We start from the raw sequence: 72,089 nt of genomic DNA, 5'->3' as shown, positions 1-72,089 counted from the left end.
TGTTTGCTGAACACATCAGCAAACTCGAGTAGCAAACCCCTCAATGCTCCCAATTGCACCTCGGACAAGTTAGCAGAACCGGCACACAACGAGTCCAACCACTCAGTCCCCTCATCACTTGGAGGATGCGACTTGACAGTGAAATCTGCTTGAGCCACGAGCCGTTCCTCAACGGGTAGCGGCGCGGCGTGAGCCAGCACCGTTCCCTGCGCAATTACGGCCGGCCGCGACCCCGTATTCAGGACCATTACGAACGGCTCACTGTCCCCTCTCACCATGGTTTGAGCAACCGCTAAGTCGAGGCCCCTTCTGGCCCTGTTAGACGGCCCCAACAGCACCCCCTGTGCCTCCGCACCCACCTCGAGTGGCTTCCTGAACCGAAGGGGTACTAACATTTGCGATCCCGGGGGCACCCGTACAGTGTGAGTTGCCAGCGCCTGCACCGTCGCACAAACCGTGCGCATTTTTGTAGGGCCCGTCAAGAACGCAACCCGCCGACCTGACGGAAGCTCTATGCAGGCCTGATCTATAAGAATTTTGATGGGCATTTTGGACAAAAAGTCCATACCTAGCAAACAGGGAACGGCCAGCGATGATGATACAAAAATAGGGCCCGCCAATTTGATGTCACCAATGCAAATAGTCGCCCGAATCTGGCCGATGATCCCCAGGGATCCCCCATTCGCCGCATTAAATGGCACGTCTACTGGCAGAAGGGGTCTACTTTGGACGGGAAGAATGTTATAAATAAGGTCCGAGATGATGGTGGCCGACGCACCCGTGTCAACAAGCACCCGGACCTCAACCCCGTCAATGAACCCCATTACCACGGACGACCCGGCCGACGCAGCCACGATCCTGTGGGCCAATTCGGACCACTCGACTGCTTGCGGGCCGCGTACGGACCCCCCTCGCCGAAATGAACCCCCGGCACCCAGCCGCGAACCCCCCACCGCCAAGCGGCGACCCGAATGTGCCGTGTTTGTGGACCGAACGTGTGAGGTGCCGCGACTTGCCGGGTTTTGTTGGGATGACTTGTGGCCCTGGTCGTCGTCCCGACGTGGTCCTGTGGCACGCTGACGCGGGGCCCGGCACCCGGCTGCGACGTGACCCCGAAGGCCGCAGTTGTAGCAGACGACGGACGTCGTAGGTTTCGGTTGCTCCAGCTTGCGGGGTGAACGTGTGGGCGAACGACCTCCCGTTCTCCACTCCCCCGGACGCGATGCAGCGAAGGCCTGCTCCTGATCCGCAGCTGGCTGAGGTTCGGCGATCGTGGCGGCCAGTGCCGCGTTCCCCGCCCATTTGCAGACGACCCCCGGCTTGCGTTTGAGGACCTCGTACGCGTGAATGCTCGTGGCGATCGCCAGGGAGCAGATATCCATCTCGTCCGCCACATTGATGGGGACCCCCAACTCGTGGGCCAACGCCAGCAGCTGCTCCGTCACCATGGCGTCCTTCCCCTCCTTATCCATGCGGGGAAAAGCTGCGTCCGCCAAGGCGAGTAGTGCCGTGCGATAGGCGAGCGTCGTTTCTCCAGCCACCTTCCGCCGATCGTAGAACTGGTGGCGACACGTGGAGGGCGGCCCGAACACCTTCGCCATCAGGTGTAGTGCGGCCTGGAGCGTAGAGCGGGACGACCTTGCAGCAGATGTGAAGGCTGCAAGCGCGTCGTCGTCAAGCATCGCTGGCAACGCACGCAGGGCAGTGGTGTCGGACCACCCCGACATTTCCTGATGAGCGAGGAACCTTCGTTGGAAGGCTCCCCAGTCGCCCCCATCCGCCTTGAACGCCGACAGCGCGGGCAATCTTTGCTGGAGGACCCGATCGTCGTCGACGTGGGAGAGATTTTCCCGCGCTCCGCTGTAGTTGTGTAAAATGTCGGCTCGGTTGTCAGGCGCAAAATGGAGAGCTCCGGCGCGCGCTGATGACGTGGGCTGCGCTGAGCGGAGGTGTCCGGCCACGTGGCGTCCATCTTTCCCGCCAATCGGTGGCGGCCCCCCAAAAACGGCGGCAACTTCCAGACTTTTGGCGCGAAGCGCCTTTTGGCGGGATTCCTCCAACGTCGCTTCCTCCACCAACCCCGCAGCCGTTTTTCCGCTCGCCGGAACGGAGATGTCGGCCAAGACAGCGGCGGCGGCGAGTAGCAACTCCGCCAACCGGGAGTGCGCGTCTTGGAGGCTGGTGTCGGAGGCAAGCGGAGCGTCGGCCATCACCGCGAAGTGCTGCATCGGCGGCAACTCCTCGTCCTTTCCTCCCGAGGTTGGTGTCCCCGGTACGCCGTCGTCGTCCCGACCTCGCTCGTGGGTACGGGTAGTCTTCCTCGTGTCCATACTTCTTGAAGACAGGTTTACTTCTGACGCCAGTTGTAATGTAGTAACTCAGCGGGAGACGACTTCACGGGTAACACACTCTTTATTTTATCAAACTTGTTCACAGGTGACTAACACCTACTTTGTATCTCGGGTGACAAACACCCACTTAGTATCTCGGGTGACAAACACCCACTTCGTATCTCGGGTGACAAACACCCACTTAGCTACTTGGCGACTAACGCCCACTGAGCTACTCGGATGACCAACATCCACTTAGTATCTCGGGTGACAAACACCCACTTAGCTACTCGGCGACTAACGCCACTGAGCTACTCGGATGACCAACATCCACTTAGCTACTCGGCGACTAACGCCACTGAGCTACTCGGGACACTCCCTGCCCGGGGTATCCGTCTCGACTGTGGGTCCCCAGCCCGACCCACGGGGGCGTCGGACCCCGGGTCCCACAGCCTCGCCTCCGAGCCACACAGGGCCCCGGTCCCCACAAGGACGGCGGGACTAGGGGTCTCGGGGCACTAGGTCTTCAGCTCCGTCTTCGGGTCTTCAACTGGGTAACTCTCCCCGAGTGCTCTCGCGCGTCCCCCTTTATACCCCACCTGCGGACATCGCTGCGAGCACCCACTTATTCGACCAATCGCTGGGCGCTGGCTACGATCCTGTTTTCCCACATCTCATCGTGCCTCACCACCCACGCCGCGCCGCCCCATCCTCTGTCACTCCCGGCGCGCGCGTCCACACCACGCCCACAACGCGTGCCCAACCCCGCACCCCGCGCCGTCCCGTGATCCATCACTGTCACAGTCGGCGCACGTCAATACCACCACTACATATACACAAGAATTACCTGTATTAATGTTTAGTTTGGTCACGTAACCAGGAAGTTACGATTTGACATTCTGTAAGCCATGCGGCAGGGTATCAACCATTACACAGAGTACAAAATGGAGGCACAAATAGCGTATCAGTGAAGACAGGAGCATCTGTTCATTGTGGGACTTTAAGAAGCATTGTCTGTAAGTTCGTTTATGTTCTTATAATACTGGAAATGCTGTTATAATGTTAGGATTGCCGTTATAATGCTGTAAAAACCGTTATAATGCCGTTAAATTGTTATGATAAATATGCGGCCTAGTTAACAACGAAGCCTGCCACTTGCATTATTATGAATGTTATTTGTAGTTGGATAAGTCGAGTCAGACTTGTGCCCATGTAACTTTAATGCGATCTTGAGAGCAAGAATGAAGAAGTATCTCATCCACAGTTGAGTGTTTATGCAGCGCTGTACATTTAGGCTGCAGTATGGTGATAACACGATGTGACCTTATTTAACACAGTAGCTTATTCTCTTGTATAGCTATTCAGTGCTAATGTAGGTGCCTGGTTTATCCAGTACCTATTGTTGAGTTTCATGTTATCTAAAACAATGTTATGATACTGCAGTGTTCATTGTATTGATATTCCAAGTGTTAACAGATGCTGTATTTTGTGCTGTGTTTTTCCATCAGTTTTACCTCGTTCAATTCATTAAATACGTCGGAGTCGGATGTTCACCCTGGCTCTGAAAGTTTATTGAATGCGAGGTTGACTACTCGGATAGTGGTGCAACGCAGCGCACAGCGAGGCCGAGACAAATCTAGACGTGTTGAACACAAAGGAGAAAGTAATGCTATATTTCAGCTTCACCAAGTTTGTTGTTTAATTTTAGATTTCACTAACATTCAGCGATGAATTGCACTCTTGTTCATGTGCTTGGTGGATCGATACAGATTGTTACAGAACAGCGAGAGATGGCGACAGTTTTGGTAAGATTTCATCCAACGGTGTATTGATCATTGCGGATGATGATGATGTATATACGGTCATTGAATCACGTGGTCCCCTGCAGTCGCTAGTGGCCACTACATTCACCACAGTGTTAAAGAAATGAAATAATTCCTGAATCAATACCGACCCTGCATAACACGGGGGTTCAGTCGTTAAACCGCTAATTGCAAGTGCTGAAGTTTTAACCACTGGCAGTGATAATATTAGTGTTATTGTCAGCGAATATAAGTATATGAGTCTTCCCAGGGAAACATTTGCTTTTAACTCCTCCAACACACAACTCCAAATTAAACCTTAAAGGTTCAGCCCTGCAATCGCTTGCTCACACTACTGCTGGTGGAAAAGCATCCACAAGAGTTGGTTCTATAGTGCCCCACTAGAGGGTATTTGGCCTCCTCTTCCATGCTGGCCAGACATCTTGGAAGAGTTGGGAGTACCCACACTTTACCCCACCACACGCGAACTGTCGACAGACTGCGGCGTGCACACTTACACTGCTGAGCGGACAGAGGCGGTGAGGAGGGGGTGGTTAAATAGACACCTGAACAGCTGGTTTCAACTGCCGCGCTAGGAGACTAGGTCCAGTGTGCGAGCCTTTACACCCCGGCAGCATCCCTCGAAAAAATAAAACCTCATGTATTTATGAATCACTGTCACAGTAGGAGGCTACTGGCAGCCCAGGGGTATTGCTCACCTTTGGGTACAAAGATAAGCATTTGCAATCCCTATCTCCTCCTCTACCTCTAGATGATGAATTGCAAGCCCAGTGTCAAATACACTGGATAGGCCAGTCCAATAAATGAGCCTTCACATTGCTCCAATAAATCCATAGTTTGTCAATGTGACATAATTGGATTTTGCATGCGTGGGAAATATAAACTAGTTTGCACAGAAAATCCATTTAATGCAACAACATGTCCACCACAGCCATAATTCATCATCAGCCGTGGACAATCCACTGCTGGATAAAGCTTTCCTCCAAGCTGCCACCATCGACGATGATTCTGTGATGCGATAATCCACCTAACACCGGAACGCGAGCCGATTCCATCACTGTCTCCCCAGTTGATGTCCTTGTGGATTCGTGCCGTTGTTTGGCTGCCACTCCACCATAATTCTAGACCAGCCTGCACCGCTTTGGTTCCCAGAAAGGGCATCTCGCACTAATGGCGGAGGCAGGATTTTCAGGTAGGGGGGGCAACCCCTCCAGCAATGAAAAATGATAGAGGAGTTGTTAGTGAGGACTTGTCCCTTGCTTTTTATTCGACGCGTGTGCGGTGATGGCGCAGCCATCGATCGAGGGTCGAATTCGAACCGTGTGTGATCGGCATCGCGCTCGCTGAAGGTGAATGCCTTCAGGGAAGTCGTGTGCTGTAGACGCAACTGCGCACAATTTTGTGAGTCACTTATAACTGCTTTGCCATTACTTATTGCCAATTATGGACTCAGACTATTGTCCTATCATCTCATAGAGTCCCTGGCACATAATAACATGCTACACAGTGGCAGTCGCAAAATGCCGATTGATTACTAATAAACCCCAATGATCTGATTGAAATTAGGGATTTAGATTGTATCATTGGGGGGGCACGTGCCACCCCACCCCCTCCACTGGCCCCGCCAGTGTCTCGCACCCCAAGGGTGTGCGTGCACCCCAGGTTAAGAACCACTGTTCTCGACCATCAGCCATCGTTATTTATCTTACGATGTAAAAGCCACTGAAATAATTCGCCATTTGCAAAAGAAATCTGATAACCATGAATTAATTAAGTTCAGTTATTACTATTGTGTATTTGCACACCTTTTTTGGCAATCCGCGGCTTGGATGAGAGCCTCCCCACTCCGTACGGGTCCGTAGGAGGGTCATTTGATCCTACTTGACCATGCTGCTCAGTGCTCATTGGTGAAGCTGGGGGAGCATGGAAGTAGAGTATAACAATGGATTTGTTTGCACTGCTCTCTGCTGCTCACAATGTAGAACAAGCCCGTGGTGGTCGCCCATCCAAGCACTGTCCAGGCTCAAAACCTGCTTAGCTTTTGAAATCTGACCAGAGGCTTTCTTTCAGATGATTTGGTCGTATACAAGGGTGACGTGCATTTGCAATCAGCATCTCTTTTTACAAAATCATACACTTAGAATGATGATGACAGTTTGTAGGCGTGCAAAGATAACACTCTGCTGAATAGCGTTAATTAATTCTAGATTTGAAGCTTTCGTGACTGCAAGGAATCATATTCTTAGGTTTTTTCGGTAAAGTCACGTAGGTAAAACATCAAAATTAATGAAAATAAAATAAAAGCGTTAATCAAACCGATTGTTTATTTACCCAGGCCCAATCTATTTTTCGAGCGGGTCTTTTTTAATTCACATTGTTGTAGGAAAACTAGATGGCTGGAGAAAATCCATCGATGTGAATGAAATCCATCGATGTGAATGAAATCCATCGATGTGAATGAAATCCATCGATGTGAAGGAAATCCATCGATGTGAATGAAATCCATGAATGTGAAGAAAATCCATCGATGTGAATGAAATCCATTCATGTGAATGAAATCCATAGATGTGAATAAAATCCATCGATGTGAATGAAATCCATTCATGTGAATAAAATCCATCGATGTGAATGAAATCCATCGATGTGAATGAAATCCATGGATGTGAAGAAAATCCATCGATGTGAATGAAATCCATTCATGTGAATGAAATCCATCGATGTGAATGAAATCCATCGATGTGAATGAAATCCATCGATGTGAATAAAATCCATCGATGTGAATGAAATCCATTCATGTGAATAAAATCCATCGATGTGAATGAAATCCATCGATGTGATTGAAAACCATCGATGTGAATGAAATCCATTCATGTGAATGAAATCCATCGATGTAAATGAAATCCATCGATGTAAATGAAATCCATCGATGTGAATGAAATTCATTCATGTGAATGAAATCCATCGATGTAATGAAATCCATCGATGTGAATGAAATCCATCGATGTGAAGAAAATCCATACAGGTCAGCCGGAAACAAACTCTCTTTGCTGCCTTCTACAAGCCATTACATTACACTGCACATCATCCTCATCATCACGATCCATGGGCAGATAGTCCGTAGTAGATACCCACCGCACATTAATCATTGGCTTCCACTTTCCTCTGTCTTGTGCCAACATGCTCAAGTCGTGGCCACATCTCTCTGCCACCAATTGCTGATGTCGTCGTCAAGCCATTCTCTATGAGGTCTTCCTCTATTTCCGGTTCCTTTCATTTATCCGAACAACACACTTTAAATTTTTCCTTTAATTGTCCATCCTACGTATGCGTCCAAATAGTGCCAGTTTCCTTCTCATCGCTGCCCACATCAGGTGTTCAACGACCTGCAACTTTTTTCATCCTTCTACGTTGGTCACTCCTTGGGTCCAGTTTAGATGCAGTAAGCATCCTTTTATAGCAATACATCTCAAATGCCAATATCCTACCTCCGTCAGTCACTGCACACGATTGTTGAATGCACGCGCTTATCCCTGTGTGTCCCACCAACCTATAGTATAGAAGTGGGCGAAAGGGCTGCCGTGGCAAGAGGTTATATAGGTAAGAAAGGGGGGAGGAGCAAGGGGGGAGAGAGAGGGGGGTGTGGGGTAGGGGGAGGGGGCGCTGCGTGACCGCTAGGGGGAGAGAGGACGTGAGGTGGGGGGGGGAAGTGGGCGGGGCTGGAAGTGGGAGGCTGAGAAAGCTGGGAATGCGGGGGAGACATTAATTTTTTTCTTGCTGTGTTTGTCCAACCTGATGAAGATTGCTTGTGTTGCAATTGAAACGTCGTGATTTGTTTTATTTTATTTCTAACTACGTGACTTTTCCGAAAGAACCAAAGAGTATGGATTCCTGCAGTCACGAAAGTTTCAAATTAAGATAATAAACTGACTTAAGAAGATGTGGTTTTAAGACAAGACTTAAAAGGATCCACATTATCGGACGAACGAATTTCCATCGTTATGGAATTCTACAACCGAGACACAGACACAGCGAGTGGCCGCTCACCCCAGGAAACGCAGCCGGGATCGAGGATGGCACTAAAGGGCCAAGTCTGCGGATCTTAACGACCTTGAGGGGGTGGTACGGATTAATTAACTCGTGAATATATGGCGGCGGTGCCAGCCCATGCAAGGCCTTAAAAACCGGTGGAAGGCTCAAACTCTACTCGTTTCAAGACCAGAAGCCGGTGCGATGATAAGAAAACCTGTGAAATGAGAGCCAAAAGCTCGGAGGGGACCTGGGGCAATGGGCCACGGGGAGGAGGTAGAGAGGCGGTGGCCTCCATCCTATTCCTGCGACCAGGGGGCCCATTCCAACCGTGTGACTAGCTTCGTCGTTTTAAAGCTTTCGTGACTGCAGGGATTCATCTTCTTGGTTCTTTCGGTAAAGTCACGTAGAAGGAAAGTAATAAAATAATAAAAATAAAACATAATAAAATAATTCTCACGACGTTTCGGCCACAACGCAAGCAGCCGTCCTCACGTGAAGACGCTGTCTCCCCGACAGACCTGGTCTTCACCTGAGGACGGCTGCTTGCGTTGTGGCCGAAACGTCGTGAGAATTATTTTATTATGTTTTATTGTATTATTTTATTATTTCCATTCTACGTGACTTTACCGAAAGAACCAAGAAGATGTTTGTGAGTTCTTTTAAACTCCATTCAGTTCTCCAAGTTTGATCGGGGTTGAACTGGCTGACCCGTCTCTGCTGGACATCTGTGAAAAAGAGCTTCACAGCTCGTCGGATTTCTCCGGTTTAATTAAAGATTCTGACGTCACACTCCTGCCACGAGAGGACCACAATGCACTTCTTCGGGAACTGATGGTGTTCTCTGGAAAATGCACAAAGGCCGAGGGCGTTTTAGACACCTGTGCGTGTCGTTTGAAACTGCGACTCATCCTTTGCAGGGACGTATCTGTTCCGCCCGTCGTGGGATGGCCACATTATAAAAGCCTGTGGTGGTAGACAACGGAGTACAACGTGAAGATGGAACCGGGTCAGTTGAATGTCAATGCTTCCTAACTCCAAGTGGTATTGTTCATTCTGATTTGCTCATCCATCTTTCATCATGATAACGTCCACTTATTTTCTTTCCAATAACAGGTTGCAAACTGCGTTATGATTTAAATCATGATTAATGTTGTAGTATGTTTCATTCGGACTTCCTCGTGCAAAAGATAAATTGCCTTGGTGGTCTTTTTCGCTGGTCATCTATATAAAAGAGTTGACTGATTTAGTTACGGCACATACTGTCATATATATGCATACGTTAAAAGATAGATATCCTCCATATAGCCGTTATAGACCTTTAGTGATCACACATTAAGTACAGCATGGCTCACAAGGGCACCAGTGTCTGCAGCGTTGATGTTTACACACAACACGAGGCACTCACTCAGTTGAGACCGAGTCGCCCCAAGGGAGGACCGGAACTGGTTGAGATGTCTCGCCACTGCTGCTTGAGACATGCGTTACATTACGGAAGAATAACAAAACGTAAGCTGCTGTTAGCCATGGCTGGGATTCTAATTCAGACTGCCAGGTTTGTTACGAAATGCAGCAACCACTACAGAGACAAAGATCCCCCGTATAACCTTTACAGACAAATGGGGGAAGTGCTGTTAGCGAGTAGCAGCACCTATAAAGGTCGGCACCGCACACGAGGGGGTGGGTAGCCAGCACCACGTCCGGCCGCCTTTGTCTCCCCAGTGGCAATGATCACACATCGTACCAGATACTCATTTGAGACTGAATCGACCTTGGGGGGGGGGGGGTCCAGGACCGATTCAGATAAGGGTCGCTGGTATTGGTCGTGAGCAGCAATAGAACCCGGGTCGCCGGGTTCATAGCGCAGCGCACTAACCGCTGCCACTACCGCTCCCCACACACATAAATGGAGATAGGGAAACACGGAGACACAGGGCAAGACACGGAGACGCATTGTAATTTAAAGACTTCTATCACACCTGATTTTGTTTGGCGGATAACGAGAGTTGCACAGCAAATTCATCCTTTGATTAACTCGTAATGCATGATTTTGTACCCCGTGTATGGTTCATAGCGCAGCGCGCTAACCGCTGCCACTACTGCTCCCTACTTCGGCACCATATACACGTGCCTCGTGAAGCCCATGTCTTTCCACTGCTGGATGAAGGCTTCCCTGTTCCCGTCGCCATTCCTCACAGTCTGGCGATGCCACTGTCCATCCCCTGGAGTTCGAATCCCTCCACCGCCCTGATTAATACTGCAGGCGTAATGAGCACAATGCCACGCGTTGTCTGCTTCGCTGCGGACGTGAAAGATCCCGTGATGTCATTGGTAAGAATAGGCTATTGTGTGCTGGCGTCGGGGTCCAAATTTTGCGAAATTAAATAAATGACACCTCGCATTTTACTCAATATGGATTATATATAGCAGTTACCCCCCCCCCATCCACACTCCTATTGTCAGACTAATGCCACAGGTGACTTTTGCAACTGAGACTCATCCTGATCTCTTGACTTCTCACCTGGTTAACACGACGTGAACTGAAAACACGTCTCTCCGATTTGCATTTCTCCCTCTCTTCGTGCAATCTCAAGCTAATCGGTTCTTGGTGCTGAATGATTTCTCTATATTTGTATTGAGGTCCCTTTTGTTACGGCTTAGATAATCGCTTCCGTTTCCACTGAATTGAATGCCTTCTCCTAGCCGATAAAAGAAGCTTTTTTAAAGTCAATATTAAGTCACTGATGTCCACTTGTTCCTTGATGCATATCCCCTCTTTACGTTTTCCTCATTGTCATTCCAAGCACGCAAATCCTCCATGCATGCGTTTCAGCCTTTGGTCCATTCTCTTTGTCAACATCCTTGTTTCCGATCTGCACCGCATAGCTGGCAGTGGGCAATGTTTAGGCGAATTAGTATTGCCGCTTTTCACAATCAAATTCCGCTTTCCAATTGTGCTTGCACTTTGCGCAAGGACTCCTCGTTGATTCACCTTTGTTTGCCCACCATCTGTCTCCAGTAATTACCGGAGGTACACACATATCCTGCCGTGCCAGATCATTTTCTTGCAGGGGTCGTCCTTGCTCTGCTATAGCGACGATTTGTGATTTACCAATCATCAACTAGCTTTGTGCTGATTTCACCTTCGATAGGAGTAATACTGCAACTACAGAGATACGAGGTCAATGATATAAAATTACTTCTTCGTCATGCCTTGTTGATATTTGTAATCAATAGAGATTTTGAGAAACGTGATTTTCAATGTATAAAGGTTTAAGTTGAATGTGTCGTGCAAACATTTGAAATTACATTATTCCTCGTTGTTGTAATAATTGTCAACTGAATCGATAACACATTTCTCATATTATCTCTCTCCTTTCTGTTTTCTCTTTGTACCACGGAACCATATCACAGCTATTTTTATTGCACAAATGCTACGTTTCTTGCATGGCAAGACCCGTGTGTATTAATGTTAACGTGTTGTTTTTTCATGAGTAACACTTCATCTTCGAAATAAAAAATATGTATAATACCAGAAAACCATCTTCTTGGTTCTTTCGGTAAAGTCACGTAGAAGGGAAGTAATAAAATAATAAAAATAAAACATAATAAAATAATTCTCACGACGTTTCGGCTACAACGCAAGCAGCCGTCTTCAGGTGAAGAATGAGACACTGCCAAGCTAGGAGCTTATATATAAGCTGGGTTGGAGGTGGAAGAAGAGCGCCTTAACAAAAGAATGTGCATATCAAGAGGAATTTAGCATATTCATGGGAAATGCGTAGGAGGTGGGCGGGGGGGTTTCAAAGTCATATTATGCCCATGCATTATGCAGGATCAGCGCTCTTCTTCCACCTCCATCAGCAAAAACGAACGCTCTGAACTCGCGGACTTAAAAAAGAGAGATGATATAGTCATCCTCTCGGCAGACAAGGGCAATGCCACGGTCATCATGGATAAAGATTCATACAACAATAAAATCCTGGACCTTCTTAATGATGGGAGTTACTCCAAAATTAAAAACGATCCCACTAAAAACCTAACGACAAAAACCAACAGTATCATCACGAGTTCGACTTCCCTAATCGAACCAAGTAAACGTCCCTCTCTAAAACCATCGGCGGCTAGACCTCCCAGACCTTATGGTCTTCCCAAAATCCATAAAGAAGGCACCCCGCTACGACCCATCGTGTCGACGATAAACTCTCCTACGTACAAACTAGCCCGTTTTCTATCAGATACTCTGCTCCCCTTCACAGGCAAGACCTCTTCGGCAGTACTCAACTCAACCCAATTAGTCTCTATGGTTAAAGACATGGTACTATCTCCTGATGACATCCTCGTCAGCTTTGATGTAGTATCTTTGTTCACCAAAGTCCCAGTACCGGACACCCTAACAATAATTGAGGACTTAGTCCAACATGGATTGAATTCTGATGTACCTGCGCTGGTTAGGCATTGCCTCACCAACACTTATTTTACCTGGAATGGCACCTTCTACAAACAAAATGAGGGTACCCCTATGGGCTCCCCCTTGTCACCAGTTATAGTCAACATGTTCATGGAAAAGTTTGAATCAGACGCCATCCAGACATCCACCATGCGTCCTTCCTTGTGGAAGAGGTATGTGGACGACACTTTCGTCATCTGGCCACATGGCCTCCCAGCATTGAACCACTTCTTGGACCACATCAATTCTAGACACCCATCCATCAGATTCACCATGGAAGTGGAGAAAGATGGTAAACTATCATTCTTGGATATTCTGTTTGAGAGGAGGCCTGACGGATCCTTGGGACATTCTGTCTACAGGAAAGCCACCCACACAGATTCCTACTTGAAACCGGATTCCCACCACCACCCATCTCAAAAGAATTCTCTCATCAAAACGCTATACCACAGAGCCCATGGCATTTCTGACCAAGACCACCTGGCCGGTGAATTAAGACATGTACATCGGGCCCTCAGGATGAATGGATACTCTGACCGCACTATCCGCCAAGCTGTTTCTCCCACCATACAGAAACAGCCACATGAAACTCCGACCAAAACTATCACGTTGCCATACATAGCAGGCGTGACCAAAAAGATCTCCAAAATTCTAAACAAACATAAGATCCAAGTCCGATTCAGTACAGTGCATAAAATCCGTGATTTGATTCCATCTGTGAAGGATGTCGTTCCTGACTTACAGTATCCTGGAGTCTACAAATTGAGTTGCATTTGTGGTGATTGCTACATTGGAGAAACGAAACGTCATGTTTATGATCGTGTCCGCGAGCACAAGTCAGATCTGAAACACGGCAGAACTGATTCTTCGGCCGTTGCCGATCATTGCTACAACTCGGTGGGCTCTCATGAAATTGTCTTTTCCGAGACCAAGGTTCTCTGCAAACCTCCTGGCTACCATCAAAGGTTTGTACACGAAGCCATACAAATATACAAACACAGACATAATTTCAACCGTGATGACGGTTACAAACTGAGTAATCATTGGAAAGATGTGATTAACCATGCAAAAAAGATTTAACTACACTTATTTGCCAATCTTATTTGACAGACAACTATTACAGTTTTACCATGTTTAGTGGTGGTCTCCCTGTCACAGGTTGAGTCACAAACCGCACCTCTCCATAACAAAGGCTCAGCCTTTGTCATGCAGTCTATTCTTAGTCTTAAGCCTCACCTTACCATATTAATTAAAAGTATGCGGCCCTTGCCCCACCACCTTCTCCAACCATTATATAAACGAAGTGGTAGCTCCTGCAATCTCTCATTTACTTGATACAGCTGTCGTGGCTGTGACGGTACCACCTGAAGACGGAAGCTTGTGTTGCCTCCGAAACGTCGTGATTTTTATTTTATTTTACTTTTTAATGTTTTTACCTACGTGACTTTACCAAAAAAACCTAAGAATATGAATCCTTGCAGTCACGAAAGCTTCAAATCTAGAATTATTTTATCATGTTTTATTTTTATTATTTTATTACTTCCCTTCTACGTGACTTTACCGAAAGAACCAAGAAGATGAATCCCTGCAGTCACGAAAGCTTTAAATCGAAATTTAACCAGAAAACCATTTAAAATCTAGGATATTTTTTACATATCTCTAAGTGCACTCTGCTGTCACAAGATATTCTTTAATTACTCAAAATAAAAAGCCAAAAGACCCTCAAATTGAATCGCTTGTCTTCACAGCAAATTCTACACATCTATTTTCGTGGAAAACTGGGAAGTAACTGCCGTAAACTTTATTCAATCCCATCGGACAGCAATAATCAAATGCCTCCTCTTTCAAAACGAGCCTGGACAAGAATCTCGCGTCACGAGCTTCATTGTGCTTGTCTTTCGTGCGACACACGCGGCAGCCGATTTTGACGTATATTCTTTGGAGTGGCTCAGTACAATTTCTAAGCTTCATGATTTTGCCCGCCAGACTCTAAAAGGTGGGTGGAAAAACTAAAAAAATAAGTGGGAGAGAGAGGCTCATTTTGTGTAATCACAAACTGCACTCGGACGCCTCACGCTTGGTCGAGTACAATTCAGAGCACGGTAACGAAATCCTTCCCTTCACGCGATGACATTGTTGCTTTTAAAGGCACACTGTAGGCGCTTAATAAAGAGCATTGACGGTCGATTGTTTCTGCCGTATCAGGGTTCTTTTGTTTTAAAGAAAGTTGCGACTGCGATGTCAATACCGACTGGGAAACGGCGGACGTTGTAAAAAAGAAAAAGCCGGCGATTCCGTTTTCGCCACGTTCATCTGCAACAAAATTTTATTTCCAGGGTACACTTTACCGAATGTCTACGCGGCAACTCTGTCACGAAGTAAACACCCTTGGATTTTACGCCGTCAACTAAATCGCGAGCGAGGCGGGGCGTGGGGGCGGGGGGGACATCAGCAACCCAAAACTGAAATTTTGCGCTAAGAAGCGTGTAGAGGTTGGAATGACACCATCCATGCATGCTTGGAATGACACTTAACGACGGAAATGGATTTAGGGAACGTATCCAAAGTATCGACATCGAGTTTGTTTGTTCGATGGGACAACGGCCGATGGTGAAGGCTAATGATGGAGTCGCAGCCAAAGGAGGGGACGTGCACAAGAGGTCCACGGCAGAGATAAGGGGCCGTCCATAAATGACGTCACGCACCTGGGGGGGGGGGGGGTCAGACATTTGTGACGATGTGTGACGAGGGGGGGGGGGGTGTTTGAGAAATGTGACGTCACATCAAAATGCGCAACTTTAAATAAATATAGACAACACGTTCTACTACTTCATTAAATAGACTTTTTTTAATAAATGTTTTCTCCTACAACATCAGAGTGCAGCGCCACATTAAATACGCACTACAATGACAATAGTTTAAAGCGATTTGAAGCATGTTTTCTTTTTGGGGGGGGGGCAGAGCTTTGTGACGTCATATTTGAGGGGGGATCTGCCTTTTTTTGAGGCCGTGTGACGAGGAGGGGGGGGATCAAAAATCGTCCAAAATCGTGTTACGTCATTTATGGACGGCCCATAAGGTGAAAATGTATTAGCTCGTGTGCAGGAGCTTGATGGACTGTTACAGGGCAAGACCTGAGCGATGGCCAATGCCATCAATTGTTGTTTTGTTCTTGGGATGAAACGAGTACCTGGAGAAAATGCTCTACAAGTGGAGCATTGACAATCATAGCACCGCACGGATGGGCTCAACGCTCAGTTATCTGTACCACTGTCCCGCAAAGTGGCCACCACACAGCCAACATCTGCACAATCGGGCAAACCCTTGCCGCCAAAGCGCTGGCTCCCAGGAGAGAAGTTAGGGGGGGGGGGGGTCACAACGCCTGGCCTCATGCTGATAAAGCAAATTCTGGATGACGTTCGTGCGATTTAAAATAACGGTCACACACAGGGACCCTATTACGCGCTTTTGTGCATGGGGAGATGACAGAAGATTGCCCCCTTCTCGCATGAGAGGACTTCCAAGCTCACAGCCCATCATTTTTGGGTTATTAGCACGAACCTTTCCAGGCTGCAGTTGAAACGCACACTTCTTCACGGGCCGGGGATACAGACATCGCGTTGTTCTTGGCTAACGTGGTGTCTAGGGCGCAGATATAAGCAAAACGCAGGTTTTAAAAAGGCCCAAATGGCTTTATACTATTATTATTATTCTTGAGAAATGGAGACATATATATACTCGTTATCGTCGCACTTTTATTTAACGCTGATGGAAAGCAGTTTGGGCTAAAAAAATAACCATTTACTTATATATAGTCATTTAATACTGGTAGGAACCTCCTGGTTACACCAGCCCACAGGGGATTATTGTGTCCGTCGTGCAGGGAGGAGCTGGGTGGGGAGGGAGGGGCTGGGTGGGGAGGGGAGGATGGGGAGCGGCTGGGTGGGGAGGGTGGGGCTGGGTGGGGAGGGGAGGGTGGGGAGGGGGAGGGTGGGGCTGGGTGGGGGGTGGGAGGAGTGGGGCTGGGTGGGGAGGGGCTGGTCACCCCGTGGTGCCCTTATAAAACTCAACGTTTAACCTACTCACGCCGGCTTGTGCCCGCCCTCACAGTCGGGCATATTTGCGGAATACACCACGCCGCCGTTGACCCTGGCCATTGACCGAGCAACAAAACGTTCCTACCAGCTCCCTCCGCAGGAATGTGTTATAGCTATGGTTAAACCTATTCATATAGTTTGATACTGGCAAGAAAAGCCCCATGTTGTAGCTGCACACCCCGAGCTATCAATGCCCTGATACTTGTGGCATTGTCTTTGTGCTGTTCGCCTTTTGGCGTTCTCTGGTCTGACACTGGTTGAGACTTGGCCCTAAAGAAGGATGTCTCTCAAATCACTTTCAAAGGCAATGCATAATCAGATCATGTTTTGTTTGCATGTTCACCACAAGTATGTGTGATTAATGCAGACATGATTCCTTGCAAAAGGTTTCTGTTTGGTGTTTGAACATCTTAACACAACTGTTGTATTGCCAGAAAGGGTAAAACCTATTCTTATACCATTTAAATGTTGACGTAAAACGTTCGTGACTGCAGGGATTAATATTCTTGGTTCTTTCGGTAAAGTCACGTAGATAGAAAACAAAAAATAAAAATACTAAAATTATCGTTTAAAATAAAAAATAATCTAAAATAATAAATTGAAAATAATAAAAACAAAAAACCACGATTAATATAAAAATAGTAAATAAATTGAAATTCAAAGTATAAATAAATAGAAAATAATTAAATCAAAAACCCACGACGTTTCGATCGCAACACAAGCGGTCTTCTTTAAAAAAAATGTTTTAATCTACGTGACTTTACCGAAAGAACCAAGAATATTATACCATTTAATTGAGTTTCATCTCCCATTGTTGCAGTAAAAGCCATATCGAGACATACACTAGTCTAGTCTCAACTAGCTTCTCAAAGCAGTTACATCTGGGGATTCGTTTGAAAATAAAAATCAGACCCACATCTTTGCTGCATTGAGGTTTTGTTTATTTTTTTCATTACATTGTGGTTATCGATTGTATGTCCGCAATACAGTGCCCATCAGATATAAGCGTTTCTTTTATTGACGCGCTCATATGTTCATATCAGGCCACGGGCGATTAGCATACCCAAGTGCATCTGCACATTTACTAAATAGGACATTGATTTTAATTATAATCTCCCTCACTACCATTTGTCACGTGTTGTCTGTTGTTGTTTGCACTCGTGTGTGCATTCAATTACAGGCAGTGTGTTTAATAAAGAGCTCAACTGGTTTAGATTGCCCTCGCAGAAGCGAGGATTTATGGAACATCTGTTCGTAACATGTTCAACAACAACAAAACATCTCAAAGTGTGCCCGAAGGTGCTGATACGTGGACAAGCAAACTGTCATTGTTCCGCTCCTACGAACACGAACATTTTTAGTGGAGGACAGGGAACAGCACGGACTCTTGTAGTTGACTTCCAGCATGTTCTTTCCGGAGCAACGAGCCCTTTCCATCCACCTTATTATATCCCCTCCTCTCTGCTCTCCTTTCCCGCCAATATACAGGGTTCATAATCAACGTTTTTGGGTTAGATCGCGTTATTTATAAATGTGTCGTAACCCTCCACCACCCGACACGGCCAATCAGCAAAAAAGTGTCACGTTGACAAAAGACAAATTGTTCACTGCTTTAGCCCACCGGTGTGTTGAAGCGTGAAACCACAACTATTACAATTTTTACAATTTTTGAGTACGACGTTTCGCTGGTAATTGCATCCAGCATCATCGGGCAATTCGCTAGAATTACCAGCAAAACGTCGTACTCAAATTTTCTTTGTAAATGTTGTGGTTTCACACTTCAACACACCGGTGGGCTAAAGTAGTGAACTATTTGTCTTTTGTCCACGTGACACTTTTTTGCTGATTGGCCGTGTCGGGTGGTGGAGGGTTACGACACATTTATAAATAACGCGATCTAAGCCAAAAACGTTGATAATTAATAATATTGGTCGCGAAAGCCTACGTGTTAAATATACAGAGTGCTTCAAAAATGTTTTAACACTTATACGAGACTATCGTTTTTAATGGAGAAAGAACGGATAATATACACTGTAACATGATAACCAAATGGAATAATCTTAATTTTGGAGCTTTCGTGACTGCAGGAATTATTCTTTGGTTCTTTCGGTAAAGTCACGTATTAAGATCAAATAATAAATTAAATAATAGCCCCCGCCCCCTCTCTATATGTAAGGCCCGTCACAGAGACGACCTCACTCTTTGTTCCGATACGTGTTCTCTCTGTGTGTGTCTTTATGATGTCTATCAGCTTATATGTCTGTCTACAGTTTTCTGGTTAGATTTTTGTTGCTATTTCTTTTATACCTGATGATGATTGCTTGTGTTGCAATCGAAACGTCGTAGTATGCTATTATTTAATTTATTATTTTATCTTTATACGTGACTTTACCGAAAGAACCAAAGAATAACCAAATGGAATGTTAATCGCTTCAAAATGTAAATCGAGTCTCCCACTTGTTCGCCATCACTATCAACACGTGCCTGGAATCTTCTCCAGGTGGTCTCCAGAGCCCGGAGGCACAACATTTCTTGTGTTGTTGTTGCAAATTCTCGGAAGTGTTCACATTTTTTTAAAGCACTCTTTATATATCTTTTAGGATTTTTGCCTTTTCCCCGCCTTCCCCCTATCTCGAATTTGCGTGCCTTTCTTTTCCATAATTGCCCCGGGCGTGGTATTTTTGTCCCCCCCCCCCCCCCCTGCATGACCAGCACATACTGGAGATCATCAGTGAAATACTGGACATCTGCGATAAAGAGCTTTATAGCTCATCGGAGTCCTCCTGCGGTACGAATCCATATTGTGATTCTGATCAGCTCAGCGTGCCCCACGCATGAACTCTACGCGTGTACTGCCCTGTACATGTACTGTCGTACAGTACATATGTCCGTGGACTGTCATGAAGTGGTGATAATAATAATAATGTCTATTTCAAAACGCGCCTTTCATATTGAAGTACGTATCTCAAAGCGCTGTACGTAAAAATAAAACTCCACTCACAAGTCGAGATCAAATCTAAGCGAAATAGCCAGCTCATAATAACAGTATCAATGACCGCACTCGAAATTCCAATAAAACGAAGAACTATTTGATAGCGGCGAATAATAATTACAGAGAAATCCAATCAATGCTTTTCAAATCTGACGTTACGGGGAAATCCTTACAAATAGGTGAGTTTGAAGACGTGATTTTAAAAAAGGGACAATGACTCAGACCCCCTAATGGACTGAGGAAGCGGATGCCACAAGAACATCGTGAGCATATTAGACGTGTGGCAGTGCAATGGGCTCGTCTGTCAGAAACGCTCACATCCACGTATTCCCTTTGAACTTCGTTTCGCAAATGCGTCGTCACTTCATCATGAACACCACTCCCCGATGTGCGTCGCCTCAACCCCACACTTACGTCGCTGACAGCATCAACGTCGTCCGTCCTTTCTCTTTATGCGGCGCCTCTCAGCCGTTGCCACCACCACCACCACCACCACGTGCGCTGTAAATCGCTTCGATCACACGTCGTTTCGATATTCGTCGTCGCATCTTTCAGGAACGCATCCTTGACGTAGACCGGGGGAATTACTGGGTTGCATCGTCTTGTATTGAATTATCAGCGTCCTACTTTGTAATTCTATTATCGTGTGATTCGACGTATGTATAATTCGATGGCATTGTGAATAGGCAATAAGAAATGTAATGTATGACCACTGCATGTGTTTTCGCATATACAGCAGTATACATATTTTTTTTATCCATAGCAATCCTGATTTTACTTGGTAGACAGCTGAATAAGCAAACTGTCAAGACAATGATAAGAGATGTTATCAGACGACTGGATAGTTTTGAAATGCGGGGTTTGCATACAATGGCGAGGGGGGGGGGGAATCAGCTCTGCAAAAATAAAGACTAAGCGTGATGTCGTATAGAGGAACACACACATTTCACACACTGTCATGTTAAATTTTTATGTCATGTCAAGAGCATCGCGAGATCCGGTGCGAATGTCACAAACATGTCCGTGGGTGGGGGGGGGGGTGATGGGCAGAGTGACATTTGTTCACGAGATGTCTTATTGCACCAAGTTGCTCTGCACGTTCGCACGGTGGAGTGGCCTTTTAGGAAGTGCTTCAAAAGATTCGGGAAAGTCAAGGTTTGTGATAGCAATCCTTAAAAAGAGGGCAGCGTAAATGCATAGCACATACCCAGTAAATGTACGTGGTTGGAACCGTCAGACCAACATTGGCACCAACGTGAGACCAAAGTTGGCATGTGGTTGGAACTGTGAGACCCAACGTTGGCACGACGTTCCGTATTCTTAGGTTTTTTCGGTAAAGTCACGTAGGTAAAAAATTAAAATTAATAAAAGTAAAATAAAATAAAAATAACGACGTTTCGGAGGCAACACAAGCTTCCGTCTTCAGGTGGAACCGTCACAGCACGATAGCTGTATCAAGTGAGAGAAATGATGTAGGGTTGTTACGGGATGGCTGTAGGTGCATGGGATCCAACGGGGAATAAACACAGTGGGCGGAGCTCCGGGAGTACACGGGGGGGGTGCCCGCAGCGACGTCCGCATCAGGCAGCCTGGGGGGTTGTGATCCTGACGGGGGGTATAAAGGGGGAGGACAGAGAGAGCTCGTGGCTGAGTCTGGGAACGAAGGAGGAAGAAGGAAGATTTTCTAGTTAGAAGCCCTGGACTCCCCTCGACGCCGCCCTTGTAAGGGCTGCGGAGGATCGAGCCAGAGGCGTGGTTCCGTGAACCAGGGTCAGTAACCTGGGACTCCGGAGACCGTAGCCCGACTCACCAGTGTCGGGCCAGTTAGCCTCCCCTAGCCCGTTAGTGGAGGACTTGGGGTTAGGTCAGGATTAGCTAGGGTGTATCCCCAGTTATCCGGGTGAGGGGGCCGCTACCCCCTCTAGTGCTGTCCTGTACCGACAACTTGTAATAAAGATACGTGTGCCTCAACCTGGGTGTCCAGCGTACTTACCGGTACTTCAATACCAAGAAAACAGAATTTGTATATATACTGGTTGAGGGTGGGAGGAGCCAAGGTAGGCCCTGAATATTATTTTTGTGAGGTTCGGTGCGGCTGAAGCACGCTGTTAGGAACATTCCGTGTTTACTGGAATACTGTCAGCGGGGATGATTCTGGGGCAGAGAACGGGAGACATCTGTGGTGCCACAGCGACGGGGCCGCTCGGCCGAGCCAGGGAGCCGCCCGGCTTCCACCGCCGCACTGCCCCCCATCACCCCCCCCACATAAACACGCACCCGCACCCACGTAGGGCCTCGTGGTCGGGTCACCTACCCTGAGTTTTCACCCGAGGGCCCCCTAGGGGGGTTACCCCACGGTTTCTCAGGGCCAGGGAATTGGACAGGACCCTTCCCAGGCCAAGTAACACTGCGGCGCCGTGGGCGGATTTGAGATCGCACGACCATGGCGAGCTCAGAGAGCCCCGCAGTTAGAAACGCATACAAACACAAACACGGGTCAGCAAGGCAGATAGCTGGGATCAGGACCCGGGACGACTGATTGGTCGAAAGTTCAAAGGCCGGCGGGATCGCAAAAGAGCGGGAAATCCTAGGCTCAGGATTGGTCGAGAGACCAAGGCGGTCGGGACGGGGGCGCCTAGCCTTTGATGTGAATAGTTTAAAAGAAAACGCAGGGGCAGTAGGGAACTCTCTTCTTCTGGAGTTTGGACACGGGGTCAGCGACGAAGGAGTCATCGGGCGAGCCGCTAGATTGTCTGCAGGACGATCTGAGCGCCGCAAGGTCACCAAGGACTACAGACGGTATCGTGTTGCGCGCCTTACAACACCTCAGAGCGGAGGGTAGGATCCGTAGGAGAGGGTTAGTTCGGGGTAAGGACGAGTAGGAAAGCGGTTTAGCAGAGAGCGCAGCATAGAATAGGGCTACACGGCACCAGAGTGTGGGTTAGAAGCGCCTTGCTGTCCCGCACACACACACGGGTGGCTCGGTTGGTTAGCAAGGGCTAATAAAATCTCGAGCGTAGTAACAAAACCGTGTTGTTGGGTGTTTTTGGAACGTGGTATTAGCGTGCACTGCATTCGCGAGTGTGTGGTCGTTGTACGCATAAAGGCCGTGGTCTCTGTACGATTGTGCGGGTACGGAGGTGTGTGCGTTAACGCCCGGGGAGAGCACTTTTGGTGTGTTGGCGTGACTACGCAGCCGTGTGAGAGGAGAATCGTCCTTGTACGATATTTGTGTTGACGTGCACGCGCGAGTGGGGGAGGGGACGAGTCGTCGTGTCGGCGTGTGCCCCGCTTGCGTGCGCTCGTTACTTGCGTAAGCTCTCGGCGTGCGTAATCGGCGTGCCCAAGGTGCGCGATCGTAACGTGGGCGGCCAGCGCGGCGCAGAGCGGCGCAGGAGTGGGTATCGCGTGTGGAGCTGTATGCGTGTGTGCGCGCACGTTCACGACGTGTGTAACACAGGTGCGCGATCCTAACGTGAGTGGTCAGGGTTGGGTGAGTGCCGTGCAGAGCTGTGTGTGGGTGTGCGCGTGCGTGGTTATCCATGCCTGCTACGCGGACCCGCGGTGGAGGGGAATCCTCGGGTGACGGCTCCCACACCCTGGGTGAGGAGCCTAGCGGCGGTTCGCTTAGCAGCGGGGGGGCGATTGATGATGTTAGTCCGGCCGTTAGTATTATCGAGGGAGGGATCTCGGGGGCTAGCGACCCCCACACATCACGAAAGGGTTATTAGTTGGCTTGAAATTTTTGCGTGCGTGCCATGCGCACTTTGCCTGTATATTTCACATACGTACGTGTATATTTACATTCAAATGTTTTATCTGCAGCTGACAGACTGCATATTCAATGATGCATTACATTCACGTGATGTCAATGTGACACGGGCACCCTGCATAAATGTTTTTTTTTTGTTATTAAAGAAAATCGCTTCGCTGCAAAAGACCGTAACGCATCACTTCATAGCAAAACAGCTTCGCGAGTTATGCGCGAACGAACACGAATATTAAGGAAAAGCAAAGTATCTCGAGCCTAAAAGAAATTCACGGAATGAAACGGGAATTCACGTTACAAACTGTGCATTGCCTGTTAGTGAATGTAATGATTTAGGAAAGTAGCCTCAGCAGTGTCTATTCTCGTTCATGTACTTAACAGCGTGATTGACAATTCCATACTCGTGCTCCGTGTTTGGTGCTAAATATGACCGGGCGGTGGCGGTGGTGGTGGTGGCTGCGCACGTGGCCTGCAATCCAGCACTGTGGAGGCGGCGAGGGCCAGTGGATCGACCGCACAATTGTTGTGAAACTCCCTTTCCATGGGCATCGAGGTGGTGCCATACCCTGACTCGTCCAGAGAAGGCGGTACAGCGAGTGGACACATCGCCATCTGTTTCCATCCGTACGGACGACAGTGTCACCCCCTCAGGCAATACTTCTTATTTTTTAAGTGCTATGAAGAAAGGCCATTGCTCAAAACTGCTCCTGTTACATATTTTTTTCTTTCTTAGGCCCCAGTGTTATTGACGAATATGTTGAGATTTGTTTGCTATCTGTGCGTGTGCACTGCTGCCAATGCAGCAGCATTATCACACAATCTGTTTACGAACAGACAACACGATACGTGCAGGAGTCTAACCCGAATTTGCATTGCTCTGTCATTTATGTTTGCCACCCCACATTAAATTATTAAAATGGCAAGTGTGAAGAAGATTGACATTGATTAACCATTGCATTCTGCCTCCCTTGACTGGACTTAATGTCCATCGCTGCACGTTAAAGGGGAAATGGCAGGCAGACGCAATTACCGATTCAAATTATAATTGTGACGTGCAGAAAAGAAAATCATACTTCTGGAATGACCACGTAATTTACGTGACCTTCACAAATAGACACCGCTCTAATTCCCTATTAATTACTGCACGACTGTTTAACCTCAAATGAGTGTCCAGAAGCATTTAACACTCATTATGTGTCATCATTACGTGCAAGATTATTCAATAATAATTATGCTTGTGTCGGGGAGGCCTTTATAGGTGCTCGCTAACAGCACCAACGACAGATTGCCCCAGCAATCTGTGCAGGCTATGAGGGGGATCTTTGTCTTTGTCGGGGAGAGGTAGCGGAGTGTTTACCGCGCTGCGCTTCAAACCCACGACTCGAGTTCAATTCCCACTCACGGCCAAAACCATTGACGATTACCTGAACCGGCTCTGGCCCTTCCCTAGGTCGACTCAGCCTCAAATAAGTACCGGGTGCGATGAATAAAACATCGCCAATTGGGAGACAAAGGCGGCCGGACTTCATAGGTGCTCGCTAACAGCACTTGCCCCAACAGTCTGTTTAGGCTACACGAGGTATCTTTGTGCGTGTTCGGTGTGTTATATGCGCGCGCGTGTTTACACGCGCGCGTGCAATACGTGAAAATTATTATATACGAGCGCTTACTGAAATGGAATAAAAAGAAATTAGTGCTTGTAAAAAGGGGGCTGGCTGTCTGTTTTCATTTATACGCCGTTAAGCCGTGAAACAAGCCCGTGCGCATGCATACCTTCACCGCGTTAAAGGCCATCTCTCCAGACACACGTCAACAACACCTCCCTAAGTGGCCCCGTCAGACGACGGGGGATGCGAACCCTCCAATCCCCCCCCCACCACCGGGTTTTGCAGCTCGCTCGTGGGTACGGATCGTGCATGCGCGATGTCCACTTAACTCGCATTCACGCTCGCGAGTCGCATCGGCCACGCCACGTTTCGCTTCGCCGGTCCCCGGGGAACGCGGTTTGCCGAGCCCACGCGGAGGCGAATCCTCGTGATTGAAGACGCCCCCCCCCCCCACAAATTTCAGTCACCTTCCAAGAGTCACCGCAACGTTTGGCTGAACTCCTTCTCATTCGCGATTGCCCCCCCACCCCCACCCCACCTCACCATCTCACGTAGAAATCGCATCGCGTTCACGCGACCGGTGAGCATCCGTTGCACCTGGTGGCTTGGGTTTAAATTCGCTATCAGGAGCTCGATTTGCCAGCTAGGAATGCGAGTGCTTTTGAAATGTTTTTCACGCGTTCGCCGTGTTGTGACGGTTGGTACACAGGACTTGTAATCCAGAGAAGGCCGGTGCCATTTCATCTCCCGGCATGGTAGTTGCAACCAAGGTGCAAGGTTCGCAAACACCCCTTCCACCCGCCTCTATCCACCCAACAGTATTGACTCAACAACAACCGCCGTTCACCACGAAGTGACGGTGACGTCCCCCACGCCGCTTGTGCCATGCTAGGTGCACTTTGAGGCCACGTGAAGTGCCAAAGGCCCGATGGCAGGAGGCCCCGGAACCAGGCTCAGGTGCCGTGGGTTGACCGACTGAGATGGCTGGCAGATGCACCAGCTGTTTTCCCACGCTGTGGCAACCCAACAGTATAATGGGCACACCACGGAGTCAATCGATCGGCAAGTCACGCGCGGAGGGGTAAGGTGCAGGCACGACCACCTCTTCCGAGACGTCTGGCCCGCAGCGTGGAAGAGTAGGCCAACATAGCCTCTCAAGGGGCTCCCCAGAACTCCCTCGAGTGGAGGCTCATAATTCAGCAGTGACGTGAGCAGGCAATTGTAGGACTGCACCCTTGCCACCTTTACATATCTGGACGTAACATTTAATATTTATTTAGTTTATTATCATTCATATTCTGGTTCTTTCGGTAAAGTCACTTGGAAGGGAAATAATAAAATAATATAAATATAAAACAATAAACATTCTCACGACGTTTCGACAGCAACACAAGCAATCATCATCAGCAAGAAAATAACTTTTTTCAAATTTTCTTGCTGTGGATTTCACACCTGATGATGATTGCTTGTGTTGCAGTCGAAACGTCGTGAGAATTTTTATTGTTTTATATTTATATTATTTTATTATTTCCCTTCCACGTGACTTTGCCGAAATAACCAGAATATGAATCCCTGCAGTCACGAAAGCTTTAAATAAAAATGTATTATCAATATATTTGTCTCGAATGTTCTGCCTCGTTTTTAGTGTACACATCGGAAATCGCTGTACAGTACTCATTTAATCCAGGTGTCCACTGAGATTTGAATAAGCTCTTACCTGGTTATGAATTAAAATCATCGAATTAACGTCTGCAACGCTTGAATTAGAGTGATGCTTTGAAACATAATTTACTATGGCAAGTCTGACCGAGGGTAAACTGCGAGCGTGATGAATTTATTGCTTGGGTTGCACAAGCCAACTGAAAATTCCAAGGGATTAACAGAGGGGACTGTATTTTATTCCTGTATTAAATATTGTGTGCCAATTAAGCACAGCATTGTACTGATAACACCAAATACTCGCTTAAGGCTGATTTGACGTCGGGGAGACCCGAGTCGCATTCAAAGGCCAATTGCCAAAGGTGTACACGGCCTTTAATTAAGCCCATGGTGATGGGATTTTGGTGCATTACAGAAAGTGGCTGAGTGCGCTCACCTCCCCAACTAGCAAACACAAAAAGCACACACAAACACACACACAAACACGTACACTCGGCAAAATCATTTACCACTCTTGTCCGAACGGTGCATTGAAAAGCACACTCAGCCAAGCAGATCCTCTCTAACGCGATACGAATCAAACGCAGATTATTTATCCGAATGGAATTGTATTCCTGCAGTATGGCCACGAGCAGAGCCTTGTTTGGTATTCATGCGTTTGTCGGTCTGTTCGGTTATTCCTCCGTGTTGCTTTTTTTTGGGAAGAGGGGGGGGTTTACAGTTCCATTAATCACGCCTTGTTGAATTGGGTTGGAGCGGTGGCACAGTGGTCGGTGAGCACCGAATTATTGTTTGGCCACAGCTGACGTCGAGTCGCGAGCGATATCTGAAGCGGCGAAGAGCACTTTGCCAACCCACCACTCACCGACACAGTGTGAATCAGTGCCGGATTAAGCTAGTGCGGGGCCTGTAGCATAAGTTATAAAGAGGCCCTAAATAAAATAGAATAAAACACACGTAAATATTAAAACACACATATTCAACTTGCATAGTAAAGTCACTGTATTTTTTAGCTTGTTTTACAGCCAGATAATACGACAAATCGCTAACCTTAAACACGCAGTCGTTCATAAAAGTCGAAGGCGGCATAGTACTATAGTAATAGAGCAAGTGCGGAATCACTTGAACCGGAATCGATAGCTTGAAAGCATTTAGCGCTGGGCCGCTAAAAGTGCGAGGCTCGTAGCTGCATGTGTAGCTACTTTTGCCACGAGGATAATCCGGCACTGCATGGTGTGAAGAATTGTTCAAACAACCCGAAGTGATGGGGGCCTTCCAGCGGTGGATTTATAAAGCGCCGTAAATCAACTTCCGTACTTTACTTCGACATTACTGACGCCAAGATATCCATACACGTGCTCCCTTCTGAGTTATTGTTATTAGCTTTGAAATGTCGCAGCGCAATGTGAGCAATGGTAAACAAACTTTACAGTTCACCGTGTTTCTGAATTACAGGATTCAAAGTACAATTTGTCCAGACACGGTTAGAAAATTGGCAATAAACCTACAAGTAAATGTATTGATTTCAATGCGGTTTATTTTAATTTTGAACAAATATCTCAAAGCAGGCTTTTAACTTAAACAACAACAAAAACCGTGATCACGTTTTGCTACCTTTGGTCACTTTCAATTCCAAGGCTATTTTGTTTAAACGGTCACTTTATACCCGAACCTAACTCTCGCTTGTATATATATATGTGTGTGTGTATGTTAAACTTCTTTCGCACTTCACGTAGCCAAATGCGCGAATCGGAGGTGCGGGCTGAATGACAACAAACTGAACGCAAAAATAAGTTCAAGAATTTAGTTTTCAATCCATAATTCACAGTGTACGGCTCAAGCGGATTCCTCATATCGAAAGCAAGGGCGTTCCAGACGGCCGCAGGAGCGCATCTTAAAGCGCACGATGCGGTGGCCGTCTCTGTCCGAATTTACCATAATCACCACACGTGCTTTCCTCCCTACGAAAAGCACGAGTGCTGCTTTTGGCAAATCGGGTATCCCTTTTTATCACTCAAGCTCATCAGCGGAAATGCATTAAGAGAGCACTGGGAAAGCACTTCCAATGAAACCAACCTAATTGTATTCCCCCTAATTACATTTCTCCAGCACCGTATTGTCGAAAGGAAATTGCCTGTGACCAGGTGCTGATGGCTGAAAGAAATCCTATCGCCAGATCCGCTCTCAATGTGTGCGCGTTTCTGTGGTTTCCACAGCCATGCAGGTGGTGCATCGGCCAATCATCTCAGTCAGTCAACCCACGGCATCTGGGTCTGTCCCGTGACTCGCCTGCCGGCGGGCGTTCGACACTTCACGTGGACCTTAAAGTGCACTTGGCCTGGCACAAGCGCGGTGGTGACGTCGCCGCCAATTAGTGGCGAATGGCGGTGGTTGTTGTTGTTGTAGTTTTCACATTGGTCTTGGCTACTTAACTTACCTTGAAACACAGAGCTGGGAATTCTAAAACTGTGGCGATTTATCGGTTGCACACGAACGGTGGCGAGTTGTGGATTAATCTCTGTGCCTTCTCGTCGCTGAAATTCGAAATGTTAAACTTCTTTTTGGTTCTTTCCGTCCTCAAACGGCTGCTTGCGTTGTGGCCGAAACGTCGTGAGAATTATTTTATTATGTTTTACTTTTATTATTTTATTATTTCCCTTCTACGTGACTTTACCGAAAGAATCAAGAAGATGAATCCCTGCAGTCACGAAAGCTTTAAATCGAAATGTTAAACTTCGTTGCAAAAACGTTGCAGATAAAATTGCAATTAATACTACAGAGCGCTCCGAAGCGGTTACACCTGATGACGGAGGCTTGTGTTGCTTCCGAAACGTCGTGATGTAATTTAATTTAATTTTTTACCTACGTGACTTTACCGAAAAAAACAAAGAGTATGGATGATATTGGTCGCGAAAGCCTACGTGTTAAACTGACCGTGTATTTTCAGAATTTTAATGGCACCCTCGATGTTTCCGTGAAGCCAATTTTGACTGAAAAAGTGTGGTCGTGATGCCGCGTTACTCCGCGTGACATTATGTTCTCAGATCAAACCAAAGGGATTTATTTTTACGTATCGTTCAAAACGTTGTAAGGGGCCGTCCATAAATGACGTCACGCGATTTTGGACGATTTTTGACCCCCCCCCCCCTTCGTCACGCGGCGTCACAAAAAGTCAGACCCCCCTAAAATATCTCTGCCCGCCCCCCTCCAAAAAAAAAACATGCTTCAAATCGCTTTAAACTATTGTCATTGTAGTGCGTATTTAATGTGGCGCTGCACTCTAAAAAAAATGTAAAATGTCTATTTAATGAAGTAGAACGTGTTGTCTATTTATTTAAAGTTCCGCATTTTGATGCGACGTCACATTTTTCACCCCCCCCCCCCTCGTCACACATCGTCACAAATATCTGACCCCCCCCCCCCCTAGCCCCCTAGGTGCGTGACGTCTTTGTGGACGGCCCCTAACCTCGGCCTGGTTTTCGATTTTTTTTCTGATTTATCCGGAAATTGGGTTACACACAACCCTTACGTGAATCAACAAGCACTTGGCACCAGAGATGTTGTCTAATGTTGCTTTATCAAACACTGGAGGAGCTTTCAAATACGCGAATGCATACAAAGAAGATGTATCATTATTTCTATGAGCAATTTACCCCGAAACGAACAATACACTGTCTTAAACTCCTGTTTTAAATTAAAGTGATATTGTATAAGATACATTATTTTAAAGGCGATGAGGCAGGAGTCGTGCTGTATTTTGCACCAATACAGCAAATCCTTGCCCATGGCGTGGGGTTACATTCTTGAAAATAGGCGAATTCGGCAAAATCCGCGATCTGCAAACTCAAAGACAAATGGGAAAACAAGGGTTTGGTTAACGGTTTTTAATACGACACCCACCCCTACTTTTATTTTATGTTACTCTACATCGACCCAAACATTAAGAATGTAATATATGATTTGTATTTCTTCGTGTTCAATATAACTTGTACCGTAAATGTGTAGGATGAAAATAAAAAATACGTAGTGTACCTCAATAAATGTGGTGCATAACCGCGAGAGTTAACCCCACGAGAAGGAAGGGTTTGCTGCACTGTGTACAAATTATTCATAGTTAATAGGCCAAAACAATCATTGCAATTATGCTGATAATTATACAAATGATTGCAATTCAGAGGTTACCCCGCTTCAGTGTCCTAAGACGCTCGTTACAACAATGGTGCAATAATAATGGGTTTTTTACCCTTTTTTTCTGGCAACAAAACTGAAACCTTTTTACAAGGAATCATGTTCACATTAACCACAATACCTGCAGTCAAAATTCAAACAAGAAACACATTCTGATAATGTTTGCATTGTCCTTGAAATTGATTGGTCCACACCAAAGACAATGGTGCAAGTTTCTGAACTGTCTCCGCCTCTCTCCACCCCAGCGGCATAAATGGGTATACCACGGTTAGTCGAATAGCAGGTCAAAGGGTGGTGGGGTAAAGTGGAGGTTTTTCCCCCACCTCTTATAAGTTTACCAGCATGGAAATGAGGGTAAAATATATTCCTCTAGTCCGAAACCCTTTCACTGGCAGTAGCATGCAAGCATTTGTAGGGCTGCATCTTACTGGTAGGAACCTCCTGGTTACACCAGCCCACAGGGAATTATTGTGTCCGTCCGTCCGTCGTGCATGGGAGGGACTGGGTGGGGAGGGAGGGGCTGGGTGGGGAGGAGAGGGTGAGAGGAGGGGCTAGGTGGGGAGGGGCTGGGTGGGGAGGGTGGGAGGGGCTGGGTGGGGAGGGTGGGGCTGGGTGGGGGGTGGGAGAGGTGGGGCTGGGTGGGGAGGGGCTGGTCACCCCGTGGTGCCCTTATTAAACTCAACGTTTAACCTACTCACGCCGGCTTGTGCCCGCCCTCACTGTCGGCCATGTTTGCGGAATACACCACGCCCCCGTTGACCCTGGCCTTTGACCGAGCAACCCAACGTTCCTACCAGCTCCCTCCGTAGGAATGTGTTTAACCTTTTATTGTGGTAATTATAATACGGTGTACCTCCGGTGCATAATAAAGCCACGCTTTCAGAGTTTTTGTCCAAGGCATGGGTAACCCTCCCCGCACACTGAGCACACGCTCACCATGCTGTCATTTATACAATGAACGCCCTTCTAAAGTGGCTGTCAACACACGAAATTGTCCTTTCCTCGCAGTCCTTGAACAAATAAATAAATATTCAATACATATATAAAAATCACACAAATGCTCAGACCTTATCAAAATGGAAATTGGGATCCCCAAGGGAGCTAGGGTAAAGGGATGTTTTTTTCGTCTCACAAAGGGGAATTTAAAAAGTGCCCCTTCTCATCCTCTGTTTGTGGGACATTTGATGAACAGCCACGAAGAATATTTACTGATTAATAATCACAGCAACGTTGGGTGAGTATAGCAGCTCATCTTTAACACGTTAAACACAAAAAACGCATTGTAATGATGATCCTTGCATGAGAAAAGCGTCGTGGGTACACGTGTGATAGTGCACACACACACACACACAATAATATGTCATTAAATTCAGTGATGTGATTAAACACAACAACACAAACATGTTCACAGATCGTCATCCATCAAGATAGGAAAGGTCCCTGCATGATATGTCGAGCTTAATGGAAAGGCGTCTACTTGTGCATTATGTGTATGCTGGGACAGGAGTGATTGTGTGAATGTTGATTACATTGAAAATGTAAGTTTGTGTCAGCAGTGGCAAGCACAGTGCACTACAATTCCAACAATCCAGGTTCAATTACCAGACACAACACAAAACAGTATATTTTATCTTCATTTTGCCTGGGCTTCAACTCGGTAAATTCAGCTTAAAATGAGAATCTTGGAAGAGTGCAATCCATGTCACCACGAAGGCAGACAAAGGTGCAGTTGGGAATGTGTATCAATGACCACTGACTGAGATGACTGGCAGATGCTATCTTTTTATTTTACCAGGAAAAGCCTATTTGTCTCTATAACTCTATTTCAGAAGCCACCCGGCCACAAATGATAGCTCAATGAAGTGGATTTTCACGTGGAAATGTGCAGCAGCCAATTGCTCCAAATGAAAAACCGGAGGACCCAGAGAAAAATCCACACAACCACGGTTAGAATGTGAAAACTCCAAATATACAGGCATGAGGGTCGGGATCGAGCCCACGACCTCCTGTATACCAGGCAAGGTAGTTAACATCTCACCACCTTGGCACCAGCTGTGCCCTCTACTGTGTCAACTTGCTGCATTTTAGCCTCCCGGCAAAATAGGGTCACAGACACACACACAGTGCGGGTGCTCCCACCACTAATTATCGGAGATGCGGGGAAGGACAACAAACAAAACACAAAACATATTATCATGATCATATGCGTGGAATTATGGGCAGACATCTCAAGCAGGATGCTCTTCGAAATGAGCCTTGAGTCGCTGATACATTTGTTGGGGTAATTAAATAATTATTATTGTAAATACTATCATCCACAAATGCATTATTGAGGGATTACAATAATGGTGTGACCTTCATTATTTGACATGCCCAATTTTACCCAAAGCATTCAATCGAACTTCTGTACAAAGTATTTGCAAATATCGAAAATTGTACACAATTCAAATCATAGAGAGCATATAGTGCGTGAGTTTCAAAACACGTTCTGCTTTTTGTCTTTAGTTTGTTGTCCTTTCCCCCGCACCTCTGATCAGCACGGTTGGCTACGTATAGTTGAAAAAAAGAATTTTCGATTTAAAGCTTTCTTGACTGCAGGGATTCATCTTCTTGGTTCTTTCGGTAAAGTCACGTAGAAGGGAAGTAATAAAATAATAAAAATAAAACATAATAAAATAATTCTCACGACGTTTCGGCCACAACGCAAGTAGCCGTCTTCAGGTGAAGAATGAAACACTGCCAAGCTTGGAGCGTATATTTACGCTGGGTTGGAGGTGGAAGAAGAGCGCCTTGACAAAAGAATTTGCATATCAAGAGGAATTTAGCATATTTATGGGAAATGCGCTCTTCTTCCACCTCCAACCCAGCTTATATATACGCTCCAAGCTTGGCAGTGTTTCATTCTTCACCTGAAGACGGCTACTTGCGTTGTGGCCGAAACGTCGTGAGAATTATTTTATTATGTTTTATTTTTATTATTTTATTACTTCCCTTCTACGTGACTTTACCGAAAGAACCAAGAAGATTAAAAAAAAGAAGTTCAACATACAGTACATACACAAAGAAATACATAAACAAGCTCCACCATATATCAGAAACCTCATACAGATCAAGCAAAAACGACAGATCACTTCACTCCACAACCCAAACACTCGTACAACCAACAAACACCCAAACACAAAACCATGGGGCTCGAGAGAGATGTCTCATTTGCAGCACCACACCTCTGGAACAACTTCCCCGAAGCAATCCACACGATAAATTCCATCACGACATTCAAGTGACGACTCAACGACTAACTCACAGCCACAACTTGCTTTCATTTATTTTACGTTTGTAACACCCTGTAGATACTTTGCAGATCTACAGGGTGCTTCAAAACAATGTTAACACTTCCGAGAATTTACAACAATGCCACAAAAAAATGTCCCTCCTGACTCTGGAGAACCACCTGAAGAAGATCCCAGACACGTGTTGACAATAACGGCGAACAAATGGAGACTCTACGACCTTTTGAAGCTATTAACATATTTTTTTTATCATGTTACAGTGAATAGTATCCGTTCATATTCCATTAAAAACGATAGTCCTATATAAGTGTTAATATATTTCTGAAGCACCCTGTATATATCTCATTGTTTAGAATCTTTAGAATGTGATGTTGAGTTTTAATGTGAGGGAGCTTTGAGTGGCAGATTTGTGCCAGAGAAAAATGCAATTGACTTGATCTATTTTCTTTCTGTCATTCAGATGTGGATAATTTATTTCATCATTTGTGAACCGGGATGGTTATAACATCAGCCTACAATGACCTACTCTTTAAAACGGTGCAACCGAGTCTTTAGTACAAAATACACGGGGGATGGAACGATGGCGCAGTAGTCAGTGCACTTCGCAATCAACCTATCAACCTAAGTTGAATGCCAGGACACGGCTAACATCAGTGGGGAGTGATATCTAAACCAGTCTTAAGCCTCGATTTAAAGCTTTCGTGACTGCAGGGATTCATGCTCTTGGTTTTTTTCGGTAAAAGTCACGTAGAAGGGAAGTAATAAAATAATAAAAATAAAACATAATAAAATAAAACAATTCTCACGACGTTTCGGCCACAACGCAAGCAGCCGTCCTCAGGTGAAGAATGAGACAATCCAAGCTAGGAGCTTACATATAAGCTGGGTTGGGGGTGGGAGAAGAGCGCCTTAACAAAAAGAATGTGCATATCAAGAGGAATTTAGAATATACATGGGAAATGCACAGGGGGCGGGGGGGCTTCAAAGTCATACCATGCCCACGCACTATGCAGGATCAAGAGCACCAAGGGGGGGTGCAGGGATTAGCATTAACAAAGGAAAGGAATGCCAATGATATGTAGCTGCAGTAACTAAACAACACCGTAGAAAACTAAAGTATAAACTACATACAAAAAACTAAAATATAAACTGCATAGCACCATCAGTATACTTACTATACTCTACAATAAGCTGAGTTACTAACAGCAAGTAATACATTACAATTCTACGTCGTAAAAGTTATATAATATGCTTCCATCTAAACTTTATTCTCTTACATCAACCGAGCATATACCGTACTATATACTGCCATAGATAAACCCAACATTAAATTATATACTGTATTGCAATAAACCACATTTCAACATAACACTATGTATTATTCTACCTACCCTAATGTGTATCAAAATGGTTTATTACGTCCTTCCAATGATTGCTAAGCCAGAATCCATCTTCTCGATTAAAATTGTCTCTGTGTTTGTATATGTGGATCGCCTCATGAACGAATCTCTCATGATAGCCAGGTGGCTTGCAGAGAACCTCTGTCTTGGAGAAGTCAATGTCATGTGAGCCCACTGAGTTGTAACAGTGATCTGCCACGGCTGAGGTGTTTGTCCTACCGTGTTTCAGGTCAGCTTTATGTTCACGGATGCGGTCCGAGACATGTCGTTTGGTTTGTCCAATGTAACTGCTACCACAGAGGCAACTTAGTTTGTAGACACCAGGGTGCTGTATGTCTGGAACCACATCTTTTACAGACGGTACCAGATCACGGATTTTATGTACTGTGTTGAATCGGACCTGGATCTTGTGTTTAATCAGGATTTTGGAGATCTTTTTTGTGACCCCAGCAATGTAAGGTAAGGTGATGGTCTTGAAAGGCTCCTCAATAGGATCCTTCTTGATGGTTGGAGAGATGGCTTTGCGGATTGTGTAGTCGGAGTAACCATTAGCCTTAAGAGCTTGGCGTACGTGTTTGAGTTCACTGGAAATGTGTTCATGGTCGGATATGCATTGGGCTCTATGATATAGAGTCTTGATGAGGGAATTCTTCTGGGATGGATGGTGGTGGGAATCCGGTTTTAGATAAGCGTCCGTATGGGTGGATTTCCTGTAGACAGAGTGGCTCATTGAACCATCAGGTCTCCTTTTGATTAGGACATCCAAAAAGGGTAGCTTGCCATCTTTTTCGACTTCCATGGTGAATCTGATGGCTGGGTGTATGGAATTGATGTGGTCAAGAAATTGGTCTAGAGCAGGTCGGCCATGTGGCCAGATGACAAAAGTGTCGTCTACGTACCTCTTCCAGAAGGTCGGGCGTAGAGTGGCAGTCTGGATGGCGTCCGTCTCAAATTTCTCCATGAAGATGTTGGCTACAACCGGAGATAGGGGGGGGCCCATTGGGGTGCCCTCAATTTGCTTGTAGAAAGTTTTATTCCAGGTGAAGTATGTATTGGTTAAGCAGTGTCTCACCAGGGGGGGTACCCCAGCATTCAGTCCCTGATGAACCAAGTCTTCAATGATTGCGATGGTGTCAGGTACAGGAACCTTGGTGAATAAGGAAACCACATCAAAACTGACAAGCAGGTCGTCTGGGGACAGGGCAATCCCCTTGATTGTCGATACCAGGTCAGTAGAGTTTAGTACCGCAGAGGTGGTTTTTCCAGTGAAAGGCCGTAGGATTTCAGACAAAAAACGAGCCAATTTATAGGTGGGGGAGTTGATAGTAGAGACAATGGGACGAAGAGGTGTATCTTCTTTATGTATCTTTGGTAAGCCGTATAATCTTGGTGGCCTGGCTGCAGAAGGTTTCAACGAGAACTGTTTGGTCTGATCAAATAAAGCGGTTGAATCAGAAATGATATTGTTGGTTTTAGTGACAAGGCTGTTGGTGGGGTCTCTTTTGGCTGCTTGCGTTGTGGCCGAAACGTCGTGAGAATTGTTTCATTTTATTATGTTTTATTTTTATTATTTTATTACTTCCCTTCTACGTGACTTTACCGAAAAAACCAAGAGGACAGTCTTAAGCCCCATACTCTTTGGTTCTTTCGGTAAAGTCACGTAGGTGAAAAATAATAAATAATAAATAGCTAGTAAATATTTTTATAAATAAATCACGACGTTTCGATTGTAACACAAGCGATCGTCATCAGGTGTGGCAACCACAGCGAGGACATTTTTACTGAAGTGGGAGAGAAACCAGGGTTTGGGCAGTTAAATAAGTCAGAGAGGGGGAGGGTGGGGGGGCGAATGGGGAGAGGAGTGCGAGCGCTTCATGGACGCTGAGCGCAAAGAGGCACCATGATTACTGCCAAGATTAGATGATGGCGTCGAATGCAAAATAGACGCTGAGAATGCAATTAACTCGGTAAAATAGACTAATACCCGGTAAATAAGATGGAGCAACTATGAACAGTTAAATTTTACTTTGTTAATAACATCTTTCTATTGATTTAAAGCTTTCGTGACTGCAGGGATTCATATTCTTGGTTCTTTCGGTAAAGTCACGTAGAAGGGAAATAATAAAATAATAAAAAATTAAACATAATAAAATATTATTATTTAATTATGTTTTATTTTTATTATTTTAAATAATAATATTTTATTATGTTTTATTTATATTATTTTATTATTTCCCTTCTACGTGACTTTACCGAAAGAACCAAGAAAATCTTTCTAATGATTTAGAGAAAGAGCCAAAGAGATCCTTGCAGTCACGAAAACGTCAAATCTCGAACAGTCTTAGGCCGATTCTTCACCAACCGACCCTGACCCAATGTAGTGAAGAATGGCCAAACACCCACGTGCCTGGCACAACATGGGGAGGCCTTAAACAGTAGCAGACTGATCAATGGCTCTACACTGTGCTTATTGTGTTTATTAGTAAGCGTCTCCTTTCTGAAGTGGGGCTGCACAGGTCTGTTAGTAAGTAGCTCTAGATTTGAAGTTTTCGTGACTGCAAGGGTCCATACTCTTTGGGGTTTTTTTCACTTGACACAGTAATTTTGCTGTGACGGCGCCACCTGAAGACGGAAGCTTGTGTTGCCTCCGAAACGTCGTGATTTAATTTATTTGTATTTTATTTTTTTACCTACGTGACTTTACCGAAAAAAACAAAGAGTCTGTTAGTAGCCTTGAGCCAGGTGTGAGCATTTCACATTTCCATGGCAAAGACGTAAGAAGTAGAGAATACATATTCATTTATTGGGCAGATATTCATTTATTGCTTGATTTCCATCACTATCAAAAGGGCAAATCGGCAAGGTGATGTGTTTTGGTAATTTCATCAGGATATGAATGTGGCGGCCTGTGTTATAGATACAATACATTGGAACATATTCTGCACACGTTCCAGCACATTTATGAAAATAAGTTTAGGCGCAGCCTGAGAACATGCTGAGAATTGCATCTGGGCGTTTAATGCCGGTCCCAAAACACTTTACTTATCCAGCTAGTTTGAATCTGTTGTCTTTTCTCAGCCCTGCCAAATTCACCAATACCAAAGGCAACTTTTGCCTGCTCCGATTGCCTTTGAGCATTTTCGCCAATCGTAGAGTGAATGTCGAGTGTAGTGTGGAGCAGTGGGGCGTTTTAGCTCCCTCCACCGTGAACTCGATAACCCCAATTCGATTCCAAGCCACGACTAACATCAGCGATGAGTGATATCCAAATGAGTCCTGCACCAGAATCAATCTGAATCTCTATTTAGACGGGAGGAATCCGATGAGCTATGAAGTATGCTGAAGTGTGGTCAAACAAACCCCATGACCGACATGTTTGGAGAGGCCTTCATCCAACAGTGGTTTGCCAAATGACTTTACACCAATATTTACACGTTTGTCATTTACAGTAGCCAATTACAGTTAGCCAACAGTCGTATCCTTCCCCCGCACCTCTGATTAGCACATCTGACTACGAACGGTGCGAAAGAAGTTCAGCGCAACATGCATGCAACAGTGTCATGTGCGCAGCGTTGAGCAATTTAGTGTGAATCAGGTCTCGGGTGAATCCTGACGAGGGAGCAGTTCTCATCATTGAGGGCAACCTTCTGCCGTTTAATGATTTCAACGCAGAGTTAAGCGATTCTGGCATTTGGTTGGGTGGTGCAGGGGCCAGAGCGCTGAGCTGGTGCCGATGATTACATCCGGTCCTCGGGTGTACGTGATGCGATGGTATCAACACGAGCACCAATAAATACAACAACAAAAGGCCATCGCAATAAGTTTGATTCTGCACTTCATTTGGCTAAATTCGAGCACTAAGAAATTTAAAATATATATATATCGGTTCGATTGTCATGCAGTATTCTCATATACAGAGTGGGTTGGAGAGTGTTTCCCTCTCCTGTGTGTGCACCAGAGGTCACTTAAAGGGATCTCAGAGGCGGCTCTGTATTGTCTACTTCCATCGGCCGTTCTCTAGGACACGAACGGGTCACTCTCCTGCGAGACATTCTAATGGAGAAACGTCGATTCGTGACATGCCGCGGATGGCACGATCTGGATACAAATGATCAAACATAACAAATTAATCATTTTGGTTCACGGTTAAGTGAACTGTACGCACACAGCTCAAGTACATTGACGAACCAGGCACTCCGTGAAGACAGTCGGCTACTTAAATCTCGTTGGGGAATTATCATTAAAATATAATTGCATGGCGCCGTTGTAGTCGCTTCATGGAATTGCGGCAGTAAGTAGCGGGGCCTCTCCATGGCTTAATTGGCCGTGCATGCGAACGTGATTCAACGCCGCTGTGCATCCGGGAAGATCGCTAATTGAGCGCAGTCACGCCATGTTGTCGTCCGATGTGTCTTGTACACCGCGTGCAAGGATTATGCGCTGCATAATAAATTGTCCCAGTTAAGCTGATCCTCAACAGCTGTTTATTTGTTTCTGAAGAAAATAATGTTGGGCCCTTTCCTAAACGCGACCATTGATGTCATTTTGGCTAATGCAATTTTGCGGCGGGGGGGGGAGGGATTGTGGGCCACAAAGCAAAGCGTATTTACATCTCATTATGTCTGGTGTAATAATGATAACCGCGTCATTCAGATCACTCGCAGCACGTACTTGTGATTATCACGTGTGTAGAAACGGATAACGGCTGCTTGTCACCATAGGAATGTGCAATTTTCAGGAATGCCAATGAATATGAATGCCATCCGCCTCTTGAATATAAACACAGCAACAACCGCCATTCACCACTAAGCAGCCGTGACGACGCCACGTCACGTGTGCCAGGCTAGGCGCACTTTGATGCCACGTAAAGTGTCAAAGACTCGCTGGCAGGAGGTTACGGGACAAGCCTACATGTTATGGACTAGCTAACCGACTGGTAGATGCACTCCACACACACACACAAACTATAATTGATTTTGTTGCAATAACACGCAGTATATTACAAAGTTTTTGATCAACTTTAAATGTTAAACTGCCAAACACATAGCAAAGCGGGTTTGATGCAAGTATGGCTTGGAGGTGGTGTTGGCAGATAACGCAGCTCACGATCGGAAGTTTGCAAGTTCAAATAATCGCTTGAAGTGGTGAGTATTAAGATGAATATTACTTTGTGAATAGTCAACAGTGACAATCCAATGGGGTGACGGCTAGCTGCGCAAGAAAGTTCAACGTACGTACATATGGGACTATCTCCTGCCGTGGCAGTGTGGAAATTTCCATTCCAAGTGAACAGGGAGACACTTGACATTGGCGTGAATCTTCTGGGTGATCCGTTTACATGTGCCCACCACTCGGTCATACGGAGAAATTAGAGAGAGAGAAAAACAACAACATTTTATTTCAAAGTCCCCGACGCGTCTGCCACCAAGCTCAATGCAACGATTAAATCGTTGAACTCTCCTCCTCTGTGAGATATGTAGGGGTGTTACGGAGGGGGTGTTATAGAGTTGTGTCGGATGGTAAACAAACACACTGGGCGTGGCTATGTCTGTACGCGAGGAGGTGCTTACAGCGACGTCCGCACCGTTCAGCCTGGGGGGCTGACACGGAGCTGGAATCCCCCGCGGCCCCACCCCTCAGCGGGGGAGTTGATATATAAGGGGGTGAGCCGGAGGGCTCGGGGCAGTGTGTAGTGAGCTTAACCAGTGAAGAAGGAAGATCTACTAGATAGGCCCTGGGACTCCCCTGGATCACTGCCCTTCTCAGGGCCGACCAGGGCAAGCCAGTGGCGTGGCCCCCAGAGCCGATGCTCTTGTCAGAGCCGGTCTGGGGACTCAGGGTGCCGTAATCCCAGCTTAACCAGGGCTGGGTTAGCTAGCCTCCCCTAGCCCGATAGTGGAGGACCTAGGAGTAGGTTAGGTGTAGCCTAGAGCGTGACTTCCCAGTTAGACGGGTGAAGGGGCCGATACCCCTTCCAGTGTTGTACGTCCCGGCCTGTTCTGCACTTTATACTTAATAAATAAGTGTGCCTCCACCACGTCGTCCAAGTTTTCCTGAACCATACTACAGATATGGAAACATCACTTGCACAACATTCAATCGCGCATTGAGAGGAAAGTTAAAGGGTCATTAGAAGTCACCGGGACATGCATATATATAGGCGCGTCAGTCTGTACATAAACATACACCATCCTCGTCCCTGCTTTGTATTCAATATTCATCAACAACAGCAACAAACGATCAAGCTACAAAAAAAAACACAACACCACAATCATGCATTTTCATTTAAAATGCCAGAATGTAGGCACCGATGCTGTTAAGCGCTAACACGTTGCCACCCGGCGTCTGTCGTGATCACAGTGTGAGTGACGTTAACGTGATACAGCAGGCGTGGTGTGTGTTCATTGAATTGTGATTGATCCACATTGCAGCCCTTGCAATGCTCACCACACGGTGCGTTCGGTGTGCCCGGTAATTCGAGACAAACACAACCTGCCCAGTCCAGTAACACGACACAAAACGCAGCCTGTCAACCAATCCGGTGCTCATTTAATGAGATGACCTGAAATGGCCTATTTGATGTGGTGCTTGTCGTACATTACTCTCTGCATACACCATTACACTGAACTTCGCATTGGTTTAAAATTAGCATTTACAAGTTAGCAGAATGTGGTGCCGCGGTGGCGAGATGTCGTCTCCCTCGCCTGGTCGTGGGTTCGATCCCGACCCCAACGATGCCTGTATATTTAGAGTTTGCATGTCCTCTCTCCACCGTGGTCGTGTGGATTGGTCTCCGGGTCCTCCGGTTTTTCCCTCCACATTTAGAATCAACGTGCATTCAGAGTAAATCCCCACATGTAATAAGCCACTTCGTTGAACTATCATTTGCAGTCAGGTCGACTCTGAAAATAGCTAATTAGCAGAGGTGGGACAAAGTCATTGTTATGCAAGTCCAAGTCGAGTCGCAAGTCATCAAATTCATGACTCGAGTCTGACTCGAGTCCAAGTCACATGACTCGAGTCCACATCTCAGAGGTGGGACAAAGTCATTGTTATGCAAGTCCAAGTCGAGTCGCAAGTCATCAAATTCATGACTCGAGTCTGACTCGAGTCCAAGTCACATGACTCGAGTCCACACCTCTGCTAATTAGTCTGTGGGTCTTAGCGAGTAATTTAAAAGTTGATAGTTTTATTTAGTTAAACATTCTAAATGTGGATGCAAGACCTCCTCCCCTCTACACACCCTCCTGCCTCTCACCTCACTCTACTCCCCTCCACACACTCTCCTACCTCTCATCTCACTCCGCTCCCCTCCACACACTCTCCTACCTCTCATCTCACTCCGCTCCCCTCCACACACTCTCCTACCTCTCATCTCACTCCGATCCCCTCCACACACTCTCCTACCTCTCATCTCACTCCGCTCCCCTCCACACACTCTCCTACCTCTCATCTCACTCCGCTCCCCTCCACACACTCTCCTGCCTCTCATCTCACTCCCCTCCCCTCCATATAATCTCCAACCTCTCATCTCACTCCGATCCCCTCCACACACTCTCCTACCTTTCATCTCACTCCCCTCCCCTCCATACACTCTCCTACATCTCATCTCACTCCGCTCCCCTCCACACACTCTCCTACCTCTCATCTCACTCCACTCCCCTCCACACACTCTCCAACCTCTCATCTCACTCCGATCCCCTCCACACACTCTCCTACATCTCATCTCACTCTCCTCCCCTCCACACACTCTCCTACCTCTCATCTCACTCCGCTCCCCTCCACACACTCTCCTACCTCTCATCTCACTCCGCTCCCCTCCACACACTCTCCTACCTCTCATCTCACTCCGATCCCCTCCACACACTCTCCTACCTCTCATCTCACTCCCCTCTCCTCCATACACTCTCCTACCTCTCATCTCACTCCGCTCCCCTCCACACACTCTCCAACCTCTCATCTCACTCTACTCCCCTCCACACACTCTCCTACCTCTCATCTCACTCTACTCCCCTCCACACACTCTCCTACCTCTCATCTCACTCTACTCCCCTCCACGCACTCTCCTACCTCTCATCTCACTCCCCTCCCCTCCACACACTCTCCTACCTCTCATCTCACTCCGTTCCCCTCCACACATTCTCCAACCTCTCATCTCACTCCCCTCCCCTCCATACACTCTCCTACATCTCATCTCACTTTCCTCCCCTCCACACACTCTCCTACCTCTCACCTCACTCTACTCCCCTCCACACACTCTCCTACCTCTCATCTCACTCCGCTCCCCTCCACACACTCTCCTACCTCTCATCTCACTCCGCTCCCCTCCACACACTCTCCTACCTCTCATCTCACTCCGATCCCCTCCACACACTCTCCTACCTCTCATCTCACTCCGCTCCCCTCCACACACTCTCCTACCTCTCATCTCACTCCGCTCCCCTCCACACACTCTCCTGCCTCTCATCTCACTCCCCTCCCCTCCATATAATCTCCAACCTCTCATCTCACTCCGATCCCCTCCACACACTCTCCTACCTTTCATCTCACTCCCCTCCCCTCCATACACTCTCCTACATCTCATCTCACTCCGCTCCCCTCCACACACTCTCCTACCTCTCATCTCACTCCACTCCCCTCCACACACTCTCCAACCTCTCATCTCACTCCGATCCCCTCCACACACTCTCCTACATCTCATCTCACTCTCCTCCCCTCCACACACTCTCCTACCTCTCATCTCACTCCGCTCCCCTCCACACACTCTCCTACCTCTCATCTCACTCCGCTCCCCTCCACACACTCTCCTACCTCTCATCTCACTCCGATCCCCTCCACACACTCTCCTACCTCTCATCTCACTCCCCTCTCCTCCATACACTCTCCTACCTCTCATCTCACTCCGCTCCCCTCCACACACTCTCCAACCTCTCATCTCACTCTACTCCCCTCCACACACTCTCCTACCTCTCATCTCACTCTACTCCCCTCCACACACTCTCCTACCTCTCATCTCACTCTACTCCCCTCCACGCACTCTCCTACCTCTCATCTCACTCCCTTCCCCTCCACACACTCTCCTACCTCTCATCTCACTCCGTTCCCCTCCACACATTCTCCAACCTCTCATCTCACTCCCCTCCCCTCCATACACTCTCCTACATCTCATCTCACTTTCCTCCCCTCCACACACTCTCCTACCTCTCATCTCACTTTACTCCCCTCCACACACTCTCTTACCTCTCATCTCACTCTCCTCTCCTCCACACACTCTCCTACCTCTCATCTCACTCCACTCCCCTCCACACACTCTTCTACCTCTCATCTCACTCCCCTCCCCTCCACACACTCTCCTACCTCTCATCTCACTCCGCTCCGCTCAACACACTCTCCTACCTCTCATCTCACTCCGCTCCCCTCCACACACTCTCCTACCTCTCATCTCACTCCGATCCCCTCCACACACTCTCCTACCTCTCATCTCACTCCGCTCCCCTCCACACACTCTCCTACTTCTCATCTCACTCCGCTCCCCTCCACACACTCTCCTGCCTCTCATCTCACTCCCCTCCCCTCCATATAATCTCCAACCTCTCATCTCACTCCGATCCCCTCCACACACTCTCCTACCTTTCATCTCACTCCCCTCCCCTCCATACACTCTCCTACATCTCATCTCACTCCGCTCCCCTCCACACACTCTCCTACCTCTCATCTCACTCCACTCCCCTCCACACACTCTCCAACCTCTCATCTCACTCCGATCCCCTCCACACACTCTCCTACATCTCATCTCACTCTCCTCCCCTCCACACACTCTCCTACCTCTCATCTCACTCCGCTCCCCTCCACACACTCTCCTACCTCTCATCTCACTCCGCTCCTCTCCACACACTCTCCTACCTCTCATCTCACTCCGATCCCCTCCACACACTCTCCTACCTCTCATCTCACTCCCCTCTCCTCCATACACTCTCCTACCTCTCATCTCACTCCGCTCCCCTCCAAACACTCTCCAACCTCTCATCTCACTCTACTCCCCTCCACACACTCTCCTACCTCTCATCTAACTCTACTCCCCTCCACACACTCTCCTACCTCTCATCTCACTCTACTCCCCTCCACGCACTCTCCTACCTCTCATCTCACTCCCCTCCCCTCCACACACTCTCCTACCTCTCATCTCACTCCGCTCCCTTCCACACATTCTCCAACCTCTCATCTCACTCCCCTCCCCTCCATACACTCTCCTACATCTCATCTCACTCCCCTCCCCTCCACACACTCTCCTACCTCTCATCTCACTTTACTCCCCTCCACACACTCTCCTACCTCTCATCTCACTCTCCTCTCCTCCACACACTCTCCTACCTCTCATCTCACTCCGCTCCCCTCCACACACTCTCCTACCTCTCATCTCACTCCCCTCCCCTCCACACACTCTCCTACCTCTCATCTCACTCTACTCCCCTCCACACACTCTCCTACCTCTCATCTCACTCTGCTCCCCTCCACACACTCTCCTACATCTCATCTCACTCCGCTCCCCTCCACACACTCTCCTACCTCTCATCTCACTCCGCTCCCCTCCACACACTCTCCTACCTTTCATCTTACTCTACTCCCCTCCACTCACTCTCATACCTCTCATCTCACTCCGATCCCCTCCACACACTCTCCTACCTCTCATCTCACTCTACTCCCCTCCACACACTCTCCTACCTCTCATCTCACTCTACTCCCCTCCACACACTCTCCTACCTTTCCCCTCTCATCTCACTCTACCCTCCTCTAAACACCCTCCTACCTCTCATCTCACTCTACTCCCCTCCACACACTCTCCTACCTCTCATCTCACTGCGATCCCCTCCACACACTCTCCTACCTCTCATCTCACTCCCCTCCCCTCCATACACTCTCCTACCTCTCAACTCACTCCGCTCCCCTCCACACACTCTCCAACCTCTCATCTCACTCTACTCCCCTCCACACACTCTCCTACCTCTCATCTCACTCTACTCCCCTCCACACACTCTCCTACCTCTCATCTCACTCTCCTCTCCTCCACACACTCTCCTACCTCTCATCTCACTCCGCTCCCCTCCACACACTCTACTACCTCTCATCTCACTCCCCTCCTCTCCACGCACTCTCCTACCTCTCATCTCACTCTACTCCCCTCCACACACTCTCCTACATCTCATCTCACTCCGCTCCCCTCCACACACTCTCCTACCTCTCATCTCACTCCGCTCCCCTCCACACACTCTCCTACCTTTCATCTTACTCTACTCCGCTCCACTCACTCTCATACCTCTCATCTCACTCCGATCCCCTCCACACACTCTCCTACCTCTCATCTCACTCTACTCCCCTCCACACACTCTCCTACCTCTCATCTCACTCTACTCCCCTCCACACACTCTCCTACCTTTCCCCTCTCATCTCACTCTACCCCCCTCTAAACACCCTCCTACCTCTCATCTCACTCTACTCCCCTCCACACACTCTCCTACCTCTCATCTCACTCCAATCCCCTCCACACACTCTCCTACCTCTCATCTCACTCCCCTCCCCTCCATACACTCTCCTACCTCTCAACTCACTCCGCTCCCCTCCACACACTCTCCAACCTCTCATCTCACTCTACTCCCCTCCACACACTCTCCTACCTCTCATCTCACTCCGATCCCCTCCACACACTCTCCTACCTCTCAGCTCACTCCGCTCCCCTCCACACATTCTCCAACCTTTCATCTCACTCCCCTCCCCTCCATACACTCTCCTACATCTCATCTCACTCCCCTCCCCTCCACACACTCTCCTACCTCTCATCTCACTTTACTCCCCTCCACACACTCTCCTACCTCTCATCTCACTCTCCTCCCCTCCACACACTCTCCTACCTCTCATCTCACTCCGCTCCCCTCCACACACTCTCCTACCTCTCATTTAACTCCCCTCCCCTCCACGCACTCTCCTACCTCTCATCTCACTCTACTCCCCTCCACACACTCTCCTACCTCTCATCTCACTCTACTCCCCTCCACACACTCTCCTACCTCTCATCTCACTCCGCTCCCCTCCACACACTCTCCTACCTCTCATCTCACTCCGCTCCCCTCCACACACTCTCCTACCTCTCATCTTACTCTACTCCCCTCCACTCACTCTCCTACCTCTCATCTCACTCCGATCCCCTCCACACACTCTCCTACCTTTCCCCTCTCATCTCACTCTACCCCCCTCTAAACACCCTCCTACCTCTCATATCACTCTACTCCCCTTCACACACTCTCCTACCTCTCCCCATTCATCTCACTCTACTCCCCTCTATGCACTATCTGCCCCAGCAACCAAGTCTGTCTGTTAAAGCAACGCAACAGTCCACCATCTTTCAGTGGCAGGTGGCTCATGCTATCGAAGAGACTGGGCCTCCTTACCCTCAGCCACCCATGCTATCGACTTCCTTTCCCTGTTCAATTTTGATTTAAAGCTTTCGTGACTGCAGGGATTCATCTTCTTGGTTCTTTCGGTAAAGTCACGTAGAAGGGAAGTAATAAAATATGTTTATGTTTTATTTTTATTATTTTATTACTTCCCTTCTACGTGACTTTACCGAAAGAACCAAGAAGATGATTTCCTGTTCAAGTCCAGCCTGAGAACCTTCCATGTCCCACTGCTTATGAGTGACTGCCTCTATCAACAAACTAAATATGCCCACGTTTTCTACACAGTGGCTTGATACGCGGTCACATATAGATGCTATATACATCCAAATGCTATTACATTGTACTTCATTGTTGCATCACCAGAAGTACACATACGTGGGTATTTTTCAAGCTGTTCATAATGCCAATTTTTGTTTAAATGTCTCTTTGCCTGCAAACACTACTGTAACAATGCGGTCATGTGAAACAGAATTGCTTAAATGCTCGTCCTTTTGAATGACCTGTGAGTGAGCTAGAAACAGCGTGCCCTTTACACGTGGAGCGGCAATCAACGCTCGCGTAGTCGAGGTTTGTTATCCAATTAACAAAATGCAGGTGGAATGATTGGAAGGGAGAGGTGCAGGAATGCAAGCGTCCTGCGTGGGTTCGTGGAGCACATCAGTCGGAGGCTTCGCAAGCCCGTCAAATTTTCACCGAGTCGACAGCTCTAACCCCGACCGCGTGATGCATTTTACTCGGCATTAGCCAAGCGAAGCTGTCAGTTCTAAGTAAAGCCACGTCTCAATCACACTGTCGTCGTGCTTAAAGCACAGAGGGGCAGTCCTCATCTCCATTGCACGTTCTGAACCAATGTTTGAAATTCCACATTAGTGCGGTGGGAGTGGGTGGAGTGGGAGGGGGATGTCTCCTCCTCCTGTGAGGATAGATCTCCCCGCGGTGGCGAGATGTTATCTCCTCTGTGTTGGTATGCAAGAGGTCGGGTCTCGGAGCCTGACCCTGACTCTGTCTGTATATGTGGAGTTTGCGTGTTCTCCCCGCGGTCGAGTAGATTATTCTCGGCGTCCTCCGTTTTTTTCCCTCCACGTTTAGAAACGTGCGTTGAGCTTGTTTGGCTGTTGTACATGCACATGATGATAAGCCACAACGTCGAGCGAGCATTTGTGGCCAGGTCACTGCTGGAAAAAGCTGCATAGCTCAGTGGGCTTTAGCTGGTAAAATAAAATAGTTGAGTTTTATTTGAGGACATTGAAGACCCCGTGTCAATGTCATTGAACGGTTTTAAAACGTCCACCCGGTATGTATTGTTAAAACACATTCCTGCGGAGGGAGCCGGTCAGAACGTTGGGTTGCTCGGTCAATGGCCAGGGTCAACGGCGGCGTGGTGTATTCCGCAAATATGCCCGACTGAGGGCGGGCACAAGCCGGCGTGAGTTGGTTAAACGTTGAGTTTTATAAGGGCACCACGGGGTGACCACCCCCTCCCCACCCAACCCCACCCTCCCACCCAGCCCCACCCTCCCCACCCAGCCCCACCCTCCCCACCAAGCCCCTCCCCACCCTCCCCTCCCTACCCAGCCCCTCCCTCCCCACCCAGCCCCTCCCTGCACAACGGACACAATAATCCCCTGTGAGCTGGTGTTACCAGGAGGTTCCTATCAGTATAATGGCTGCTTCTACAGTACATCCCGATAGTTACCGTGAGCTGCCTCGATAAAAGGGACACTGAATCTCAATGAGCTCCCACCTTATCAAATGAAGAGCGATACGTTTAATTTAATGGTGTAATTTAATTCCGCAGGGTGACACGATGCTGTGTCTTTGAATTCACCGCGATCATGACATTTGTGGTATCTTTTCAAAGTGGGCACTCTTCTGTAAATGAATATATGTATATGTACAGCACGACACACCGAATAGAGCAGACGTGATTCTCAAATCGAGCTTTCTGAAGTGTATTTATGCCAAAGACAAAAGTCGAAACCAAATTAGCAAAAAGAACACAATCATCGTAATTTATTACATTTGCTCAGACAATGACCAACACGATTTCAAAAAGTTATACCATGAATGCTCATATGTACACGATACATGTTTAAGTAAATACAAAACAATGTTTTTCAATAGCAATGCTGCCATTGATATAAAATGCTGCCATTGATAAAAATGGTACCATTCACAAAAAAAATTGGCCCATTCACAATCCGTTTTAAAACGCGGTCCTTTGTCTCAAACGATGTTCGTCATTGATCTGGCAGTTCGTGCACACTTCAATGCAGAACCCTGGGTCAATTACAATCGTCATTTGCATAATTTGCAATGAATCACATCCACGGTGTAATTGCCATTTCAGCTACCGATAGTGCTGTGATTGTAATTATAATGGACTCCAGGTTTGTCATCAAAGGGACTTGTGTGATCCATATCACTTGAATGTTCTCTTCAAAAGTGGATATGAAAGAGCAGTTTACTTCGTAATTATCTAGCAAATAATAGTTGGGTTTGACCTAATCACAGTATTTATATATAACGATATACATAGGCCAACATCAATTCGTTGTTGTGTGAGTTAGTGATGACTCACGATGCCCATTGTACAGAGCGGTCCAGATGTCTTGTGACACCCCCCCCCCCCCCACTTAATTTCACTAAAACCTAACGAGGTTTAATTTCGATTTAAAGCTTTCGTGACTGCAAGGATTCATCTTCTTGGTTCTTTCGGTAAAGTCACGTAGAAGGGAAGTAATAATATAATAAAAATAAAACGTAATAAAAATTATTCTCACGACGTTTCGGCCACAACGCAAGTAACCAGGTCTGTCGAGGCGACAGCGTCTTAGAGACGCTGTCGCCTCGACAGACCTGGTTTTCACCTGAGGACGGCTACTTGCGTTGTGGCCGAAACGTCGTGAGAATAATTTTATTATGTTTTATTTTTATTATTTTATTACTTCCCTTCTACGTGACTTTACCGAAAGCACCAAGAAGACTAACGAGGTTTATTTAAAATAGAAATTTATATGCAAAGGGCAAAAAATGTTAGGGGTCAATTAATTTGGGGTCACAATACATCTGGACTACCCTGTACTCAACAACCACAAACATATGGCGTTGTGTCGTCAGGAGCGACACAAGGAGTTGAATACACGATCTCACACTGGCGTTAGCTAAGTGTTGTTTACATGCATTATACCCTGAAGCCACATGGCCAGAGAAAACATAAACACAGCTCGTTCACAATGACGTTACAAAACCCATGCCGGTTAAACTTACCAATCGTATGCGCACGCACGCAAACACACACACACGCACAGCGCACACGTACACGCGTACGTACGTTCTTCGAAGCATATTTAAGACAAGTATTTAATATGCATGAGACATATTGCAAATGTCAGTAAAAACAATGTAAGCAACTGAACGCAACTTGTATTTTTATACATACTATGTCGCACAACTCCAATAATGTAATCGAGGGAGGGGGGTGGGGTAAAGGTTTGTACATATATACCAATAAATATAGAATACGTAAAACGTGTTTAATGCAGTGTGCATTTTCCGGTAGACTTTAAAGAATAAATAATGTCTTATCTATTCCCTTCCAGAAACAGTGCTCGGTCTATTGAAATGTTGCTACGAAGCTGGCTTGTAGACACTCGTTTAGACAATCTTAGATTTAAATCCCATATAAAATATTATCCTCAGCGAAGTTGCAAATAAATACACCAACGTTGACACGGCAAGCGTCTGCCTCACTTCCCAACACAGCTGATGCATCCCAAATTGGGCTCTCTGCGACTCAAATTTTGGACGACAATGATTTAATACGCGTGCATTTCAGTACACTTCGTACACACTCGCCATGCATGTGTGCCTACTTTGGTCTTTGTGGAGCACACAAAGCGGGCTGGCTGTCTTCGAGAATGAACAGGGCGAAGCTGTCCCAAGCTCCGGCCCATGGAGCTTTAATTACCTTTTAAGCAACATCGGTTAAATAGTCCCAATTGCCACCGCCGCTGCTGCATGCCGCATAGGTCACCATGGGCCGGTCTCGAACCCCGCTCCTCCTCCTCTTACGCACAAATGGTTTTGCATCGGCCGTGCAAGCTAAGCGGCTAGCCGGCAGCGGACTACCCAACATCCATGAAATGCGCGTCTACAGGGTAGCAAATGTTGCTTTCACTTTAATACCAAACCGGGCAGAGTGATGGGCAAGGACTCTCGTAATAGATGGCGTGGGAGGTTGTGCCATGTGAGGGTTTTTAAATCCTTTATATTAAGTTCACTTGCTTGCTTGCTTGCGCGCTGACGACCGTGCAAATCTTTCGGTCGTTTTTTACCCACTTCCCGTGATCCAATCGAGCTGACATTTTGCACACAGACTCGTTGTGCGTGACAATGTATTTTGAAAAAAATTCCAAAATTTTACACTTTTTAAGAAAAAAAAATGATATTGAATTACCAATTGCTTAATGGTGGCAGGCAATCATCTGACCCATAGGTGGCAGCCATCTCAAGCCAGAGGACGAGGACTCTAGCCGCCCGTTTCAAAGACCAATGTGGGCTAGGTTGTGACCCATTGAACACGCAAGCCAATGTCCCCGCGCGCGTTGGTGCGCTGGCTAATGGCTTTGGAGCAGTGAGTGTGTGTGCGTGCTCTTGCCCCAACAGTATGTTAAGGCTATACGGGGGATATTCGCCTTTGTGTCTTAATGTGTAGTGGTTAGCGCACTGCGCTACGAACCCGGTATCTCGAGTTTGATCATCTGGGCCGGTCCCAGGCCGACTCTAGGTTGACTCGGCCTCAAATTAATATTTGGTGCGGTGTATAAATATCAATGCTAGGGGAAACAAAGGCGGTCGGGCGTGGTACTTTCCTCCCACCCCCGCGTGCACCGTGCTGGTCTTCATCGGTGCTCGCTAACAACACTTGCCCCAAAAGTCTCTTAACGCTATACGGGGGATCTTTATGTCTTCATATGAGGTGATCCCTACTAATTTCGGGCAAGAGCTGCTGATCATCTTGTTGCTACAATATATTTTGGCTGTAGGCTTTTCATACGCAGTGCGGTAATTAGTTTGACTTGATAGCCTTATCAGCACAGAGCGGCATCTTGTCGCCAGTGTAAAGGCTGTTGTGTGCGATTTGTTTCACATCATTTTCCATAATTGCTCCTCAATTTGAAATGCCGAGAATGCCGTATATTACTGGTAGGAGCCTCCTGGTTCCACCAGCCCACAGGGGATTATTGTGTCCGTCCGTCGTGCATCCAAAAATGAGAGGGGTGGGGCTGAGTGGAGAGGGGAGGGTGGGGTGGGGCTGGGTGAGGAGGGGAGGGTGGGGAGGGTCTGGGTGGGGAAGGTGGGGCTGGGTGGGGAGGGGAGGGTGGGGCAGGGTGGGGAGGGGAGGGTGGGGAGGGGCTGGGTGGGGAGGGTGGGGAGGGTCTGGGTGGGGTGGGTGGGGAGGGGCTGGGTGGGAAGGGGAGGGGAGGGTGGGGAGGGTGGGGCTGGGTGGGGAGGGTGGGGCTGGTTGGGGAGGGGTGGGGAGGGGAGGGTGGGGAGGGTCTGGGTGGGGTGGGTGGGGAGGGTGGGGAGGGGCTGGGTGGGGAGGGTGGGGCTGGGTGGGGCTGGGTGGGGGGTGGGAGGGGTGGGGCTGGGTGGGGAGGGGCTGGTCACCCCGTGGTGCCCTTATAAAACTCAACGTTTAACCTACTCACGCCGGCTTGTGCCCGCCCTCACAGTCGGGCATATTTGCGGAATACACCACGCCGCCGTTGACCCTGGCCATTGACCGAGCATCCCAACGTTCCTACCAGCTCCCTCCGCAGGAATGTGTTATGGTAAGGTGGGCTAGGCAACATGTTTTGAGAACAATGGACAGTTAAACAAGAACAACCTCAAATCGAAGCATCATCATCATCAGCAGCAGCAGCCGTAGCCGTGATCAATCCACTGCTGGATCAAGGCCAGCCCTCATGATCCTGCGCTATAACAGCCTTCTCGGAACCTGCACGCTCGCTGACTTCCACACAATTGCCTCCCTCCCAAGTTAAATGTCAAACTCCACATCTGGTGCACGAATCACATACATTGACAGCATATGCTCATTAATGATGAAGATTCCTGCATTTGATATTCGATTAAAATGAAATCGTTGTTTGTATCAATGTACTAATACTGCCGATGTCAATGTATTTGTCTGTATTACTTTAAACAGTCTGTGCACCCATGTGTCCCTGTTGTCGGCGTAACTATAACAACTGTGCCTGATTACACGATTCAACTTCATTGTTGTGATGTTAATTGACGGTGCTTCGAGTGACGAGTGGGACATTGGCAGTACATTAATTCACAATGCATGTTAGCAAGAAGCCAACACCACCAATAATTAGTATCACGCGAGAAATCATCGTAATCACGCTTGATCCTCCGCGAGATAAATGCGAAGCGGAGGATCAAGTTAACACGAGGATGAAACGGCAATCGTTTCTGTTGAGCAGCGGAGCAGAAAGACGGGCAAGGGGGTTAAGATGAAAGGATTTTCAATAACACGGGAATGTGCCACATTCAACTCAATTGCCTCGGGTCTCCTTGTTAATGGCTTAAGCGCCGTTGACCCCACTGGTATTTAAAAGAGGAATGTCATCGATGCGTGATGATTGAGGGGTGCGTATGGGGTCGTGTATCTTTCCAAAAGGGAAGCTCAGATATTTGGTCAACCGTCCCATGTGTTCGAACCGCGGTGCATTTATTGCAATACGTGACCTTAATAATTAGAGAGCTTCGGGTCAAATGTAATCATGTACGTCACCACAACCCACTCGCTTTTGTTTTCCCTCTGCACCCATTCTGTAATTGCACGTGGAGCCGTTCTCAGACACGGGGTGATGCACTGCTACCTGCCGAGTTCCAGAATGGAAATGTATTCGTCTCAATTACACGACTTTGTTACTTTTCGATTTCAAGCTTTTGTGACTGCAGGGATTCATCTTCTTGGTTCTTTCGGTAAAGTCACGTAGAATGGAAATAATAAAATAATAATAAAAATAAAACATAATAAAATAATGTAATAAAAGAATATAATAAGAAATTTTTTTTTTATTACTTTTTTATTTCCATTCTACGTGACTTTACCGAAAGAACCAAGAAGATTGTTACTTTTATTGTTACGCTCGTTTACCCAAGAACGCCTCGCTGAATCTCAAGACTCGTTTTCAGGAGGGCCCTGCCAAGGGGTACGCGATGCTGCTCTCTGTAATCCCAATGGAGTAATTTGCAGCAAATTTTTCAGTATTCGGATGTCTGTCCAATAACAGTTACATTGTGTGTTGATGTTTTGCTGAGAGCCAACCGCAGAACTCGGAGGAAGCCCGTGCAGAAGAGGGGAACAACTTTCAAACTTCGCACGAAAAGGGCCCCCCGAGTCCAGAATCACACCCAGGCCCTTCGTGCTGCGAGGCACAAGCGTTACCACTGTTTTCGTGACTGTAAGGATCCATATTCGTTGGTTCTTTCGGTAAAGTCACGTAGGTAAAAAAGAATAAAAGTTAAAAAATAAAAATAAATTAAATCACGACGTTTCGGGCGCAACACAAGCGCTCGTCATCAGGTAGGACCACCACAGCCATAAGCATCTGCTGGGTAAGAGAGCTGCAGTGAAACAAGACGCTAAATAAATAAGAGAGTGGGGGGGGGGGGGGAGCCACGGAGGAGATACGGAGGGGGGGGGGTAGTGCGGGGCGCAGGGAGGTGGGAGAGCGGGAGAGCAGGCATGGCAAAGAAGCCGACGACGCTGGAAATGCTGCAAACAATTTACCGAAAGAACCAAAGAGTACGTTACCACTGTGCCACCCTGCCACCCACTCACATCACAATTTTAATATAATTTAGGAACAAAAATTTCTCGTGCAAGATTTTTCATTTCACGTTTCCACGAGCAAAATTTTAAATTGTTGTCAGGATTCGTCAAATCTGTGGAGAATCTGTTTGTTTGTGGAAAATGTATAGTTTGTCTATTATGTATATTTTTAGACGAGGACACATGCACACAACTCATGTAAGGTTACCACATAACCTAACATTGAGGGTTGAGAGAAGCAGTTTTCACTGGCTTTATGACCTTGAAATTAATTCAGAGATTTGATTGACAGCAATGGAGGTCACTGTCATGTAAAACGTCTGTGTGATTCATTAATTAATGCAAGAAAATTACATCTGTACAAATTTTGAATACTCGGAATTAAATTTCTTCTACAGCACGAATAGTTCACATATACACGAGGGTGTCAGAAACAATTACGATGTTTAGACTTCATCAATTACGGTTGATCACTTAAAAAGCATGGATCAACTGTATAAGTGAAAATCAAGGATACTAGTGCATCTTACCAACAGGAAGATAAACTCTATACATTCATCAACACCAACAGCAGGTGACCTAAAATAATTAATCTTACTGGATGGTAACAGTGACAAGTAATTTTTTATTTTCAAAAAGTCTCTAGGTGCTGTTTTAAAAATATATATATTTTTGAAGTTTCGTGTTTAGGAAGAAAACCGATACTCTGTTGGTCACAAGTTAAAGACAGATGCCACATTTGGACTCGTGATAACATAGCTTATAAGAATTGCGCATTTAAAATTGCACTTACTTACATGATCCGCTATTTCCTTTAATTTGCTTGGCACATTACAAGCAATGCCATTATGCAGTGTGTCGATTCAATTGTAATGTCATCACCAATTTAACTTTCTCACTTGATTTCAACGAATGGAACTTACAAATAAATATTATTCATAAGAAGCGAAAATGTCATTGCAAACATTTTGCCCGCTCAACTGTAATGAAAGCAATTGCTGAAAACGCCACTATCTGTGGAATACTTTTGGGGACAAACGCATCCTGGGACCTTGTACTGAGTCAATGTTCCACATAGCTGCTTCTGGCAATCACTTCTAGGCCTTTTCCACATTCGCATCGTGTCACTCGAGTTCAAGGAATGCGCCGTGCGCATCCGTCACTTGCTGTCACATGGACTAAAACAGCAGACACTCTCAGCATCGACCGGCAGAGGTTTCAAACTGGCTCAGCTTCCGTTTCCACTCGGAGCCGGCACATCTCAGCGTCTTCCGCAAGAGCAAAATCACTCGAAGACGGGGTAGTGGTGGGGAAACGGGGGGGGGGGGGGCGGGGGGGGGGGGTTGGTGGTGGTAGCTGTGGGGCAATCACACCCTGGAGAAGCTCACGCTCCTCTGCGGCGGGTGGCAGTGGTCGGACCGGGCCTGCCCTCCGCCCCCCGCGTCTCCCGCCGTGGGCCGTCGCGCGTCGCCTCCTCCTCCTCCTCCTCCGGCACCGCCGCCGCCCCCCCAGTGGAAGGCGGCCGCTGCCACGGCTGCCACGGCGGCCGACTCCTGCGTGCTGAGGCTGTAGCGGTCGGGGCTGGGGCTGCAGCGCGTCGTGGAGCTGTCTCGCGCGTCGTAGCCGCAGCCGCGGTGCTGGCTGTAGGACGTCGTGCGCCCGCTGTCACCGCGGCCGTCGTGAAAGCCGTTCCAGAACCACGGCCGCCCCCTCCAACCGCCGCCCGCGATGCCGCCGCCGCCGTCGTCGCCGCCACGCCACCGTCGTCCCGACTGTTTGCCACGGCCGCCTCCTCCTCCTCCGACGCCTCCGCCGCTGCAAGGGCAGCAGCCGCACAGCTTGCGGAAGGCGGCGCGGAATTTCTGTGACATGGCGTTGTAGACGACGGGGTTGATGGCGCTGTTGGCGTACAGGCAGAGGCGGCAGAAGAGCAGGAACCACGCGTCGTGGTACGGCGACGACACGAAGGAGTTGACCACCACCAGCATGCGGTAGGGCAGCCACAGCATGGCGAAGAGCAGGACCACGACCGCCAGCATTTTTGTCACCTGCGTGTTGTGTGTGTGGAGATGGAGAGAGGAGGAGAAAGGGACGGGTTGGAGAAAAATTGGTAATCCATTGATTTAAGAAATTGTTGACACGGTCAAAAACAGCGACCAGAGTGCATTGAGAATGTTTCTTTTGCGTAGAGAAATCGTGGATACATTGCGTAGACACTTCCTATGGTATAATGTTTTGTTCAAAAAAATTATAAGAATCGGAGTAATAATTAATTTATTTCTTGATTCAGCATCAATTCATTTATTCCCCATACAATTGTTTTACCCACAACTCACCGAGTCTCAAGAATCATTTTCAAGACTGCTGCTATGGACATTTGGCCAATTCCCATCTTGAATATGTCTGGCTGTACGATGGAAATCAGAGGCCCCGCGTAAACCCCACGTGCGTACCAGGGATCAGTGATCAAAATAAACCATACCAGTAAGTGAGTCACCTCCTCTATGTACTGCCTTCTACTGATCCACCCTCACTGTTCCCCTGCAAGCTGATATGTCACAGAGATGCTGATCTCTGTGCAATCCAACACACTCGCCCCTTCCCACCATGGGATTACAGGCATGCATCACTATTCTCGTGACAAAGAAAAATAAATTTGTCACGCTGGGTGATGAAAAAAAAATCCCCCGTAACAGCACACGATGAGATGCTGCCGTGGTATAACGGTTCGCGCACCGGACTTGCAATCCGGCGGTTGCCAGTTCAATCTCCCGGCGTGGCAGTCGAAAACAATGGTGCACGCTTATTACATCGCCCCCACCGCCTCTTTCGATAGCGGCAGTCAACGGGAAATTTGGTAGAGCCACGCTTAGCCGAGCAGTAGGTCGCGTGTGCGTGTGGGGGGGTAAAGTGTGGCCCCTCTCCACCTCTTCCAAGACATCTGGCCAGAGTGGAAACGTAGGCCAAATACTCGCTGCAGTTGCGGTGGCCAACTGTCAAGCGGCTTTATAATCCACCACGTGCAGCTCTATCGAAGGGGCATAATGTAAAAGGGCTATCACAGTAGCAAAGCATTATGAATTGTTTTTTTACACTTGACTCTTTGCAGAACTCATGGGTAATTTGTGAGTCTTGGGCTGTTACAGGTTGGCCACCCCAGCTCTACAGCATTGGTCCTCAACCTTTCTGGACCCGCGGACGAGTGTCAACCCTCAACAAATGTTCACGGAGCACCGTGGCAGTAAACAAATAAACAAAAAAATCCAGTGTTTGTAAGAAAAATATCTGCCAGTTTCACGGATCACGTGCCACGGCCTTGCGGCCCACAGGGTTAGGAACACGCCGATTGGTTGGTAACGCTGCCTCGAGTGGAGGCCCGTTTGTCAGCAGTGGCGTGAGCAAGCAAGTTGCAGGGCTGCACCTTGGCTTTTTGTTTTGGTGTAATTTTTTATTTTGTTGATTCATCTTTATTTGATTTTACTTGGTAGTAGTAGGGGTTTTTCATTTGCTTGATAGTAGGCTGTAAATGGGATTTGGTCCTCAAATATTATTCGTGTACAGCGTTACGGGATGCTACGAGCACGAATGCCGCCTATACAATGAAAGTATCATTATTATTTACTTTTACCAGGGCAAGCTATGTGTGTACACACTACACTCTCCGGATTACGTGGCATATGTTTCCCGCCCATCATGCTTGTATTTTTCCAGGCGCGAAAATTTTATTTCTCCAATTTATGGAGATCGTCATTGACTTTAAGAAGTTGGGTTTGCCGGGAGTCAGGAGAGTTGTGTGATCTGCAGTAAGTTTTCCCAAATATCTCCACTATCCTTCGCAAACTGGCATCAATAGCCACCATGATAATTATCATACAGAGAGTACACCGCCACGTAAAATATGACCTAATTGTTGCTAACATTGATATCTCTCGACACATTAACGGCCTGATATAGTATCCACGTTCGAGCAGCAGATGTGGTTATTTTATTATCTACACAAATAAGCGAGCAGCTGCCCGAGTCACCTGATCCAATAGCTTCGAAACAACAACAGGTGCAAGGCAGACCCTGAGAATCCAGTCTGAAATTCATATTACACCAAATTGTGTGCTCTAAGCTGCTGGAACTTTAACCCGGTCACCGATGGATTTGGGTAATTTTGTGAGCTGCCACCTGGATGCGAAAATACATTTTGACAATTCTGAGAAATGTATTCAAAGCCATATATATATACACGCCGTTTGGATTATTTTCGTTTTTGCCACGATTGGATTTTCACCATTGACACAAGCATAATGCTGCACAAAGAAGATTTTCACTTTTGAATTACATAGCTTTTGTGTGCTACGTAAACCGCGTTAACAGTCGAATTTTAACTTTGCTTCCGTCCCAACTCTTCGCAATGAGCCTGAGAAAATCTGCACCATAGTGTAACACACCAACTAATCCCCACGTCGGGAACTCATTGGCTCTCTGAGCAATAGGCAACACTAGCAGGAGATCTGAACCTTGTTTGTGCGCATGGGGCGGTGTCGCAGTGGTCACCGCATCGCACACGAACCCGGCGACCAGAGTTTCATTTCCAGCTACGGCTAATGTGAGCAACGAATAAACCCAGAACTTCCGCTGGATCTCACATAGGTCAACGCAGCCTTAAAAACACAGTACCCGCTGTGGTGTGCAAACATCAGCACGGGAGAGACAAAAGCAGCGAGGCGTGCTGTTCGCAACACACCACACCGTCGTATGCCATGTTGGCCTTAATAGGTGCTCGCTAACAGCACTTGCTCCGACAGTCTACATCACATGTAATAATGTAACAGTAACGTTCAGTTTCATGTCGCGTCGTCGTCCGTGCAAATCGCGTGATCTCACAATGCCGAGGAACCGCAGGCAAGCCAGAAGGTAGGCAGATGTCGAGCCGGTGCCAACAATTGCCCAAGCTCAGGAGTCCTCTATCTCTTGAGATGTTTTCAGTCAATAAAATGTACGTAGCTCAAGGTCTGATGGCTCGTGGGTAGTCGAACACTGAGCAGCGGCTACTGCACGTCCGGTGTCTGTGGGTTGCCATTGTCACAACGGGAGACTCATTTAGCTGCCTTTGGCAGTTGTCGCTACGTGACAAGGGCAGGCATTTAACTCGGCGATGGAAGCGATGGCGAGGTGTTTTGGAATTAACAGGCACATTATACTCGCTTGTGTCACTGCTGTCACGGCTAAATGGGGTATTACTTTTGCAATGTGGGAAAAGCCCTCCATGCCTGGTTTTATACTTGGGAATTGTTACGTGAGCTTGGCCTGGACATCTCCTAGGTCAGGGGTCGGCAAAACCAAAATAACAAGAAGAGCCCATTTTTTGGGAATTCAGTAGAAAAGAAACCTCAATATTGCAGGAGCCGCAATGCACATGGTGAATACAAGATGGTGGTCCTTCATAAATAATGTCACGAAGCAGTCCTTGAAGAGCCGCCGTTGCGTCTCCGGAACCGCAGGTTGTAGACCCCTGCCCTAGGTCTGCTCGGCATGAAATGACAGCCTGCTGCGAGTGCATCCATGGTTGCACGAGAGAGACGTGGATTTGATGAGGTTACACCATCTCCTTGTGTGCCGTGCAGATCGTAAAAGATGCTCGCTAACAGCACTTACCCTGTAAGAATTTTACGAATTGCATTCATTATTAATGACATTTTAGACATAATTTATATATGAAATTAATTAATTCATGAATGAATGGTATATTTTGTCCATTGTGATGCAAAGGAATCATTCATGCGGTGGGAATGCATTCCATAAATTTACGAGCACAATATTAAGCACAATTAATACATTTCCATTTTGTACGACACATTCATACGCCAAATGAAAAACGTCACGTTCTCTCGTTAATGAATGCTGAATGTTTACGCTGGGATGTTTAAGGCAGACCAGTCTTCAATGGAAGAATACATGTACTCCAAGGTGAGTAATTAGGAGACTGTGGCGCACAATGACTTCCCTTTTGTGACTAGCGCAACAGGATCTTTAACATGGTCGTCATGACACCTCCGATTAGTATGGTTGGCTACGTACGGTGCGAAAGAAGTTCAACATACATAGATACATGGCGAGGTGCTCGCGATGCATGTGACAATTCATCCTCTCAGCGATTCGATGAATCGTCAAAATTCTATATTGCAATTCGCTTAAAATAAACGGTTACATTGTCTCATTTTACCCTCTCGTATGTGCTGTTTCTCACCGTGGCTTTCTTTCCCGTCCATGCAGTTTAGTTTGCCCGATTAGTCTAAAATGCAAACTCGTAGTTTTATGTAATCCATTCTCACACGTTTAATTTGTTGTGTGGGACCTGAGCGGAAGAATCAACGAAAATGTTTTGTTCCACCATAAATCGGATGCCCTGTTGCATCCCTCATCCTAACACCTTACATAAATTACTGGGCAGCCACAGGCATTGAACACAGCTCAGATAACTCACCGGTAAACAAGCATTCCATCAACTGGAAGAAATGAGTAAATATAGACAATAATTATAATAATAAAATACCTATATTATTTGCCTGAAAAGTTGACCTTGAACATTTCATTGTCCCTTCTAAAAATGAATGCAAACAAAAACAAAAATTCATATCTGTGTGCATTATTTGTGGAATCAAAGCATTGACTGCATTCAAATGAGCTTAAGGTCGGCACTCCGCTCCAGCTATGCAGAGTGACGCACTCCGTGCCGGGTCTTTCATCCGCAGGTGGCACGAGAAAGTCGTTCAAATGCACGTTTCAGAACCAGAAGACAACCTTTGCTCTTTCCAACCATTCAATTCCAATTGTCCTGTCGGCTTCGTGCCACGAGGTGTAGGCACTTCCAATCGGACAAAAATCACACAACGAGGGGCAGTGCGCCACCTTGGTTCACGTACAACGGTATCAGAACTATTTATGAACATCTCACCAGCGTGCAGTTTGTCCGCACACCCCTCGTGAGAGGTCGTTATCGCACGGCGACCAAACTGAAACGTTGAAACCTGTGAGCAGCTGAAGCTGCATCCCAGCGAATTCTTGCTCTTGGCTCATGCCACTGCGGGCATGAGCCAAGAGCTCTAAGAGAAGCCCTCTGGCCTACTTCTCCACACTGGCCAGAGGTGAGAGGGCGAGGCAGGTGGGGAGAAGGGAGAAAAACAACAAACAATCAAAAAACGAGGCCTCCACCGATGGCCGAGATCGCTCACCAGCTGAGGTTTACAACCCAGCAAATGCGGGACATGCTGCTGCAACTCTGAAGGACTGTGCTGGCATTCAAGGAGTCGGTCACTCCAACAAGAAGAAGGAGTGTTGCTGACGAGGCCGAGTCAAGGCACTCCGCTGCAAGCACGTGGGCTAAGTCAGCGAGCAAGCGGCCTCGCAGCAATCCAGTGACCAAATCTTCAGTCCCAGGGCCAGGAGCACCACGGATTGAGTACGGGCCGAGACAGAACCTATGTATGTACGTATGTTGGACTTATTTCGCACTACCGCACGTAGCCAACCGTGCTAATCGGAGGTGCGGAGAAAGGACAACAAACTAACACACAACAAGCAGTTCTAAAGAACTGAGTGTTCAATCTATATTTAAAAGTTGCATAGCTCCAGTGGCTTCCTAATATCGGACGAAAGAGCATTCCAGGCGGCCGCAGAAGCGCATCTGAAAGAGCGCGATTCGTGTCACCGTCTTCGAACAAGGCGGACCTCCATTCATCTCTATGACAACGGGGGGACCTCACCAAGCAGCCACACGTGACACTTTGTGATCCTGCACGGTACTACGCCAGGCCATCGAGACAGGGGACAATTAGGGTGTGACAGTCTCCACAACGGTCCCTGCAACATCAGCATTCCCTACCCCGTTCGAGAGCCTCGATCCCCGCACCGAGGTGACCGGGAGTAACCCCGAGAAACGAAGACGGTGACTGGAGGTGATAAGACGGGGATGAGGGTAGAGGGAGGGAATGGGAGAGGGGGCCCGTAGGGATACGAGGGGACGTACAGCAGGATTGAAGGGAGGAGAGAGCTGTGGGTGAATATGAGAGAGCTGTGGATGAAGGAGGGAGCTGTGTGTGAAGGAGAAGGTGGGATAGAGGACTGGATTCCTTACGTGTCTCCGCGTGTTGGTGGGGAGAGTGCCCGCTACTCGGGGAAATTCTACGTCGCATACCCACAGTACCCAGATGCCAGGGCTATTTGGATTAAGTGGGTAGGTGGTTGATTGAGCGTCTGGAATTATATGCTCTGTGTTGTGTTGCTTGTGGTGTATGCGTTGGGTCGTTGATTGCATGCTATTGTGTTCTGTCAATAGCTGTGATATAGCAACTAGTGCAGTAACTCTACCCTGTGTGAAAAGTACACATCTACTTATATGAGTGTCATGATTGCTTCGAGTGGAATGTGTCTAATTGCGCAAGTGCTTGAGGCTGCTTAGCCTCCATATTTTTGGGTGAATATATGATAAACAGGGGTTATTATTTCGATATTTTTAAATCCTTTATATTGAGTTCACTTGCTTGCGTGCTTGCGTGCTTGCTGGCTTGCTTACGACCGTGAAAATCTTTCGGTCGTTTTTTAACCCACTTCCCGTGATCCGATCGAGCTGACATTTTGCACACAGACTCGTTGTGCGTGACAATTGATTTTTGTGAAAATTATTTTCCCAAATTTTACACTGTTTAGGGGAAAAAAAATACATATTTAATTACCAATTGCTTAATGGTGGCAGACAATCATCTGACCCATAGGTGGCAGCCATCTCAAGCCAGAGGACGAGAGGACTCTATCCGCCCCGATGCCACGCATATAAAGGATTTATAGTGAAAAACTTTGTTTTTACGGGTTAAATTTTTGACAATGCTACTCCAAAGGGGGTGTACGCCCGACGCCGGCCACTTGATCCCTCAATCCCTCACCTTGACAGGCACTGCGGTCCTTTTGCCGTGACAGTGCGCGCAGTCGTCATTGATGGGGCTGGAACCATCAACTCACGTGGTCTGCGAATCCAGTTGAATCATGGGTGGCCGCACGCTTTCAAACCCCGGCTCTCACCATCACCAGCTCAGTGCTCTGACACAGTACTAGCTCCTCACGCCACCCGGCCGTCTCCACGAGAAGATAGAGTTTATAATGCGTCGCTATCGCGCTATTGTCGCCAGCACTCTAGGGAAGCTGCGTGGATCCCATGCCGCTGTCTGGTGGAGGAGGCTCCGATAAAGCCGGCGCTGCTGCATTCCGTTTACTCATCTGCTCGTGTCACCTGAAATTGGAAAAAGTCAAAGTGGAATGTATCCTCGTGATAAAAATAATTTAGTGGATTTGGTATTTCCGCCATTCTTATAGTGCAAGGCCACCCCCGAAGGCGCCATCTCACAAATGCGTATAGTAGTAGGCGAGAATAGAACAATGCTGCTGTCGTAGTAATAGCTTTTTACCCTTTCAACTGGTACAAAAACTGACACCTTTATACAAGGCATCATGTTAGCAATAACCACAACACAAGCAGTCAAAATGCAAACAAAACGAAACAACTCTGATAATGATATGCACTGTCCTTGAAGCTGATTGGTCCACACCCGAGACAGCTTTTCTTAGAGCCTAGTCTCCATTGGTGTTCGACCAGATGACGCCAAAAGGCGTACAACTCAAAAACAGTGCACTATCAGAGTATTGAGAGCTCGGGGTAAGTGCATTATCATCAGAGTTGTTTCTTTTTGTTTGCATTTTGACTGCTTGTGTTGTGGTTATTGCAAACATGATGCCTTGTATTAAGGTGTCAGTTTTTGTACCAGTTGAAAGGGTTAAAACCTATTACTATATTTTGCCACTGGTAAAGGAGATGTCTCATAGTCATAACATAATGCTGATGTCGTGTGGTTTCACCTGATTAAGAAATTGGTAACGCTTATGCTTCACAGCATAAAGGTCCACAGTTCAATTCCTGACCTGGGAATCTTTCTGCGTGGAGTTTGTACATTCTGCGTGAGATCTCTCCGGGGATTCTCCCGGTTTCCTCCCGTGGCTAAAAACATACAACAGCACTCGTGCTGGCTAAACGTCCCCATGACGTGGGAGCCTCCAAAAAATCAGAAAAGCTCAGCAGACCCACTAGTGTGGCTTTCCTGGGTAAATAAGTTAACCGTATTTAAAAAATAAGTCTATTTTTTTTTTTACTTTCTTAATGTTTTTACTACCACCACCGCCCGGTCGCGCGCGCACACCTGCTTGCGGGAGGAGTAGGCGCTCTTGCCCCGGCGATTGACGGACGGCACCGCGCCCGAGCACACGGCGGCCAGGGGCAGCGAGAGTGGCACGGCCGGCGTCGCCAGCGTCCGCGACGCGGTAGGAGGCGGCAGGAGCGGAACGGGTGCCGGCGAGGTGAGGCAGGATGGGTTGGCAGCAGCGGCGGCCGCCCCCTTGGCGAGCACGCGGGCGATGAGCGCATAGAGCACGCAGGCGAGGACCAGCGGCAGCACGTAGAACGCAGCAAAGTCGAAGAAGTAGATGGGCAGGTAGAGGTTGCGGCTGACGCGGTAGCCACACTCTGTGACGTTCGAGCGCGGCTCTTCTCCTCCGCCTCCTCCTCGGCTGCGCGGGTGCACGTCGACGAGGAAGAACCAGATGAGGCAGTAGATGGCCGTGCTGCTCCACACGAGCGCCAGGATGCGCTTGGCCCGCGACACGGTGCACAGCGACTGCGCGCGGATCGGGTGGCAGATGGCGAGGTACCGCTCCAGGGTGAACGCCGTGATGGAGCACGAGGACACGTTGATGCCCAGGTACTGCAGGTACGTGATGGCGAGGCAGCCCGCGTAGCCGTACACCCAGCTCTCGGCCAGGCTGTCCGAGACGTTGGGGAGCCCGGCGGCGAGCAGCACGAGGAGATCGGCGATGGCCAGGCTGCCCAGGTAGTAGTTGGTGGGCGTGCGCATGTGCTTGGTCCTCACCACCACCAACACGATCATGACGTTGCCTACGATGCCCGCGCCGCAGATGGCGAGCACGAGGGCTAGCGACACGGCGCGGTACGTGGCCGTGTAGTGGCCGGGTGGCGGCGACAGGGCCGCGAAGGTGACGTTGGCGCTCGCGTTGGCGCCCGCGAGCGACGCGGCCGTGGAATTGGGAGCGAGGGCGTCCATGCCACCGGTGGGACCTCGCGGTGGCTGTGGAATGAGAGAGGGGACGCAGGGGGTCGACACGCCCGCTCGAAGTGTGACATCGCGTCGGTGATCCCCCCCCCCCCTGGCCAAAATATAAAAGCAAGCCAAGTTGAGGTGTATGGCCCCAAGCATACTTACTCAAGGAGCCCCAGTTCATGAAAACAAACGAAGGTGCGTCAAATATCTCACAATTCTAATCATAATAACAAACATAACCTTTTTTAAACCCAATTAAATCTCTCACATCCCGATCTCGTCTGCATCTCAAGACATCTCTATGAAATTTTTGTCAACGTTTTTCGAATCTCGCATCCATATCTGTTGTCCAAATCTCTTCTGTCATCGGTCACGAAGTGTATTATTTTAAAGTGGAGCTGCCAAAAATAATTTCTGTTGAGGACCCCCCCCCCCCACCCCCTCAATGGGCCAGAACCACCACGGGTTCGCACACACCCCCAATCCGAAACTCTGGAGGTGGGGGTTGGTGAATCACACGGAGATCATCGTGTCATGCTTGTTATCATCATCACCACCACCGCCACCGCCACCACCCGTCTTAAATATTGGAGATTACGAAGTCTGTCCTTTGATCCCGTGACATATTGTATTCAGGGAATGTATCACCTTGAAAATGATTCATACAATGAGTGCTGCACTACGTTGTGAGCAGTCAATATTAGTTGCCTGTGATAGTTACTGGACAATGTCACATGACTGTGGAATTTCCACCAGCATAGGTGAGCACCATCTCAATACCAATAAGAGTGTGGTTAAGCACAGAGTAATGATTCACTCTCCCGACGATTCAATTATCACTATTGAGGGTCGTTATAAAATCATGACTTAATTAAAGTTTTAACACTGCAGCCAATATAGCGGCCTCTAGAGGCTGCAGATGTCACTTTATTCCTTTAAATGACAAAATGTATCAATTATAAACATCTATTCTTAAGAATCAATCAATGGATGCATCGTTACACCCGGAATCATAATTTACCGCCTCACCAGGGCACTACGGTGGTGAGATGTTGACTACCTCGCCTGGTATGCAGGAGGTCGTGGGTTCGATCCCGACCCTGACGTCTGCTGTATATATGGAGTTTGCATGTTCTCCCCCTGGTTGCATAGATTTTCTCCGGGTCCTCCGGTTTTTTCCTCCATATTTAGAATCAACATCACGCGTTTAGAGTATTTGGCTGCTATCAATTTCCACACGATAAGCCACTTCGTTGAGCTATCATTTGTGGCCAGGTCGCATCTGAAACAGAGCTGTATCGCTCGTGGGCCTGACGTAGTTTACAGCTTTCAAATAATGTGAAACCATACAATAGCAATCGTCTGGTGTGTGACAAGTTGCCACAGGTTGTCAGTGCAACAGGTTCGTGCCAGATTTATGGACCAGGTCAAAGATAAAAGTGCAGCCCTGCAATTCCCGTCTCACGCCACTGCTGGTGGAAGGGCCTCCACTATGTGGCGCTCTAAAGAGCCCCGCGAAAGACGATTTGGCCTACTCTTCCACGATGGCCAGACGTCTTTGTAGAGGTGGGAGTACTCACACTTGACCCCACCGCAGTTGACCTGCCGATCGACCCATTCATGCCTCTGGGTGGGCACTTTGCACGGATGACCTCTGGATTGCAAGTCCAGTGTGTTTACCATACATCATACATAAATGTAGGACCCATCTGACATAGAGTCTCAACGAGGCTGTAGTGGATACACTCGTTTTTTTCATATCTAAAGGATTTTCATTATTAATAATGTAATACAACATCGAACCACGTTTTATGTCTATGTTGTCATCTGCATTTTTACACAAATCCCAGATCTCATTTAAATGGCCAATGACATTCACAAATGTCAAGTTATTTCCATACGAGTATTGTTTGCTACTAATTAATAATAATTGATCATTTTAATTAAAGAACCCATCCACACGTGGGTGCAGAGAGATCGTTCACATTTTTGGGGTTTAAATTTCATGTCAATGGTGCTTCCTTTTTTTTTCTACGTCCACTGCAGGTCAATGGCTCAAGTGGTCTAAGCAATAAATTTTGAAGAGGGCTCCTTTTCTTAATAAAGACAACACTGCTCTCAAGGGAAAGACCCTGCAGCTCTGGAGCCCATCCAATCACCCAGGACTTAATAAACATAGCTTAGCAACAAGGCAGTGCTGGGCGTTAGCAATAAAAAAAAGTGTTTCAGTAGAAAAAGGTTTTTCGTGTTGCATTTTAACCCCAGTTGAATGCCACTTCGACAGTCAGAACATAGGGTGCAATCAGCGGTGCAATTATTTGTGGACTGCGCCGTGAACTTGGTAGTGCAGAGTTTGACTCCGGGCCGTAGCTAATATCAGTGGCCAGTGATATCTGCATCAGTCTTGGGTCCCTTGCATCACCAACTCCCACTGACCAGCGCGGTGAACCATGGGCAAGCAACCCCAATGACCGACACCGGTCACAATCCAGCAGTGGATTAGCAAAGCTGGTGGTAAATTATTATCATTTACACTCAGATTAGTGGAGATGTCGAGTAGCTGTGAATCTGAAAAACAAGCGTTTAATCCCATCCAACATTTACTCATAATCATCACCATATTTCCATGGTGGATACATTTAACGCTACGGTATATGATAAGCAAGCAAAATGAGCTTGCTCTAATCATATCATGGGCATTGTCATAGCAATGTGGAATTACCACCAATGGCTCAAGACTTCAACAGCTTCAACGATCACTTCCCAATGCTCGTTTCATTTAGAGAAGACCTTGAATTTCCTAAAGATGTAACATCCAGATGATTTATATTTATCCGATTCGATTGGTTCTCACGAATAACAGTGGAAATTAGCGTCTAAAATCAGACTCGGTCCTCTCATCGGTCGACAACCAGAAAGGAGTATTTGGTGCGATATGCATGCCGGTTCACATATGCCCCTGAAGCTGCTTAATAGGTGCTCGCTAACATTACTCACCTTGACAGTCTATAAGGCGAAACGAGATACACATATATACTTGTGGAACGGTATGTACATACGTTTCAGTTCGTGCGCTGAACCATCGATATTGCTATTGATTTATAATAAACATGTATAAAAAAAACAGTGTACACTGGTAGTGTATGCATACAAATCAATAAACAATTTCGCGACCAGAGAGTCTTGAAATGCGTAAAATATACGTTTTAAAAACAACTGCGTTACATAGTGGCAGTTTAATAAAGTCTTAGAAATAATTAATCATATTCCTACATGTGACAGCACTTACACAGAGGTCATACATCATCCACAAACAGGCGGAACACGTACAGAGAGGGCCCTTCTGTCAATGCACTGCTAGATGAAGGCTTCCCCACGATGTTGTCGGTGGCTGGGGGTTGTTTGACCATACTTCACCACCACGGTCAACGCGCCTTGGTGAGCAGAGAGGAAGTCGGTCCCAGGACCAGTTCGCATATCACTCGCCACTGATGTTATCCGTGGTCGGGAATTAAACTCGGAGAGGGTGCATTGCGCAATGCGCTAACCAATGCGCCACCACTCCACCCCCATATGCATTGGAGTACAGTACTGTATATGAAAACGTAAATGCAGTCTATGGTAACTGCGCTGAATCGTATGCACGAGATGTTGATGGATATAGCCAGCATGCACCTTGTAATCAGCGTATGTGACAATAAACACGAAACCGCTTAAGTGACGTTTATTTGCACGCACAATGTGAAATAGGAAACTTCCACATTTAAGGACGTTTTGGCCACAATATTGTTTTCTAAATTAGTTTCACTCCTGACTCTAGGTGCTCGCTAACAGCACTTTCCCCAGCAGCCTAGGCGATACGGGGGATGCTGTGCATTTTTCTTTGAGATGAAACGTCGTACAAACGTATTTATTTCAACAGCGACCCAGGTAAGTGTCTCGTTTTCACGTGGGTTATAGTCCCTGCGACACTTTAAAGCAGGCATTTATTTAAATCCCATGTACATCGCCTACCGCCGTGCACGTATCGACAAAACAATACGCTCATGAGAACGTTAACAGAAGCGTTGTCGTTGTTGTTGCTGTTGTGAGACGACCGTTAATCTAGTGAATAAATACATGCAAATGTCAGGGAAGAGATAAAACTCACCTTCTAAAGTTTCCACGCAGCTTACTCTTTGCACTTCTAACAGCCTCGGGGTTGTTGTGCCCAGAGCCAAATCCAATGCGGGTAAAAGCTCTCTGTGTGTGTGTGTGCAGGGGAAGGAGCTTTTAACACAGCTGGCTGTCTTCTCGCTCTCTCCCTCTCTCCCCCCACTCCAACCCCCTTACTCCCCCCCCCACCATCTCATCACAGCCACTCTCCTCACCTTCACACTCTCTCAGCAGTTGAAAGGACTCTCCTGCCTCTCTCTCTCGCTCGCACGTGAGTGATGGTGCTTTCATGCAAATATAATACCAACCCGTATTACTCTGATTACGCTGGGTTTGCGGCTGCACGTGGGTTAAATTCTGTCGAATGAATGAAAACGTTTTTTCCCCCCCCCGTGCTCAGTCCCTGCGTCCTAAACACGTTCATTCGGGAGAAAGGAAAAACTCAACGACGGGGTGCTAAATGTGTATCTTGATCTTCAGTGAATTGATGTTGATTTAGTGAGGTATATATTTTTTTTTTAACGGGAAAATTATAAAAATAAAATAATTTTCACGACGTTTCGGCCACAACGCAAGCAGCCGTCCTCAGGTGAAAACCAGGTCTGTCGAGGCGACAGCGTTGTGGCCGAAACGTCGTGATAATTATTTTATTATGTTTTATTTTTATTATTTTATTACTTCCCTTCTACGTGACTTTACCGAAAGAACCAAGGAGATGAATCCCTGCAGTCACGAAAGCTTTTAATGCATGGTCAGTTCATCAGTGGGTCAATATTTTTTTGTTTGTTCAGATAAGTGCTGTTTATTCCACTTGAAATGGACTAAGCAACGTGGCTTAAAAGTTAC

The 72,089-nt window shown here is 47.3% G+C and overlaps 1 protein-coding gene across 1 annotated transcript; it reads right to left on the bottom strand.

Annotated features, from left to right (window-relative positions):
- Positions 1–57,305: 57,305 nt before the first annotated feature.
- LOC144727796 (thyrotropin-releasing hormone receptor-like) lies at positions 57,306–71,330 on the bottom strand. Its single transcript, XM_078606908.1, has 3 exons — positions 71,239–71,330; positions 66,174–67,115; positions 57,306–57,986 (listed from the first exon to the last, which is right to left on the bottom strand). The coding sequence occupies exons 2-3, from the start codon at positions 67,089–67,091 to the stop codon at positions 57,306–57,308; spliced, it is 1,599 nt and encodes a 532-aa protein (XP_078463034.1). The 5' UTR covers positions 67,092–67,115; positions 71,239–71,330.
- Between the last annotated feature and the right edge of the window lie 759 nt (positions 71,331–72,089).

The sequence above is a fragment of the Lampetra planeri genome, chromosome 26 (assembly GCF_965212315.1).
Source record: "Lampetra planeri chromosome 26, kcLamPlan1.2.h2, whole genome shotgun sequence".
Classification (NCBI taxonomy): Eukaryota; Metazoa; Chordata; class Hyperoartia; order Petromyzontiformes; family Petromyzontidae; genus Lampetra; species Lampetra planeri.
This window is presented reverse-complemented; position numbering and strand designations above follow the sequence as displayed.

Coding starts and splice junctions, on each gene's coding strand:
- LOC144727796 (XM_078606908.1), bottom strand. CDS start 67,091: ATGGACGCCCTCGCTCCCAATTCCACGGCCGCGTCGCTCGCGGGCGCC. Junction 57,987..66,173: donor CCTACTCCTCCCGCAAGCAG/GTGTGCGCGCGC, acceptor CACAACACGCAG/GTGACAAAAATGCTGGCGGT.